Source organism: Lissotriton vulgaris, chromosome 6 (assembly GCF_964263255.1).
Source record: "Lissotriton vulgaris chromosome 6, aLisVul1.2, whole genome shotgun sequence".
Lineage (NCBI taxonomy): Eukaryota > Metazoa > Chordata > Amphibia > Caudata > Salamandridae > Lissotriton > Lissotriton vulgaris.
This window is the reverse complement of record NC_141694.1, coordinates 1,849,797,584-1,849,869,672: the sequence shown is the minus strand read 5'-3', so window position 1 is coordinate 1,849,869,672 and position 72,089 is coordinate 1,849,797,584.

Here is a 72,089-nt window from a genome sequence, read left to right as displayed (position 1 = left end):
CGCATATTCTAGGCACAGGTGCACACCCCCGCCTCTCATCTACGTCCTTGGACCCTACCGTGTCCTCCGCCGGTGCCGCGGGCGGTCCCATTCCGGGGACAGGGGGGTCAGAGCGTAGGCAGGCCGGGCAGTTCTTCACCCTGGGAGCGGCTATGCCCCCGCCCGCAGCGGCGAATCCACATCACATCCCCGGGACGGCCGACGAGAGGCGACCGTAACTCAGAGCCGGGTCCTGGAGCCGCCCACAATCACACAGGAGGCTGGAGCCGCCCACAGCCTGCGCAGGAGCTCGGGAAACACAGCCACAGTCCAAAGGTGCCTGCACCGCTGAGGCAACAGCCAGCGAAGTGAGCTGGAGGAGAGGAGGCGCCTGCGAGCATCACTGCCCAAGGCCAGCGGGAGGAGGGGGCTCTGGAAGGGGGAGGGGGCGCACCAGCAAGTGCAAGGAGCCTGCGCCCGCACGAGACAGGCGGGAGAAATAAAGAGGCTGTATATGCATATCAAAGAGTTAGGACTTGGAGATAAGAGATTATCACTCGTGCAAATAGAGGGTGGGAAAACAGGAGGGGCCATATAGCGCCATGGCAGTGACAGAGATAGGGCGGCACTATGCTGTCACGAGAGAGGTAGGAGAGGAGAGGCAGCGAGATGCTACACACGCTCACGATAGAAACAGCAAGATACAAGGCCCTACGTACATGAGCAAGAAGAACGAAGAAAACGGCAAAAATCAGACGTATACCATTTAGAAGGGGCAAGGGGTAGCAACCGCTAATCCTCGTGTGCCTAATTAAAACTTACTATCGCTGTGATTTAACTAATGTAGCCAATGATCATTTTAAAGTTACAAATGAGTCTTTGCTAGTTTTAGTATCATGTTAGCATTTATTGCAGCCTCAAATGTGTCACACGTACTGATTACAAACAATGGCTCAATTACAAACAATGGCACCATTACAAACAAACGCACAATTATTTGCGATTCTGGTTAATGCGGTAAAAATCACACGGAAGGTCTTGATCTGATGCCTCTACTGGGCGAAGTTTGTCACTTCTGCAACCCCTGTGACTTTAGTCAGTTTCGCGCTCGGGAGGCAAGGCGCACGTCCATGACGCTTTGGCGAGCGAGCGCACAGCCCCCCAGCGCTTCCTCTCTTCAGCCGGTGTCAATACCGGGTGCGGGGTGGAAGGCGATCTCCCCCAGCTTCTGGGCCGAAGACTCACCCTCGCAGGCACGGCCCCCGTCGCAGCTCCCACTGGCCTCCGCTGACGTCGAGGGTTCCCCCGGAGTCAGCCACTCACAGCGCGGCTCCCGGGTCAGATCCTGATGACGCGGCGAGGCTCCAACCAACGGCGGCGCAGCTCACGGGGACAGGCCCACTGCAGCGGCCAATCAGAGCGCGCCTCTGCCGACGAGCCTCCGAAAAGCCACCAATGCGGTCGCAGCCCCTTCGTGCCTCGGCCAAGGTGCCGAGCAGCTGCCGGTTGACCCTCGGGCGGGACGGGATACCACAATTTGTGAGGACACGGGGGGGGCGGGAGAGGACGAGGGGGGCGGGCGGGAGAGGACGAGGGGGGCGGGAAAGGACACGGACGTCGGGAGGGAGGCGGGAAACGTGGGGACGGCGGGAGGAGGGACACAAGGCAGGACAGCAGCAAGCACGGCCCGGCCGGACACAAGGCAGGCCAGCAGCAAGCACGGCCCGGCCGGAGGAGACTCGGGGGCGTTCCCGGCGTCGCGTGACGTCGGCAAAAGCCAAAGAATCTCGGGAACGCCCCCGTGTCTGGTCCGGCATTGATGGACAGGCCCCTCGTCCAATGGCTAGGCTCCATTTATGGAGCTAGCCAATGGGACGGGGGGGCGTGTTCCAGAGTGCTTACTGTACTCAATAGATTTCTCTGGAGGAGGAGCCTAACGGCTCCGTCCCCCAGCGAAACCTAAAAAACGCCAAAGCATAGCGGCGAGACAAGCCACATACGGGTCAAACACCACCCAAAGACAAGCCAAGTCCGAGATAAAATAAAAATCAGAGTGCGAGCTCAGGCGAAACTAAACTACAGAAACTGCATACCAGGACGACACTAGCAAACATGCGTCAATGCATGGCGAGCAGACAACTTAAATACGAGCCAGTGATAGCATAAATAAGAAGAAACGAGCCAGATACAAGGCAAGTGCGACCGAAAAAATTGGAAACTCCATAATTACATTACATTCACAGCAATGAAAACTTATACAATTTTGAGTAACAAATAACAAAGGCACTCTTTAAATATATTTTTTTTAAAAGGCAATTACCTGTCGGTCGTAGCAGCTCAGTCACTAAAGTATAGAGATCAGACAAACTACACACAAACAGACACAGTGCATTCATAATACGTTGAACACAAAACGTAGCACTGCAATTGGCTACATAGTAAACGCGAGACAACACTTTCGAAAAAAACATTAAATACATTTATATATATATAACAATTAAAATTCACACATAAGACATTACATCAACAAACAATAATTGGTCTTACCAGCAAAAACACACGGAAGATATACGTAAATGACGTTAACGTCAAAAACGTGCCACAAGAATGACGTATTACATTCAAATATTCGACGATAACAATTAGGGTAAGCACTTTCGACAAATAAAATATTTAATAAATTCATAAAAAATTAATAATAATTAAACTAACAGATATAAAGGGAAATACCAAGTAAAACACAATACTTTCAACATCTTTATAAAAATGGATTATTGACAATAATAACAGTATGTTCCACCAACTCACACATACGCTAAAGGAGGAATACCAATACATACCAAAAATACATAATAAAAGGAATAAACATAACCATATACTACATAAATACATAATCAAAACTTTGCCATTCCAGAACTTCTAGTATTGCCAAAGATAATAAGCAAGTACATACAAAAAATATAACACCGTTCAAAATTTGAAAAACATAACACATACAAAAATACATTGCTATATATAACATTTATAAACATTGCAATTATTAGAACATCTATCGTTTAGAACAGTACAAAACTATATTCTAAGTACAGACGGTAGAAAATACACAAGTCGCAATACAAAAAAACAATAATACATCATAATAAAAAATTAAACTAATAAGTATATAAACACAAGTAATAATACATTCAGCTTCATGTACTAAATGTTAAAAAAATTTAATCTTACCTGTCAAACGACGCAGCAACAACAACGGAAGAAGAACACGCCTTTACCGCACGAACATTCACACCAATCTGGAAAATTCCCCGTTGACGCACGTCAAACGCAACGCTACGTCAAAAAACGTAGCGCTGCGATTGGCTAGAAATTACGTCACACTAAACATTACATCAAAATAAAAAAAAGACTAGAACGCTAATCTCCCTTACGTAACAAACGTAAAGGGAATACATAGCGTACGACATTTTTACATAACAAAAATAAAACACAGTTTAAAAACATTCACTAGGGGGCGTGGCCAAGATGGCGGGGTGAGCGGACGCTTCCTCCCGTAGCTCCTCCGGCCCGGCTCAGCTCGAGCCCCGATTCCTGCGCTTCTCTCCCCCCGCGGTCGCACTGCGGGCGAGAGAACTGTGCTGGAGTTCTTGGGGCACGTTTTGATACCACTTTGACTTCTGTTGCCCCGGAGGAAGTCCCCTAAAAGTTTGTTCAACGATCGACCCGAGGAAGGGAGCCTGGGTCGCCCCGAGGAGAAGGGCCTGGAGGCGGAGCATACTGCGGCGCTGTCCGCGCGCCTCGGCGGAGTCGAGTGCTGAAAGCTGGAGATCCCGGGGGACGGACTCGACGGACTTCGCGGAGTGTGGAGGCTTCCTGACCGGCGCCCTGGTGGTCGGGACCATCGCTAGACGACAGACCCCTGCCCTGCGACGACGATCTACTCCCCCGCCATGGGTATCGGAGTGTGATGCCTTGCGGACCCCGAGCCTGGAGGACTGGAACGGTGAGGCCTGAGCGGAGCCCGAGCCGGGCGTATTGGCCGATGGTGCTGGAAGACGTTGGGTTCGCACTTCCCCGACCCGTGGCCATTTGAGGGTCGCCCATAGACTGGCTGGTCTGGGCTGGCATCCTGGGTTCTACCCTCCCGCCATCTTGTCTTTGCGGAACTAATGCTGGTGACCCTCGCCCGCGCCCTGGTCATACGGGCGCCTTGGTTTCTCTTGGTACCTACACATCTGCCGTCCTCCCTGGGGGCACACGGCTGAAGGCCTCCGACTCGGACATTGCTGGCCGCCCTGCCTGGCCCGGTGGTCGCCTCGCCCTGACCTGGGCCGCCATTTTGTCGCCTGTGACGCACTACCCTTGTCCTTGGTGAGGACTTCGCATCTGGTGCCCACGAGCGCCTGGGCGCGTCTACAACGGCCGGCTCTGGGCCTCGACTATCGCGGAGGCCAGGATGGCCGGAAGACGAGGCGCAACACGGGGAGATCGCACTTTGCCGGACATGCTCGGCAGGGCCCAGCAACTACGCGACAGGGCGCAGCCGTCCCCGGGGTCCTCCCGGGCCTCAACGGACGCCACCGGGGGCGAACCACCTGTCACGAGGTCCTTCATGGAGGACTTATTCAGCTCCCTCAAGGAGGAATTTCAGACTCTCAAGACCGAGGTGGCGGGAGAGGTCCGTGAAGTGCGGAGAGAAATCGAAGGCCTGGGCGAACGAGTCGACACGGTGGAAACGGCGGCCCAGCGCCGCGACGAGGAGATAGTTCATCTCCAGCAGGACGTCCTCCGCCTACGGGAGCAGTGTGTCGAGCTCCAGGCCCACTCGGAGGACCTCGAGAACAGATCCAGGCGGAATAATATCCGGGTGCGGGGCGTTCCGTCCGCGGATGAGGGTGCGGACCTAGTGGCCTATTTGCAGGACCTGTTCCGCGACATCTTGGGAGAAGGAGAGGACTTCCCGATCCGCATAGACAGAGCACACAGAGTGGGCCGCCAGCGCCAATCATCGGCACCCCCACCTGATATCCTGGCATTCCTGCCGGATTTTCCCCTAAAGGAGCGCATTATGACAGAGGCCCGCAGGAAGCAGCCGCTGTCCTTCCGAGAACGACCCGTGGCGCTCTATCAAGACCTGTCCGCCATCACACTGCAGAAGCGCAGGTCTTTCCGCATTGCTACAGACTTTCTGCGAGAGCATGAGACGAACTACTCCTGGGGTCACCCCTTCCGTCTTATTTTCCGATGGAATGGGGTGCTACATCAGCTGCGCTCCTTACAAGATGTCTGTGGGGTGCTGGGACTCACAGCTACAGAGGAAGAAGGGGCGACACCCGCATGGAGGCGCCCCGAGCGGCGAGGCCGACGGAGATCGCGGAGGCGCCAATCGTCAGCACCAGCGAGTCGCCCTGACTCCCCTACCATCAGGGCGGACATGGCGGAGGCCCTGAGGACTGCGGCCAGGAACTTGCCTGAATCTAATGGAGTGGCCCAGACGGCCTAACTTTTCTCCGGGGGGAGAGACTCTTAGCTTCTTCGATGCTGAGTTGGGGCTGGGGGTTGGGGGGGGTGAGGTTGGAGGTGTGTGGCTGGACGTCCACTTGACTGTTTTCTGCAGACTCGCCCATTTGGGCTAGACTGAGACTATGGGGTGTTTTTTCTTGTTTTTGGTTTTGGCTGGTTGCCATGGGTTGGTTTTGGGGGGGTTTCAAAGCTGGTTTGGTGTTGGGGGGGTCCCGTCCGATACTGTCCGAACACATGCGGAGCCGACTCTGGCCTTCCCTGCGCCCCTGCCCCGCGCGCCCCTTCCACTGATCCCGAGCTTGCTGCACAGCGCTTCGCTTCCCTGGGAGTGATGCCGCCCCTGAAAGTAGTGACCCTTAATGTTAAGGGTCTGAACAACCCTGTGAAGCGTAGGGCGATTCTTTCCCTGCTAGAAGGGTCGCAGGCGGATATCTGCCTCCTGCAGGAAACCCATTTACTCTCTAAAGATTGCCATAGGCTGCGCTCTGCCAAGTTTCCCACGCAACTCTTTTCCTCGGCGGCGACTAAGACTGCAGGGGTGGCCATTCTTCTAGCCAGCTCCTTCCGAGGTGAGGTACTGTATAAACATGCCGAGCAGAAGGGGAGGCTCCTAGTGTATCGCATGCGTCTGGGGGGTGTTGCCTTTACGGTTGGTTCCGTATACAGCCCAAATGACCACCAGGATCGCTTCCTGGAATCTGTGTTGGTAGACGTTACTGCCTCGCCCGACCGCCACGTCATCTTGGGGGGAGACCTGAACATGGTCTTTGACTCCACCTTGGATAGGTCGGCCCAGCGCTTTCCGCAGACGGGGGAGCTTTCTAGAGCGGTACAGGACCAGATCGCAGAGATGGATCTGCATGACCTCTGGCGCATCATGCACCCCGCCGATAGGGACTACTCATATTTCTCCCACGCACACCGCACTTACTCGCGGTTGGATTACCTCTTGGTGAGTGGACCGCCCCGCCTCGCCGCCACGGCGGCTGACATCGGGGTTTTGTCCCTGTCCGACCATGCGCCGGTTTCCGGAGTTTTTGCCTGGCCGGCGGCCCCCCCCTCCAGAGGGATGTGGCGGCTTCGGGACACGCTTCTCCATAAGAAATCGGTGGTGAAGCGAGTGGAGGAGGTTATTCAAGAATACCTGATCCACAACAGCAACCCCGATACGTCCCTGGCAACGCAGTGGGCAGCTCTGAAAGCGGTCATCAGAGGGGAGTTTATCTCCATCTCCTCGGCGGAGAACAAGGAGCGTCAACGCAAGAGGGAGGAATTAACGGCGCAGGTCAGGGAACTTGAGCAGGTTCACCGCCGGACGGGGGCGCCTCGTGTTTGGAGGCAGCTGAAGGCGGCGCGGAAACTTCTCTCTGCGTTGGACCTAGACCGGGCGGAGTATGCGGCGTTGCGCCTGAAACATGCCTTTTACACCGGCGGAGATAGGTGCGGTAAGCTCCTGGCCCACCGGCTCAGGGCTGCGCAGCAACGCAACGTCGTGAAGGAGCTAGTGGGAGCAGATGGGGTCCCGGTTTCCGGTGATGCGGAGGTGGCGGACTCCTTTCGTGCCTTTTACGAGGCGCTGTATGCTGCAGAGCCCTCCCCACCGGGAGAGGCTGAGGCCTATCTGGAATCAGTAACCCTCCCGGCCTTGGACCCCGCCCAGGCGACCCACCTGGAGAGGGATATTCACGTGGAGGAAGTCATCTCCGCTATTGCACGGCTGAAACACGGCAAGGCCCCGGGCCCGGATGGCTATACGGCCTTGTTTTACAAGACCTTCTGTCCCACTGTCGCGCCTCTCCTAGCTCGTTTGTTCAACTCCTTCTCCGAACCGGGAGCCATCCCGCCAGACCTTCTTTCGGCGACCGTGTCGGTTATCCCGAAACCGGGAAAAGACCGGACTCTATGCCGCTCGTATCGGCCCATCTCGCTTCTTAATGTGGACCTCAAGCTGTACACGGGGATCTTGGCGGCCAGACTGGGTCTACATCTACCAGGTTTGGTGGAGGCGGACCAGGCCGGCTTTGTACCCGGTAGGCAGACGGTCGACAACACCAAGAGGGTGACGCACGTGCTAGAAAAGGCCTCACGCGTCCCAGGGGAGCGGATGCTGCTATCGGTAGACGCGGAGAAGGCCTTTGATAGGGTTCATTGGCCGTACCTCGAGCTGGTTCTTGGGAAACTGGGGATCGGCGAGAAGTTCCGCACTATGATCTTTAATTGCTATAAGAGACCGTCAGCATCGGTGCGTGTAAACGGACACAGCTCCGGCAGCTTTGCCATCGAGCGTGACACGAGACAGGGTTGCCCCCTTTCACCGCTCCTGTTTGCCCTCTATATGGAGCCGTTTGCCCAGAGGATTCGCGATAACCCGGACGCTATCGGAGTGAGGATGGGGCAATACACGCATACTGTCAGCCTGTATGCGGACGATGTCTTGCTGACCCTAGATGACCCTAGGCGGTCGCTCCCTGCCTGCGTCCAGGAACTGAATTCCTTTGCCCGTGTGGCAGGCTTCAAAATGAATATGTCTAAGTCGGCCGCCCTGGACGTGTCCCTCTCTGTTGACACCAGGCGGGACCTCCAGCGTCTTTTTCCTCTGCAATGGTCCTCCTCCACGGTGCCTTACTTGGGGATTTTGCTTGCGCCTTCCCTGCCTGCAATGGTCGCTGCTAACTATTCCTCTCTGGGCAAAAAGATCAAAGAGGAACTCGGCCGATGGAACAAGGGCCTGCTCTCGTGGCTGGGCCGTATCGCAGCGGTGAAGATGACGATACTGCCTCAGATCCTGTATCTTTTTCGCGCCCTACCTCTCCAGCCCCCTGTAGGTTGGATACGACAGGCGCAGGCAGACATCTCCCGCTTTGTGTGGCAGGGCCGTAAGCCTCGGATGAAGCGGGTCCTCTCCATGCTTGCCCTGGAGGCGGGGGGGCTCGGGGTCCCGGACCTCCGGAAGTACTTCCAGGCGGCACAACTTCGGTATCTGGTGGAGTGGAGCCGGTGGGAATCGGACAAGCACTGGCTCTTTCAAGACCAGGCAGTTGCGGGCCGCACGCTCCAGGAAGTCCCGTTCCTGCGGCGCACTCACTGCCCGCCAAACCTCTACGCCTCTTTTATCACCCGGGTTCCGCTGAGAGCGTGGGACGCGGTGTGCGAGCTTCGCGAGCTCACCACCTTTCCATCGCCGTTCACTCCCATTGCTGGCAATCCGGACTTCACTCCGGGCCTGGAACCGGGAGCCTTTTCCCACTGGGTGAGCGCGGGCTGCAGGGCGCTTTTCCAGATCTATGGGCCGGAGGGCGTACTCCCCTTCCAGCAGCTCCGACAGGAGTTTGGCCTGACGGAGGGGGACAGACTGCGTTATATGCAAGTCCGCCACTGGGCTCTACAACCCCCAGTGCGCGACGTCGCTGCCCGCTCGATTACGCCCTATGAGCGTTGGCTGGTTACCCGGACCTCGGATGCCAAGCTTATCACCGACTTGTACAAGTTTCTCCAACCCCCGCCGTTTCATTACCATAACCCAGGGAGGGAGCGCTGGCACAGGGAATTGGGCAGGACCTTGAGCCACCAAGAGTGGGACAGGATTGCGTATCGGGCGAGGCACTCTGCGTACCACACTGGGCTGACGGAGACCTTTACTAAGGTGTCCACCTATTGGTATTACACCCCGGAGCGGCTCTACGAGATGCGCAAAATCGGCGATAGAGGTTGCTGGCGCGGCTGCGGACAGGAGGGTACCCTCACGCACATTCTCTGGGAGTGCCCGGTGCTGTCGGCCTATTGGAAAGAGGTCTTAGATGAGGTGGACAGGCATTTTGAGATTGAGCTCCCGCGCTTCCCTGCGTATGTCTTGCTAGGCCTCCCCAATGACCTGATGTACCCGCTGAAGTCCCGCAGGGGTGGGCAGATTGCGATCGCGCTGGGCTCCGCGGTTCAAAATATCCTGGTGCTCTGGCGTACCCCCACTGCCCCCTCTGTCACTGGTTGGTTACACAGGCTCTGGCAGGTACTGGGCATGGAGAAGATGTCGCTGACGGTGGCTGGGAATGTTGACCAGTTTGAGGAACTTTGGCACCCCTTTTTGGCACTGCTATCCACGGAATTTCGCGAGCTCACATGCCCACGGTACCTGCGACTTCTTAGGCTGACGCCGCCGGCGGCTCCAGCGGAGTGAATGTGCGGGGTCAGGGGTTTGGGGCGGGGTTATATGCTTCTAATGCTGACCTTCGGACGGGGATGTTGGGGTATTGTTTTCTTTCTTTTCTTCCTTTGCTTCTCTTTCTCCCTATTTTCCGGGGTTGGGGGGCTGGAGGGATGGTGTGTTTTTTTTACTGTGTTGCGGGACGCTAATTCAGCTCGGCCTTGCTAAGAGAATGGGGACCTCCTGGGGGGTCATTCGCAATGCCTTATTGCCTTAAGACCTATGCCTTGTTACCCTCTGGGGCTTCCTGTCTCCCTATTTTCCTTCTGAACCGCTGCAACATCTCGCTTTTTGTACTGTTTGTTCGCTTGACCTCCTATTCCCTTCCCCATGTTTTTTTTTTTGTACCTTAATAAAATACTTTAAACCTAAAAACATTCACTAAACACTTATAATCCCAATAGACATACACAAATACACACACACATTACATTAAAAATATAAATTAACACATGCAAGACACTCACATATGCCAATCACACATGCAACTCCACTCACACATGCAACGCCACTCACACATGCAACGCCACTCACACATGCAACGCCGCTCACACATGCAACGCCGCACACACATGCAACGCCAATCACACATGCAACGCCACTCAAACACGCAACGCCACTCAACCACGCAACGCCACTCACACATGCAACTCCACTCAACCACGCAATGCCACTCACACATACAACTCCACTCAACCACGCAACGCCACTCAACTAAGCAACGCCACCCAACCACGCAACGCCACTCAACCACGCAACGACACTCACACATGCAACGCCGATCAAACATGCAACAACACTCACACATGCAACGCCACTCACACATGCAACTCCACTCAACCACGCAACGCCACTCACACATGCAACTCCACTCAACCACGCAACGCCACTCAACCAAGCAACGCCACCCAACCACTCAACGCCACTCAACCACGCAACGCCACTCACACATGCAACGCCAATCAAACATGCAACGCCACTCACACATGCAACGCCACTCAAACATGCTACGCAACTCAACCACGCAACGCCACTCACACATGCAACGCCACTCAACCACTCAACGCCACTCAACAACGCAACGCCACTCAACCACGCAACCCCACTCAACGACGCAACGCCACTCAACAACGCAACGCCACTCAACAACGCAACGCCACTCAACAATGCAACCCCACTCAACAACACAATGCCACTCAACCACGCAACGCCACTCAACCAAGCAACGCCACTCAACCAAGCAACGCAACTCAACAACGCAACGCCACTCACACATGCAACGCCACTCAACAAGTCAACGCCACTCAACCAAGCAACACCACTCAACAGCGCAACGCCACTCACACATGCAACGCCACTCAACCACGCAACGCCACGCCACTCAACCACGCAACGCCACTCAACCACGCAACGCCACTCAACCACGCAACGCCACTCAATCTCGCAACACCACTCAACAACGCAACGCAACTCAACTACGCAGCGCCACTCAACCACGCAACGCCACTCACACATGCAACGCCACTCACAAATGCAACGCCATTCAACAAGGCAACGCCACTCAACCACGCATCGCCACTCAACCACGCAACGCCATTCACACATGCAACGCCACTCACAAATTCAACGCCACTCACACATGCAACGCCACTCACACATGCAACGCCACTCACACATGCTACGCCACTCACACATGCAACGCCACTCACACATGCAACGCCACTCACACATGCAACGCCACTCACACATGCAACGCCATTCAACAAGGCAACGCCACTCAACCACGCAACGTCACTCAACCACGCAACGCCACTCACACATGCAACGCCACTCACACATGCAACGACACTCACACATGCAACGCCACTCACACATGCAACGCCACTCACACATGCTGTGCCACTCACACATGCTACGCCACTCACACATGCAATGCCACTCACACATGCAACGCCACTCACACATGCAACGCCACTCACACATGCAACACTACTCAACAACGCAATGCCACCCAACCACGCATCGCCACTCGACCACGCAACGCCACTCACACATGCAATGCCACTCACACATGCATCGCCACTCACACATGCAACGCCACTCACACATGCAACGCCACTCACACATGCAACGCCACTCACACATGGAACGCCACTCACACACGCAACGCCACTCACACATGCAACGCCACTCACACACGCAACGCCACTCAAACACGCATCGCCACTCACACATGCAACGCCACTCACCCATGCAACGCCAATCACACCCACACAGTGCCACTTTTACCCACACAGAACAACTTTCAGACACACAACGCCACTCAGACCCACGCAAGCCCACTCTCACACACGCAATGCCACACTCACCCATGCAATGCCAATCACACACGCAACGCAACTCACACACGCAACGCCACTCACACACGCAACGTCAATCACCCATGCAACAACACTCACAAATGCAACGCCACTCACCCACGCAACGACACTCACTCAAAACCACTCACACCCACGCAGTGCCACTTTCACCCACACTATGCAGTGCACAATAGGTCTCGCAGTAGGAAAGTTGGAGCTATTGGTTTTGTAAATGACAAAGCCCTTTCTGTTTTTAAAATGCAAAACAAAAATAAAAGGCATTGTTATTTGCAATTGTAATAGCTCCAACTTTACAACTGCAAGACCTATTGGCAACGCCAGTGCTTGAGTAAAGGAGCAGTGCAGCTATTAATACACAAATATACAAACATGGATTGGAAAATAAAACAGTTCTTTCACAAAACGCATAAAATACACACATTACATCACTGTGCATCCTCTTAATACATTGATAGGGAACATAAATTCAGCAAATACAAAAACTTTCCTTTAATACATCAATTACCTCAATAACATATAATCAGGCTAATTCAACATCACAGGAAAAAAACAATGCAAACACAACATACATAAATATAATAGCAAATAAAGAGTACTTCGAAATTCAAACAACAGCTCTTGTACGTTAAATAACAAACAACAGCTAAAAATACATTACATTACACTTTACGAAAACATATACATTACATATCGACAAATAAAAACAAGACTTTAATTTACATTACATAATAATCATTTACAAATATTGCGATCGGAAACAAACAATGTCAACATTTATAAAAATACACTCCTATTCATTCGTTAAGTTAAACATACTATAGATACTACATTAGATTACTTTAAAAAACACTTTGGAATAAATTCTTACCTGTCAAACGACACAGCAACAGCACAGGAACAAGAACACGCCTTCCGCGCATCAACATTTTCGATCTTCTGGGGAATTCCACCGTTGACGTAAGCAAATCAGTACGCAACGTCAAAAACGAGAAGGTAAACACTCACAACACAAAAATAAATAGAACGCTAACGTAGGCAACGTCAAGGTGACGCATTGCGTCGGCCATTTTAAAAATAATACTATTAAAACGGAACTCCACAGACACAAAAAACACACATAACACCACACATTAATTAACACACACACACAGTTAAATTACATTAAAAAATACACATAAGGCAGGACAATTACAAAGGGAAGCTCGATCACGCGTTTTTCCACACAACACATAATAAATAATTCTTATTAACATACACACACTCATAACATCGCCCTCACACCCCAAAACTCACACACACCTTCACACACCAGCAATCACACTCACACAACATCACCCTCACACACCATCACACACCTTCAGCCTCACACACACTCACTCACACTCACCCTCACACACAATCACACTCCTTAACTCACCCTCACACACCCTCACACTCACACCGTCACACACCCACACACTCACACTCCCTCAATCAACATCAAACACCCTCACTCACCCTCACACACCCTCACCAACACACACCGTCACACACACTCAGCCTCACAAACACTCAATCAACTTCACCATCACACACACTCACACCCCCTCACACTCACACTCCCTCACACTCACAACACTCACACCCCTCACCCTCACATTCCTCACTCTCACACCCCTCACCCTCACACCACTCAAGACACAAATTGGTGTGCGATGGGAGGACGCTCAGCTTGCAGGGCTGTGCTTCTATCCCCTGCTGCACTCTCCTGCTCTCTAGAAAGGTGGCATAACAACAAAAGCTGCCATCAAAATCACGTCTATACAAATCATGTGGCATTCCAAATGCTATAGGTGTCACATTCACAAAAATTACAACTATTGGCATTGTAAATGACAAATCTATCAATGTAGCTATTCGGAGAAAATACACACAAAAAAAATAAATAATCATTTACAAGACCAATAGCTCCTACTTTTCTAATGCGAGACCTATTGCATTTCCAATGCTTGTTTGATTTGCTTTCTACCCCTCGTCATTGGTAGTAAGCACTGTGAGAAAGTGCCTCTTGTGCATGAGTAGCCCCCACTTTTTGCCTGGTTTTGATGTGGTTCAAATGTAGTGCATAGGGTTCCTGCCAACCAGGTCCCCTGTGCCAGTGCTCCTCTTTTAAAACAAACTCCCAATTGGCCCCCCCTGTATATCCCTAGTAAGTGGTACCCTGGGTACCTCGGGCCTGGAGGCTGAAGAGGATCCCCTGGTCCCCCCCCCCCCCCCCCCTCACACTGGTACCATTCCACTGCCTTGCAGCCTGCATGCCCCTGTGAGGGAGAAAAAGACAAAGTTGACATGGCACCCTGCCTTGGTTTCATGCCAGCTAGCACTGCATGGCAGCTTAGGTAAGTCACCCCTCTAGTAAGCCTCACAGCCCTAAGGCAGAGTGCACTATACTACAGGTGAGGACATATCTGCAGGAGCAGATATGTTCCCACAATATTGGGCACCATTTGCTAATATTGTAAGTGCCAGTGAAGCCGGCATAGAGAGTACATGGGCTGGGAACTTGACAACTCCAGTTCCACAGCACCGATGGTTCCACTGAATACAGGAGTGTTTGGTAACAATCAACTCCTTTCAATAAACCCACACTGATGCCAGTGTGGGATTTATTGTACTATGTACCCAGAGTACACCTCAGAGGTGCCCCCTGAATCCCTACCAACCCTGGTGTGGTCTCTGACCGGCTCTAGACAGCCATCTACCATAGAACATATTTCTGGACCCCTGGGTAGGGAGCCCCTGCTCTCTGGGACCAGAAACAGTGCACATCCTGGGCAGAGGTATCATGCCTCCTCCTCCACGATGGGCCAGTGCTCGAAGAAGGGAAGATTCAAAGGCCTTCCACCTTTGTAATGCGACCCCCAGCCTCTCCTTGAAGCAGAAGATGACAGCCCTTAGTTTACACTCCCACTTTGGGCAAGAAAACCAGCGATAAAATTCAAAAAGATAGAAGTTGTGCCCACCTCTGTCAACCCCACCCCTAAGGTGGGGGAAGCGAGGTCAAGCACAACTTTCAGTCCCCGCCTTGAAGATGGGGGGACCCCCTTCAACCAGGGTTAGGCCTAAGTCTCCTCCCACGGGAGGGTGGCGTAATAGAGGGAGTAGTCCCTTCAAGTAAGGTGGCCATTGGCCCTACCTGTTACTCTTCTACAATGCCTACTGAATTTAGTATTTAGGTGGGTCCCCAGACCTGACCCTCGGATCTGCGATGACGTAGGAAGAAGACACCCTGCAGCAGAATTCAGAAGACAAGAACTGCCTTAGTCCCAGCACTTCCGGCCTGTCTACAGCTTTGATGACCCTGCAACCTGACTTGTAACAACGGCCTCTAAAACCCCAGGGAATACTATTGCCGTCAATAAAGACTCCAATTTCCTATGGACAGCGGACCTGTCCAGAAGAGACAGATTCTGAAGATTTTGATCCCAGCGGATCCGTTTCTCCGGCACACTCTGCACCTGCTGCCCACGTCCCAAGTCTGAGTGGCTCACCTGTGCAGTGAAGTCTCTCCAGCGATCCTGATCTTGTGTCCAGTGTTGACTGACCTCTCCTGCCCTCCACAATAGCGCCTGCAGTGTGAATCCAGAGGCTCCCCCTGACCACGACCGGCTCTGGTAAGGAGACACCAATGTCGAAAGGCACACCTGCAGCGGTAGCCCTTCATCCTTGGTGAGCTGATTCAATGATGTTCCTATGACCCCTACATCCCAGCTTACCTCTGCTGTCATTGCTATTCTTCCTGCAACCTCCAGTGCCACGCCCGCAGCCTCTTTTCCATCCAGAGAATCCTCATTGAACAGCATTGGGCACCCAATGTCAAATTTGCACCCTGGACCGTCGCCCCTGTGCCGCTGGTGGTGTATGCTTGGTGCTGCTTTGTGGTTCTCCCGGTGCTTGTACTGACCACGAAAGTTTGGCCCCTGCAACCGATTTACTAACCTGCCAGGCACTCCCTGTCTCCGTTGGATAGCATTGGGTCAAACTACGATTTTGACCTCTGCACCGGCCACCCCTGTGCTGCTTATGGTGCAGTTTTGGTACTTGCCTGACCCCTGGCCCTTGCTGACCTTTGGCTCTGAAGACTGAGGGCCTCATTTATGAGGCCTTGCGTCAGTTTTGCGCTGCGGATGCGTCACTTTTTGTGACGCATCGACAGCGTAAAACATGCGCCTCGTTGCGCCATATTTAAAAAGTGACGCATCTAGGTAGATGCGTCACTTTTTAAACCCCTGCGCCACATTATACCTGCGTCAGGTATAATGTATGCAGAGGGGGCGTTCCCCCGCAAAAAGCCTCGTAATAGTGACGCAGTGAAATCTATGAGATTTCACTGCGTCACTTTTAGGATGCGGTTGTGTCAAAATCTTGCGCCTGCCTCACAGCAGGCGTAAGACTGACGCAAGCCCTTTCACATGGGGCTTTCCCCATGTGAAAGGACGCATTGCTGGAGTTGCGTCACTTTTGTGACACACTCCAGCAATGCGTCACTTTTGCGCTTACAGATGCGTCAGAAATACTGACATATCTGTAACTCCTTGCGACATGATGCGTCATACATTAAATATGACGCATCATTGGTGTCGCAAGGAGTGCGCAGTGAAAAGTGACGCATCGCTGTTTTCACGCAGCGATGCGTCACTTTTCATAAATGAGGCCCTGAGATTGTAAGTTGAACACTTACCTGTATAACCACAATATAGTTTTGATATAGGATACATTGGACTATGTGAAATCGCTTTTGCGTAGATTTTTCAAAGTGAAAAGTATTTTAAATTAAAAATGTACTTACCTGTTTACGAAGACCTGGGCATTAAAATAAGCACAAACAAAGTGTAATTCCATCAAAATTGGTCTGGATCTCCTTATGGATCTCTGTGTGTCTGTTATTGATCACTGTTGTGCAATTAATATGTTGCACTCCACTGTGTTAGGCCTAAGGCTGCTCGCCCACACTACCACTAATAGAGCACTTTGGGTTTTACATTGAGCCCTGTACACTTTTGGGGAACCCCTGGACTCTGTGCACAGCATTACCTTCTCTGTTAGGGAAGCACTTAAACAGGTCCACTGGCTACCCATTGAGGCTAAAGTTAAGTTTAAAACTCTTTGCATCGCTCGTAACGCTATTAACAATTCGGGTCCGGAATAACAGAGAAACCTGATATCCAGGTACATTCCTTCTAGACATCTCAGATCCAGCCATCAACAGCTCCTCAAAACTACCAGAGTTAAAGAGCCAGATCTGGAGGTAGATCTTTCACCCATCTGGTACCTAAATTGCGGAATGCCCTCCCACTGGAAATTCGTGCTGCCCCAAACAAACTAGCTTTCAGGAAGAATTTGAAAACCTGGCTTTTCCCACAATAATTAGGCATTGGCTCATCTTGTTCACTCTCAGAGCTCTTTTTACGGCTGGGAAGCCCTTGGGCAGCCATGCGCTCTATAAATCTAATAAATAGAAATAGAAATAGTAGCAATATCATATACAGAGCCAGGATCCTCCAAGAGATATATATAAATGCAATTACATTCAATTCCGTCAGTCAATTTTTGCCTTGTTTACTTGGAAGCACTCAAATAGAGTCAGTCAAATCGAAGAGAGATTGCCTTTCAAGATGCTCTCTCTCGTCCCAGTGCTAAGAGGCAATCATTCTCTTTCCTTTAAAACAACAGTCGATGCTAAAACACATTGCCCTGCTCAGCAAGAGCCCGCACCATGGGCTCTGTGCCTTAGGATATCGTGAATCAGTGACGATCGCCACCTTTCCTGTAAAAACATTGTTCAGAAGTTTAACATGTCTTTCTTAATAAAGTAAAATGTTTGCTCTGGCACCGTGCTTAATTTTAAAAAAAAAGTGCCAGGGCCCTCGTCAGGAGGCCACAGCAGCGTGCACCACACATTGCCCTGCCAGCGCTGCCAATGACAGCACCAACACAACTACTAACCATCAAAGTGTTACAAGTGTGACAGCTGAGATTGATCAAGCCCCCAAAGCTTTACTTGCAACCTGAGTTTGACAGTGGTCTGGGCTCATGAATATTCCCACTTTTCTTGTACAGAAAGCCTTTCACTGTGGTGACTAATCATCAAGCATTGTTGACGATATTTGGCAATCCAAGAGTCAAAATGCCTCTTTGAATTGAGCGTTGGGCTTTGAGGTTACACCTATAGGTCTGATTACGATATCGGTTGAAGTTGCCTCCGACTGACATACCTACAGAGTGGGAACCAACTGACCTCAGGTTGGCGGTTCTAACACCGCAATTAGGATGCGACTGCACATGGTTCGGTCGCAAACTTCAATTTTTCTATGGGAGATTGTACGGTGGGCCAAAACCGCCTGCAACACAATCTCCCATTGAAAAATGTACGTATTTAAACATCCCTGCACTGTGTGGCAGGCACCTTATGGTGCCTGCCACACGGTGCAGGGATGTTAAGGGGAGGCACCATAGGTGCCCCCCAGGGCCTCATGGGGAGGGCCAGGGGCAAAGGGGCCCTGCTAGTCCTTAAGGGATTATGAGGACATTCCGACCGCCTGTCGTATTGAGTCAGTCGGTCTCTCCACCTGCTGCCTCATCCGAATGTGTCAGTTGGACCGCAGCAGTAGATGCGTTTCAGACTGCAACTGACAAGCTGTTATAATCATAATCAGGCCCTTAATGATTATTCATCGCCCTACTTTTTAAGACTGCCAATACAATGGCCTGGTACCCAGTCTAAGACAGCGGAGGCTTACTTCAATTTTATTGTGAAATTGAGCACACCAGCTGCCATGTCTTTAGATCAAATTGTGACTGACACGTGCCAAGATAGTGACATGTTACGATTTAAAGACATCATTGCTAATCAATTGCGGAATCAATCAGCACTTCAGACCTTTTATTAATGGCAATGAGCATTTGAAGTTCAAAAATGTAAAAGATGAACTTTCAATGACCCAAGAAGGCCTCATTCTGTGAGGTACACAAATTGTTATTCCTGAAAGCCTAAGACAACAAGTAATCAACGTCACCCATGAGGGACATCGAGGAATAGTAGCTACCAAGAGAGCTCTGCGTGACCGAGTCTTGTTTCTGTATCTCAATGAACGGGTCAAAAAAGAATTAAAGACTTGTCATACATGCAACTGTCTTGTTTCAAACCATTACACACCCTTTGAACATATCAGAATTACCACATCATGCTTGGGAGATAAATGAAGGGAGTGACCCGATTATGGCCACCCGGGTCACTCAGGACCACCTCTCAGCCTTCCATACCAATGAAGAGTCGGTCAGACAATAGAGAATCAAACCAAAGTTATTTATTAGTATTCGCTCGAGCAGGGTCCGGTCTGACCAGCCTCCTTAGATAGCTGCCGAGGGACTGACCCCCGTTCACAAGGCAAATGCTATCAATTTCTTTGGTCCTCTTGAGAATGGACATCATCTTCTATTCATTGTCGATGAATACTCATGTTTCCCATCGGCGGAAGACCTTTCATCCACTACACATGGAAAGGTCATTCAAAAACTAGATGGCATCTTTGCGACAAGTGGTGTACCTGCAGTTCTAGAGTCTGACAACAGCCTACCTTTCAAAAGTTTTTTGAAAAATCTTTTATTTTTGTATTTTATATAGTGCAGCACAACACAAAGTGCATAGTGATAGGTGTCATCATAAGAAATATAAAATATAAGTATGCAATTATCTCTCCCGCAGACTGAGGCAAGACCACCGGTTCCCAGTACATACTGTTCATCGGAGTGAGTCTCAACAGAGGTATACCATAACCTACAATCAGGTATCCACAGCGGGTGTCAATGTTACACTCAGTTCTGATCTTCCTAATCCAACACCCTATCAGCTGCAACATATTCATTAAAGGTGTTCAACATCACCCCCCCACGCCTCCAAATCTTGGACCACATTATCATCTGTACGGTAGAGTCTCTAATGCTGTTCCTCAGCAATTCCTCATTCGAACACATCTTCCATCCACAAACCCTCACTTGGGATTCTTGGACCCATCCAACCCATTGCAACCCTCCACTGCGCAAGGAGCAGCGCCAACTGGAGTTTTTTTATGATGTCCTATGCCACCTAGGGAGTGTAAGGGGGACAAACATGCCCACCGCAGCTGAGACATTGGGTACCACTAGTTGCTAGAAATGATGGATCTCCACACAGTGCCAGGTGTATGAATGTCGCTCCATCTTCCACACAACAAGGATAACCTGCTCCAATGCTTTGAAACCTGGCTGGTGTTATGTAGGTGCATGATAGATAATTAAAATGAATCAATTTAAATCTATTATTGGAGGACACCTCCTTCACTAAGGCACATACGTGCTTCCAGTCAGCATTCTCCAAGGCACCCCCTAATTCCAACTCCCACTTAGCCCTCGGCTTACGATCTCTATTTGTTTGATCCTCACGGAGTGCCCCATAAAAGACAGAAATCAGGTGTGTATAGTCTCCCCATCGGAGTAACCTCCCAAGCGTGTGCAAAGGCAGCGGCGCCACCAAGTATGTGTTTCAAAGTACTTTCACCGGATTGTCATATTGTAGAAATTGCCTCTGTCCACCTTGATTGTGTCCTGTGCCTTCTGAAATGTAATGAAGGTTGCTCCTGGGTACAGGTTCCCTCCATCTGACCATGGACATATCTCGATCAATGGAAAAGAAGGGCTCTAAGCCCCATATGGTTAGCTCCCTGTCAAACGTAGTGTCTTTTTTACTGCGGTTTCCCACAGCCTTGCCGTATGGCAAATTATGTAGGGTGCGGGTCCCTCCACCCAGCGCCCCGGCATCAGAAGGCATGGAAATGAAATGAAATGAAATGAAATGAAATGAAAAATTACACTTATATAGCGCATAACCACCCGGAGGCCTCGCAGCGCTTTATCATGGCAGTATCATCCCTTCCCCCACATCACAGAGGAGGCGTTTCTCCCAATTGCATACTAATACAGGCAGATATTAGGGATAGTTAGACCGCCTCCTCCATGTCCTGTTGCAAAGTCGAGAGTGCCTCCCTACTATACTTCCCCACCCATATCTATGTGATAAGGAGACTATCTGGACTCCGAAAGAAGGACTCCTGTAAAGGAAAAAGCGCATTTGGTACTTAGTACAAACACCGTGGTAAGAAGAGCCACTTACGCTAGCACTATGACTGACAGTGGGAGCGTATTCCAGAATTCTATAGAGTTGGCAAGCCCCCTCACTACGCGATCCGTGTTAAGGTGCCAATGTTGCAGTTCCGTCTTAGTAACCATGATGCCGAGATATCGAAATCTCTTGATTTCCCACTGAATGCCCAGGTCGGGCAATTGCTTATGTACCTATGTATTCACTCATGTATTTACTTGTATATTTATTTATGCATTGATGCATTTATCTATTTTTAAAAGTTGTGAATTACCATAGGTTTGTGACATAAGCGCAGGGGGAGTGAGTTGAAGGCAGGCTTAGAATGTTGAGCTCTGACTTACACGCAGTGGAATAAAGGCATGTAAAACTACTCTCTGTGTGTGACGTACTCATTGGCGAGTGCCCAGGTGGGCAGGACGCTACAGCAACATCTATATTTTTTTTCTGGAATTACTTATAGTGGAGGGTTCTGTAATTCTAGTATCTGAAATTGTTGCACTGCTCCGTGTTTTCTGCTTAGAAACTATGAAATTGGTGGTTCAGCTATTTCCGCATGCAATTATTTCCTTCTGTACTGTTTTCCACAACATATTCTCCAGGTTTTACCTGGCAAAATGTGTCTGCAGAAAATCCCAAGAGTTGCTATTATTGGAAGGTGAGAAATGGGCACCCCTGAGCAGCTCCCCCGCAATACTCATGTAGCCCTTACGGCAGTAGTATGCTGCCGAGGGTTAGTTCATACCTGCAGACTCACCCACAATTGGCGGATGTCACCCCCTTTTTACTTCCAATCACCTGCCTAATGAACAAAATGCATTAATAGACGTTAACCGAGTCACCAGCTTCCCCGTTGCCCCTAGTGGGATCCCCCTCTTAAACGCCTGACGTCTCCTGCATCTTCGAGGCGAGAGGTTAGAATGTATCCTGGCTCAATTCAGAGAGCTTGCAGTAGTACCAAACACCTACATTTCCCAAGACGGGGCAGTTACATGCCAACATTCCCGATTCAGGTGGGAGACTACCGATTTCCAGACTTGTCTCCTGCATGTGAAAACTCAATTCCTCTTCCGGCTTCAGCCAACAGCGACTTGTGTGACCCTGAGCACGCGTTGCCAGTAACCTGCTCCTGCAGCTGAGTACACAACAACATGTTTATCAAGCTCTCTCTGCCTTTTGTAGCGCTTTTTCCGTGCTCCTATCTGGTAAGGAAAAAAGGTATATTTGCATTTCTGATATCCGATCCTCCAGCAGCGCACTCGCCAGTCCCATACGCGCCAATGGGCCCTAGTCAGGCCTCAATAGAAGTCAATGGGAGAAATACACTCTCCAGAATCGTTTTGTTTGATGTCTCCCGCTTTCCTCTTCTAAAATGTTGACATACATTGGGGCAATAGTTTTCAAAAAGTTTGGTCTGAGAAGGCTACATGTCCTCCCGCAGCCTGGTTTTATGGTTTGTACATGTGCAGCTGTGTCGGCTCTTTGCATAGAAAGGTATGTAGGAAGCACGTGCTGTGGATTGAAAGCAGGCCTCCAAGATGGCGCCTGACTCGTGTCAAGCAGGGAAGCATCTGCCAGGGCTCTGCAGCGCAGACAGACCTGCTTCCCTCTTCCAGTTTCCTCATTAGGCCGTGGAGCCCGGCTCATCTGCCTCCCCGGGTGCAGGGTCTCCGGCAGCTGCCAGGGCTGCTGCATACTTCTGGCCTCAAAGCATGCTTCCCGCCCACGGTCTGGCGCCGCGCCCCCTGCGCCTCGAGCCAGCACTTTCAGACTTGGCACTAGCTTCGGAAGCAGGCTGAGGTCTGTCGATGCAGTGACGCAGGCGGCCGTCTCCGGTGCAGTGTCTGCAGGGGGCGCTGCCCACGACTGAACTCCAAGGTGTCAGAGCAGGAACAGCTCTCTCCTGACAGTCACTTCTCGCACAGGTCCCAGATTTCTTTCAAAGTGCATTGATGCAGTTTAATCCTAAAAACACAAGCATCATAGATAAGCAACAAGTTTATTTATATACATATATATAAACACACACATATGTACATTAGTATATATGTATGTAATATATATATGTATACACATACATATATACACATATATGTCTATATATATCTATTAGCTACTGGCGGTCGCCAGTAGGTAGTTATAGTTAGGACCTAGTTTCCATAGGAAATCCACAACATTCTATTTGGAATAACTTTGGCGCCGGTTGAGGAATCTTTGTGAATTTCTCCAAGAAAATGGCCTTCTCGGTTCCGCTCCTTCCCTGAAAGTTTGGGGGTGATTTATCAAGCGGGGGCCAAGAAAAAAGGGGGGTCCCAAAACGTGTTTTCCCCAAGCAATTTTTCATAGGGACCTTTAGCCAGGGCTACAACTCGAACAGAATTACACAAAATTTGGCAGAGAGGTAGAGTTCTGTTCGCAGATTGTGCTTTTTGTTAAATGGTGTAAATCCGTTCAGTAGTTTCTGAGAAAATTGCAAGTAAAATCATAGCGATATCTAGAGACGGAGTTCAGCATGCGTACTGAAATCTGTTCAATTACGAGCGCGAGCTGCATGCTGATTGGCTGTGAACTGTCTGTCAACACTCGAAACCAGGAAGTGTTGGCGGCCATCTTGTGCCTCGCTAGACCCGAGTCACAAGGAAACAGTAAAACAAAGTTGAGAAATAAGGGAAGGGGGTAGGGTAGAGACATTCTGACCCTCTAGGCTTGCTCAGGGGGTCGTACATGGATGTTTAGGCTCTTTTTAAAAAAAAGAAAAATAGCGGCGTACACGTATGAAAATACGTACAATTACGAGCAAGAGCGGCATGCTCATTGGCTGTTAATACTCCACACCAGGATGTGTTGGCAGCCATGTTGTTTGTCGGGAAAGCAGAGTCAGAAGAAAACAGTAAAATAAAGTTGAGAAATAAGGAAACGGGGCAGGGTAGAAACATTCTGAGCCTATAGTCTTGGTCAGGGGGTGGTACATGGATCTTTAGGCTGAATTTTTATTTATTTTTAAATAAAAAATGGCGGGGTACTCGTGCAGTAGTTGTACGCGGTGGAAAAGTTGAAAAAAAGTAGAAGTCTGTTTTATTTATTAGGTCCCGGGGGGGGAATTACGGGGGCAATTTTTCTGCATAATGGGGGCTTGTAAGGTGCCCCGAGCACTGGGGAACGGAACTCCTCTGGTTTTATTTTTAAGTATGCAAGGGGGGGGTTACGGTCGTACTCCCCGCAGTCTCGGTGAGCGGCACCCCTCGGGTCTTTTAAAAAAAAACAAATATGTTTTGAGGTCTCTCTCTATCTCTCCCCGTACACGTCGCGGGGAACACCACATTTCTGGGGCAGTGATATGTAAAATGACCTTCCAGCTGCTGGTACCTGCATTGTGTGGAGTTTTTTATCAATTTTGGGAGGGTGGGCTTGATAATACGTCCTTGTAAATTGCCATAGAAGCCTAAGTTCTAGTGTTAACATGGGCTTCTATGGGAAATAACAAGGGAGTATTATGAAGGTCATTATCGCCGTTTTATCGGCAGTTTCCTGTCAATAAAACAGCGATAATTTTAACACCGATCCTTGATAATATGCACCTAAGTTTAGTGGTGAAAAAAAGAGGAATGGGCCATATTATCAACAAAAGGCGATACATTATCGTCGCTTTTATTGGCAGGAAACTGCCGATAAAGCGGCGATAATCGGCTTGATAATATGCCCTTGTGAATAACCATAGCATTCCAGGTTAACATCAGAAAATGGGCTGCTATGGCAATTTACAAGGGCCTATGGTTTTTTATTAATGTTGGGAGGGTGGGCTTGATAATACGTTCTTGTTAATTGCCATAGAAGCCTATGTTCTGGTGATAACATGGGTTTCTATAGGAAATAACAAGGCTGTATTATCATGGTCATTATCGCCTTTTTATCAGCAGTTTCTTGCCAATAAAACGGCGATAATTGTAACACCGGTCCTTGATAATATGCACCTAAGTTTACTGGTCAAAAAAGAGCAATGAGCAATATTATCAACAAAAGGTGATACATTATCGTCGCTTTTATCGGCAGGAAACTGCTGATAAAGCGGCGATAATGGGCTTGATAAAATGCCCTTGTGAATAACCATAGGAGCCCAGGTTAACACCAAACCTGGGGTGCTATGGGAAGTTACAAGGGCCTATTATCAAGCCCATTATCGCCGCTTTATCAGCAGTTTCCTGTCGATAAAAACCGGCGATAATGTTTCGCCTTTTGTTGATGATATCCTCGTTCATTTCTATGATAGTATGTAAAGGTTTCCTTTTTTGTTGGTGTAACAGTTGTCCTCTCTTCGCATGCTCAGCGTTGTTTCGAAGCCCACGTTTTCTTTTTCTTCAAGTTCAACAAGCAAACCTTTCTTTATATCAGTTAGTAAATCTGTTGCTTTCTTTTTCCGGTTCGTGTGTGTCATCCGCTGCTGTACTTTTATACAGTATTAATAGTCACATTCTATGGGAAATAACAAGGCCGTATTATGAAGCTCATTATCGCAGTTTTATCGGCAGTTTACTGCCAATAAAACTGCGATAATTTTAACACCGGTCTTTGATAATATGCATCTAAGTTTATTGGTCAAAAGAAGAGCAATGAGCCATATTATCAACAAAAGGAGATACATTATCGTCACTTTGATCGGTAGGAAACTGCAGATAAAGTGGCGATAATGGGCTTGATAATATGCCCTTGTGAATAACCATAGGAGCCGGGGTTAACCCCAGAACCTGGGCTGCTATGGGAAGTTACAAGGGGCTATTTCAAGCACATTATCGCCGCTTTATCGGCAGTTTCCTGTAAATAAAAGCGGCGATAATGTATCGCCTTTTGTTGATAATATGCTCCTTCATTTCTATGATAGTATGAAAAGCTTTCCTTTTTTTGGTGTAGCATGTCTTTGCATGCTCAGCGTCGTTTCGAAGCCCACATTTTCTTTTTCTTCAAGTTTAACAAGCAAACCTTTCTTTATATCAGTTAGTAAATCTGTCGCTTTCTTTTCCCTGTTCGTGTCATTTGCTGCTGTACTTTTGTACAGTATTAATAGTCATATTTTTTATATATTTATTTGAAAGGTAGTGCAGAGGAGCCAAACGTTGATTTCAATCCTAGTCTTGACTATCTTACTATAGAATTTCAACATTATTTTTATTGTGGGCCGTCAAACAATAAATATAAACGAAACTCAATTATAACTATATTAGAACTGAAAAAATAACTTAAACAATGTTATAAACAATTTGTGGAATGGATTCCAAACGGTATCCGATTGTTAATCTGCAAACAAAAAAAGAAAATTAGAGTTTAGAATTATGTAGATGTGAGTAAATGAGCTGAAGCATTACGGGGCATATTATCAAGAACGGCGATAAAATTATCGCCGTTTCAGCGGCAGGAAACTGCAGCTAAAGCGGCGATAATGGGCTTGATAATATGCTGTTGTGAATTCCCATAGCAGTGCAGGTTCTGGTGTTAACCTGGGCTACTATGGGAATTTACAAGGGCATATTATCAAGCTCATTATCGCCGCTTTAGCTGCAGTTTCTTGCCGCTGAAACGGCGTTCTTGATACTATGCCCCTACAAGTTTTGGTAACTCTACGGTTTTACGTGTGCAGTGTGACTTGTACATTCCAGTTCTGTTATAGTGCTGCGTTCAAGAGGTGTCTATATGGAAGTGCCTAGAGTGATACTGCGCCCGTTATGGCGACTTATTTCTAATGCATTCCTGTGAAGGCTTTGTAGATCTAGGCCTTTGTGCTTACCGTTGTATAAACCTTGCGGGTAAACATTTTAGGCAGTTGGTGTCACAACTTATTCTGAACAATTCTTCTACACGTCTACACGTCGAAGACAGCAGTGTCTAAGTTTAAGAGAGAAAGAGAAATGATGTCACAGAGAGTGAGAGAAAGAAAGAGAGAGAAAACAACATTAAAACTGTGTTGCAGAGTCTGGAGTTGAGATTTTTTCCTTGCGTCCCTTTACTCATGTTAAAAGTGACTCAAAAGTGGTGTAATAAGGTTGTGGATCTGTTTGTCAGACTGTTGTAACCTATCTGTTGTCATGTGTAAATGTAAATGTAGCGTATTTGTATAGCACGAACAGTGACCCGGAGGCATCCCGGCGCTTGTACTCCTACCACAAGGGAACCCCTCCTGGCTTTTCCTTGTGGGGTGTCCACTCCTGGGCATCCCATGGTGAAACCAGGCATCCCTTGTGTATCAGGGGGCCTTTGTAGAGACTAAGCAAGCTATTGCCCAGAGTTGCAGCGTGGGACCCATGCTTAGAATCGGCACTGAGGCGAGAATATCCGGTCAGAGGAATTTAAGCCCGAAACCCGCCGAGGCGGGAATCGAACCCTGGTCCCTGGCCAGCGTTCTGCATCAAGGTCTGCCGCTCTAAGCATTGGGCCACACTTCTCCACTTGGAGGTAATTATAGATCAAACCCATTATAGCCACTTTAGCGTCAGTTTGCTGCCGATAAAGTGGCGATAATTTTGTCGCCAAGGCTTGATAATATGGCCCTCTCTCGTTTCACAAATAAAGCTAACACTACAGTTTTACGAGTGCAGTGTACCTGGTACATTTTACTTGTTATAGTGCCGCGTTCAAGTGGTGTCTATATGGAAGTGCCACTGCGTTACTAACACTCGTTATGCCGAATTATTTCTAATGCATTCCTATGAAGGATTTGTAGATCTAGGCCTCTGTGCTTACCGTTGTATAAACCTTGCGACCAAACACATTAGAAAGTAGACTTCACAACTTAAGTTCAACAATTCTTCTACACGTCCAAGCAGACAGCAGTGTCTAAGTTTAAGAGAGAAAGAGAAATGATGTCACAGAGAGTGAGAGAGAGAGAAAACATTAAAACTCTGGGCTATAATATCAAGCCTGGGCGACAAAATTATCGCCACTTTATCGGCAGGAAAGTATCGCTAAAGTGGCGATAATGGGTTTGATAATATGCTCTATGGAATTCCAATCGAAAGTCATGTTAGATGTCCTTCACATCTAACATGAGCTTCGATTGGAATTCTATAGAGCATATTATCAAACCTATTATGGCCACTTTAGCGGCAGTTTGGTGCTGATAAAGTGGCAATAATTTTGTTGCCAAGGTTTGATAATATGGTCGTCTCTCCTTTCATAAATAAAAGTTACACTACAGTTTTACGAGTGCAGTGTAACTGGTACATTTTATTTGTTATAGTGCCGCATTTAAATGGTGTCTATATGGAAGTGCCTACTGCGTTACTAACGCCCGTTATGCCGAATTATTTCTAATGTATTCCTATGAAGGATTTGTATATCTAGGCCTTCGTGCTTACCAATGTATAAACCTTGCGGCCAAACACTTCAGGCACTTGGATTGACAACTTGATTTCAACAATTCTTCTACATGCTTAAGCAGACAGCAGTGTCTAAGTTTAAGAGAGAAAGAGAAATGATGTCACAGAGAGTGAGAGAGAGAGAAACCAACTTTAAAACTGTGTCGCAGAGTCTGGAGTTGAGATTTTTTCCTTGCATCACTTTAACCATGTTAAAAGTGACTCAAAAGTGGCGTAATAAGGTTGTAGATCTGTTTGTCAGACTGTTGTAACCTATCTGTTGTCACTGCTCGGAGGTAATTATAGAATTTAAAAAGAAGCTACTGTACAGTACGCTCTCTGGGCCGTAATATCAAGCCTGAGCGACAAAATTATCGCCACTTTATCGTCAGGAAAGTGTCGCTAAAGTGGCGAAAATGGGTTTGATAATATGCTCTATGGAATTCTAATCGAAGGTCATGTCTGATGTCCTTCACATCTAACATGAGCTTCGATTGGAATTCTATAGAGCATATTATCAAACCCATTATCGCCACTTTCCTGCCGATAAAGTGACGATAATTTTGTCACCCAGGCTTGATAATATGGCCCTCTCTCGTTTCACAAATAAAGCTAACACTACAGTTTTACGAGTGCAGTGTACCTGGTATATTTCAGTTGTTATAGTGCCGCGTTCAAGTGGTGTCTATATGGAAGTGCCTACTGCGTTACTGATGCCCGTTATGGCGACTTATTTCTAATGCATTCTTGTGAAGGCTTTGTAGATCTAATCTGCTGTGCTTACCTTGTATAAAGAGTGCGGCATACCGGAGTTCACCACTCCACTTGAACTCTGCTTCTATACATCAAAGTATACTCAATAAGTTGCAGAGAATTCCATTGCTGTTGCTCGATAGGCCGTGGTTGCTTCTGAACGATGTTTGCTGAAGGAATCAAAAGGACATTTTGATTAGTCATCGTAAACGGAGTTGCGTAACTACTATCAAAAGTGAAATTCAATGTGAGTTCTTAATATTCCGTAGTTAAGAGTGTTGCAGCTACAGCAAACAAAGGAAGATCAATAAGTTAATAGAGGCTTGGGACGGCTTCGTGACGCAGAAAAAAATATACTATCATGGACGCACAATTAATTATAATAATAGAGGCCTAAGCACGTGGCGTAGTACAGAAATGCGACACAGAAATGTATGCTCGCACAATTTTTAAGATTAGAGGTGTATAGGACCTCATGACTTATAAAGAAATATTTCAATTATGTAAGTACAATTTAAAACCATTGAGGAGTAGGAAAGCCATATGAAGGATAAAAAAATAGTATTATGCATATGCAATTTACAGTGGAGGCTGATGTTGTGACGTCTTCTCTGACCTTTGTTTTTGTCGTCTTTTGTCGTGTCTTGAAAGGCTGTGGTTTCGCTGAGTCTGGGGTGTTTTTGACAGTCTTTGTGTCATCGCAGCAGAGGCAGGCAAAAGAGAGCGTGCTCACGCCAGTGCCCGCATTATATGGGAACCGTGGGGGCTGACCAAACCAAGCCCAGGGCCGTCATTAGTAGCGTTTTCGCGGTCTGCACGAATGATGGCCCTGTGGGACATCCCATTGGCTAATGTATTGGTTTCCAGGCTAAATGATAGCAAGCATGCTTGGTGGTGGCATGTGTGTAGTGTGGGCGGGCATGCAACACGCATGTGCAAGTGAGAGTGTGTGCACCAACAATTAACAACAGAGAGAGATGGGGTGGTGTTATCATGTGCGCAGAGGCAGGCCCATAATCGGGTCTGCAATGAGTCAACACTTCTAATCATTCTCCTTAGTGGGCCCTGAGCTCTGATTTGTCACTGAAAAGGTTATCGCACCATAGTTTGTACTGCTTATCATACTCAGCGTGTACCCGCGCATATAGTACGAATATGCTTTGATGTTACGCGTCGCATTAAAGCTTCGGTGTGACGTCATGTACGGCGTTCTGTATGCGAAAGAGGGCACTGTTTCTACTTGGTTTAAAACATGTATGTATTTAATGTACATACTAAGGGCAGACATTTGAGATAACTATGAATTTTTTTAATACTTGTAATAATCATTTATTACTTTTAAAAAGAATTACACAAATTGCGGTAGAACATCATGCATACTCTTATTGAAAGAGTTGCGCAAGCGCATCATAATCGTACGTAAAGCCATGTGACTTAAAAAGTAGAGATTTGATTGGTTCAAAACTTTTCCTATTGCGACTGTTGAAAGTTCCATCCCATTATAATTTTTCGACTTTGACTTTCTAAGAAGAAGCATTTGTTCTGAGAATCTTCTCAAATAGAAGGAAGATCACAATAATAAGAGCAATGGAGTCATATTCCAGCAGTTCTTCAGAGGGAGATTTCATTCCTGAAGAACCTCCAAAGAAGAGGAAAGAAGCTCTAATTTGGAATTTTTTCACTTTTCCAGAAGGTCAAAAAAAGGTTAATGCTCCAAAAATAACTTGTAAAATTTGCGAAACAACTCATTCAAGGGGTGATCCATGTAAAAAATACTCCTTTGGCACAGCAAATATGGTGTGACACATGAAGAATTTGCACCCCAAGAACTTTGCTCGAGCGGCAAGACCAAGGTTGCACGAGAAGCCACCTGCTGCTACACCTAGCACATAAACTGAGTCAGCAGCTTTTTCAGCAAGCAGTCCACACCCACATATTGATTCTTTCTTTGCTAAAGTTAAAATTCTATGCATTTATTGCGATAAACTTTTGTGTTATGGGGAACAGTCTATAGACTTGATGAAACGCAGGAGGCAGGATCATTGTTGTCCTCGACATTAGTTGTTCTTTTTTTCATTCTTTTGTTCCGCTTAGAATTTGTTGATAAAACACAAAGAAAATACAAAACAAAAAAAACAGTTCTTTTTAGAACTACCTTCACTGGTCAAAGAAAGAACTATATTTCTATGTCAGTGTGAAAAAGTTTGTGAGAATGAATGTGTAGTTCATAAATGAATGAATGAATATGTTACTAGTGTTTTGAGAATATGAAAGTACAGAACTATAAGGAACTGCTACAGCATAAATCTATAAGGTGTTTATCTATAGTATACTGTAGTATGTCCGAAGCACTTGAATGTATCATATGTACATAAATATGTTGCAAGTCTATGTTTCAATTTGCATTGCTGGTGAAAGTGCCTGGGTGAATTTGTATGTCTTAGGGGTGGATTTAAAATCCCCTTGTGCCTCTTTTACACAGCCATTGTGTCACTTTTGTGACACAGCGGTGGTGCAAAAGATGTACCATGGTGTGTGGTATTAACAATGTGACACATCTGGAGGGTGAATTACATTGTAAAGCGCTGCGCCAGAAGAGGGTTTCTTGTGCAGAATCGGGTGCAGCAAGGCCTCCTAAAAGTGACTGAGTGAAATGCATAAGATTTTATTCAGCGACTTTTGAGCTTATGCTGCATCAAAACCTTGCACATGCTTGAAGCAGGTGTAAGGATTGATACAGCATTGTGAGCATAGGGCCCCAAGAGAATTGCTGGAGCTGGGTTATACTTGCAACCGACGTCAAGCAGTAATTCTTCCAAAAATTACTTTGCAATTTAGTTTTGTTATTATGTTATAATAAGAATATGAAATATAATATAAAAAATAAAATAAATATAAATATTTATATTAAAAATATTAGAAATTAGTATACAAAGAAAGACATAATAATTAATACATTTATAAATTATCATTTACAAAACCTATGAAATTCACTGAAAAAACCATAGGTTTCACACACGTTATAGTTAGGAATTAGCATTTAAAAAACCTTGCGAATTCATTGAAAAACCCATAAGTTTCACACGTTATACTTAGTTGAACATTTCTATCATACAAAACCTTTGAAATTCCTCCGTTATAGTTAGCTCAGCTGAGTATAACTTGTGCGCCCGCAATGCACTGCTGATGACATCACATATTACATCACTCATGACATGGTCAGTGACATCACTCATGACATCACTGATGACATCTCAAATGACATCCCTGATGACATCCTTTGACTCATCCCAAACCTCATCTTACTACTATGATCCCCCAAATAACACTATCTAGACCCTTCCCTCTTCTATCCCTCCTTTATCCTATTCACTGTCATGACTGTAAACGGGGTTGGCAGGAAACAGTGGAAGTGGTTGGCAAGATGGCCGACACTACCTTTGTAGCGCATGCGCAAAGAACAGCGCCTGCATCAGAGAATAGAGAGCGAGAATTAAGCCCTCCTCTCATACCCGGAAACGCTTTGCGTTCGAGTTAGGTTTCTGTCTTTCTCGTTCGGATCACGGTGGCGGCGTTGAAGTTGTGGACCTAACTTCCCAATCCGTGGCACTCCTGCGGCAACAAGGTGAGAGTACGACAGAACGCAAAGCCTTTATATATATTGCCACCTGAGTGCCATGGATCTTACTCTCACAGACTTAGCTACTATGATAAGGAACCTCCAAAGAGAAACCCAAGTTCTTTCCAACAGAGTAGATGCATTAAATAGAGAACGAGATGGAGGGGCAGGAGCTAGTGCATCAAATCCAGTAGTACAGATAGTGATTCCTCAAACCATTTCATTAGCTCCACCTGAACGTTTTTATGGAGACCCTGCTAAGTGTGCCGCTTTTCTCACTCAATGTCAGTTAAATTTTTTATGCAAATCCTCATGTTTCCCTACAGACCAGGCAAAAGTGGCATTTGTTGTTTCATATCTGGGAGGATCAGCCGCAAATTGGACTATACCTCTTATTGAAAAGGATGATCCCCTACTGTTGAATTAAGAGGCCTTCAAGAGAGAATTACGTAAATGTCACGGGTTCGACAAACAAGAGACTGTAGAGACTGTAAACCCTAAAGACTGGTGGTCTGCCACCCCCCTTTCACCTTGCACCTTTTCCCCACAGCCACTGACCGGTTCTTGGTACGAGGAAGCCGGAGACATCGAAAAGGACTGGCCTGACGGGGTGAACGTGTTCGGCTCCTTTAAGGGAGAAGGTTGCGACTACGAAGCTCCACCCCTGGTGACGACAAAAGCAGGAAGTTCCGGCACGAAGGCGGACGGCGTTTCCCAGGTGGCGGAAATCGAGGAGAACGCAGGACGAGAACGAGGACGAGAAGAAGACGGGAACGACAAGCCAGGAGGCCAACGGTTGGACGCTTCGCCCTGCCACGCACCCACGGGAGGAGCGTGGCTACGAGAGGTACGGGGCCGGGTCGCGGGTTAGGTTGGGAGGCGGAAACAGCCACCACTGTAAAGCACCCGCAAGATAAACCCTTTCCCTGAGCACGAGCACTCCTAAGCACGTCCGTTAATAAGTTGAGCACTACACCTTGGTTGTGTTCCCTCACTCCCGGTCCTTATCGTCATTCCCCGAGTACAGGTCGTAACTCGCCTTTCTCTTCATTTCCTTTCTTTTATGGTACCCCGCGAGAACCTTGGGCCAAGACGAATCTGGAAGAAGACTACCAAGACTACAAGGCACCGCGACGGACCTCTTTGTACAGAGACTAGAGACACTTTTTGAGTTACATGAAAAAGACGTACATTCCAATAAAGCCCTCCTTGAAACGCTTACTAAAGGCACCGGTGTTTCTCTTTGAGCCGACACCCCCTACTCCGGTGGTCGAACCCCCTGCTAACCCGGCACCCCCGGGACAGTAAACTATTCGACAAACACACCTTTACTCATGCTGCAGATACAGAATTGTTGAACCTTAAACAAGGCACTAAAGATTTCACCACGTACATTTCCACCTTCAATAGACTTGTAGCCGAAGCAGAATGGCCAGCTGAGAAACATAGTGCTCTTTTTTATAAAGGGCTGCATGATGAACTCAAAGATGCATTAGCGCATGTGGTAGATCCCCCAGAGAATTGTTCTGATCTAATAGATTTAGTAGTAAAATTAGATCACAGATTAGGGGAGAGAAGAAGAGGCCAGACCCGATTCGACTACAACAGATTAGGAAGCCGTAAGAAGAAAACTGAGGCAGAAACAAAGACCGATGATTCTGAACCAATGCAAATTGGAAGCCTTAAAGGACCATTAAGTGAATCTGAAAAACAATGTAGACTAGAAAATAAATTATGTTTATATTGCGGAAAGGCAGGACATTTTTGGAGAGAATGTCCTGTAAAACTTAAACAGTTCAGAAAGTTGGAAAATCAGAAGACCCGAGGTTAAATGAGACTGCCCCATCGGGTCATTTAGGATATATGGTCTCATCCTTACTCTCTAAGAAAGGCCTCTTCTTCACGACGGCAGAACTACATTGGGACACGACTATCATTGATGTTCCTATTATGATTGACTCAGGAGCCTCAGGTAATTTTATAGACAAACAATGGGCGATAGAGCAGTCTATACCTGAAGTATCTAAGGAAATCAAAGAAGAAGTATTCACTATTGATGGGAGTTCCCTGAAGTCAGGCCCTATTACACATACTACCATCCTTTTTATAGCTTTGTATTTCCTCAACGCATTGGGAAACTCTTGCCTTCGATTTGATTCAATCCCCACAATTTCCTGTAGTGTTGGGGCTTCCTTGGTTAAGAAAACATAACCCTAGTATAGACTGGCAACAGTCACAGATCATGTTTAATTCCGAAGATTGTGTTGAACACAAACGAAGCACATTAGAGGAAACCAGCAGGGCCGAGATAGCTGCTATTTCTATGGAGAGTATACATAGTACAAAACCTCAGGAAAAAGGTATGATGTCGCTCTCACCTATTTCTGAAAACTTCACAATAGAGGAACCTGATAGTATATTACCCACAGAATATCACTCTTTTCAGTCAGTGTTCGATGAAGAACAAGTGACTAGTCTACCCCCTCATAGGGTGTATGACTCTCGAATTGATTTACAAGCAGGTGCACGCATACCTACCAGTAGGGTATATTCATTAACTGAGAAAGAGAATATTTATTTGAGATAATATCTTGATAAGATGCTAGAATTAGGATTCATTTGTGTATCGAGGTCCCCTGCTTCTTCAGCTCTCTTTTTCATTCCCAAAAGGAGAAGGTGGCTTGCGCTGCTGTATAGACTATTGATCCCTCAATTCTATCACCATCAAAAACAAATGTCCATTGCCACTCATCTCCTCTTTGCTCGATCAAATTAAAGACGCCAAATGGTTTACAAAATTGGATTTAAGGGGAGCATATCAGCTTGTTCGAGTAAAAGAAGGAGATGAGTGAAAAAACGCATTTTTAGTTCGGGTTGTATGAGTACTTCGTGATTCCCTTTGGGCTATGTAATGCTCCCTCCGCATTTCAATATTTCATCAACGAGGTATTGAAAGATCTCCTCGATAAATGCGTGATAGTTTACATCGACGATTTACTCATCTTCTCAAATACAATGGAGGAATATACTCTGCATGTTCAAACCGTTTTGGGTAAACTACAGAACAATCACTTGTTCTGTAAGTTGAACAAATGCTTTTTTCACAGACAACAAGTAGCCTTTTTAGGGTATATCATTTCTGCTCAAGGCTTACAAATGGATCCTCAAAAGCTCACTGCCATCCTGCAGTGGCCACCTCCTACGACTGTCAAAGATGTACAACGATTTATAGGTTTTGCAAACTTCTACAGGCGATTCATCAGTCAATTTTCGGATGTGGTTGCACCCATTACCAAATTATTACGTAAAGGTACACCTTTTAACTGGTCTAAAGTAGCAGATGAGGCCTTCGGGATATTAAAGAAATCTTTTACACAGGCACCAATCTTGAGACACCCTGATCAAAAGAGCCCTTTTGTAGTGGAGGTAGACACTTCGCAGGTAGCTGTGGGGGGGGGGGGGGGGGGGGGGGGGGTTCTATCGCAAGCTGATGCAGACACAGGGGAATTACATCCTGTAGCTTACTATTCCCATAAACTAACCCCAGCAGAAACCAACTTTGCAGTAGGAGAAAGACAACTTTTAGCCATGAAGAAAGTTTTAGAAGAATGGCGCCAGTATCTTTTAGGTACCCACCATACTGTCACGATCCTAACGGATCATAGAAATCTACAATATTTGAAGACTGCAGGGCCTTGTCAATGAGACAATTACGCTGGACCCAGTTTTTCAGTGAATATGACTTTGGCATACATTTCAGAGCAGGCCGAAAGAATGGAAAAGCTGATGCTTTATCCCGTATTGGGTTCGAACCTGTCCCTGTTAATGAGCAACCGGCCACTATGATTGACTCACACAAAGTAATAGGTGCCTTAACAGTGGAGGAACAGTTCTTGCAACAAACAAGAGATGCACAACAAGACCCCGCAATGATAAAACTATTGGGCCAACATACATCTCAGACTAGAGAAGGTCTACATTATGTTCAAGGTGGATTAGTAGTCCCTACTTCACCATTACAGCAGCAGGTTTTAGAATGGTGTCACTCCCAGGGTGTAGCAGGCCATCCATGCTATAAAAGAACCTTGGAAATAGTAAGAAGGTATTGTTGGTGGCCTCATTTGGCACATGATGTTCGACAATATGTACGTACCTGCCATATTTGCGCGCAAGGAAAAGCATCTCATGAAGGACTAGTGGGATTGTTACAGCCTATACCCTCTCCTCCTACACCATGGCACACAGTGTCCATGTATTTTATTGTTGAACTGCCATGTACCAAAAACGGAAACAATACCCTTCTTGTTGTGGTGGATATGTTCACTAAGACAGCTCATTTCATCCCTTGAAAAATCTTACTTTCTCCCGCTCATTGGCAAACGTCTTTTTGCAAAACATCGTTAGGCTACATGGTCTCCCCTCAGTGCTAATAACAGATAGAGGGGCTCAATTCATTTCGAAATTCTGGAGACAATTATGCACACTTTTGCAAGTTGAAGTACATCTATCCTCTAGTCATCATCCTCAAGCGGATGGACAGACTGAAAGAGTCAATCAAAGTCTTGAACAATTTCTTAGATGCCAAACCCTCCAAACACTGACCGAATGGGATGAATTAGTATGGCTGGCTGAATTGCCTTATAATAATAGTCATCATTTCTCCATCCTCTATACCCCTTTTTATGGGTCTCATGGCCTAGAATTTTACCTATACCACTATCGGTTTCCTGTAATACCCCTGGTGTGTCGGATATTGTTAAACACATGCAGACAGTGCATTCAAACATACATGATGATTTAGATAAAGCCAAGACTGAGCATAAAAGAAGAGCTGACGCTCGTAGAAAACCTGAACCTGTCTATAAGCTTGGAGAGAAGGTATGGCTTTCCACCAGATATCTTGCCTTGAGAGAATCCTGTAAATGTAAGCCCAAATTTGTTAGCAAAATAGTGAATCCTGTCGCTATGCAGCTAATTTTGCCAAATTCTATGAAAATACACCATGTATTTCATGTCTCTCTTCTGAAACCTGTGGCACCCGGTACCCCCCTTCCTGATATACCTATTCCCACACTGATTGATGATGGTGAAGAATATGAAGTGGGAGCTATAATAGATTCCAGAAGAGTAAGGCGACGCCTTCAATACTTGATTCATTGGAAGGGCTATGGCATTGAAGAACGCACTTGGGAGCCGGCAAGTCAAGAACATGCACCTCGTTTGGTTCGAGCCTTTCATAGGCGATATCCTCACAAGCCCAAACCGGTGGGAGTGCTTGTGGGAGGGGTGATCTGTCATGACTGTAAACGGGGTTGGCAGGAAACAGTGGAAGTGGTTGACAAGATGGCCGACACTACCTTTGTAGCGCATGCGCAAAGAACAGCGCACGCTTCAGAGAATAGAGAGCGAGACTTAAGCCCTCCTCTCATACCTGGAAACGCTTTGCGTTTGAGTTAGGTTTCTGTCTTTCTTGTTCGGGTCATGGTGGCGGCGTCTGAGGAGAATCGTCGGTTTGAGATATTGTGAGGGAAGCTCCTGTTGTCATTCGAAGGCACTGATTGTGCTTTTATATTCATGCTTGTTCTTGTTGTTCGGCGATATCGTGAGTGAAGCGCCGGTTGTTAGATAAAAGCACTGAAGTGCTTTTTTTCGTGTTTGAGATATATATTGTTTAATCAGCTCATTCTGAGTTTAGGACAATTTACGTTCTTTGCGTTACCCTCTCATTGGCTGCTCTTTGTTAAGAGAAAAAGGGAGAGAGGATTCATCGCTGCATCACAGGGTTGTGCTTTGCTACTGTGTGTGTTAGGGTGATTTGGGCATTACTGACCTTGTGATAATTCTCCGACCGTTAGTTGCATGGTTTCTTGTGACGGTGAACAGGCCATGAACTTATATTAAGGATAGCATGTTTGTATACTGATGGCAAGTATTCAGACTAGACGCTACTGGATTACTTGAGTTATTTCTTTTCCTGTACTATTCCAATCTATAGGTGAACAAGGAATTAAGTGCAAACATATCTACAACTCCTTATATGAAAGCCATAACTAATCCCAAGTTGTTGATTCTACAGAGTCAGAGATCACTCACAGATACACTGTCTATGAATCTTCTAAGACAAGGAGTTACAGAAATAAAGACAGACACAGCAAATCCAGGTACACAAATATATATAGAAAACACGCACTACAGGGTATAGTTATATAGGGGCAGATTTTAATTGTTTGCTGTCTCTTTATGCAGTACTTTATTCCGAAGAATTGCAAGTATCCTGACCAAAGTGATTGGAGAAAACTTCTTGTTTTTCCCTTCTTCCCTTGTTTCGTTTTCCCTCCTTCCCCCTAATCACCAGTAGATGTATCAGTCTCTACTCTGGCATGTGGTGGGGATAGGGTGATGTTGTGGACCTAACTTCCCAATCCGTGGCACTCCTGAGACAACAAGGTGAGAGCACGACATTCACTCCAACTAACAGACTCATATGCCCTCAGCATCCATTTTGTGATGCTGAGGCTCTGTTTAACTTTAACCGGGTAAAGCAGTAACATACATGTCTTTTCCCTCTAGAAGGGTGGAATGCTACCCCCCACCGCCAGAATTGGCGAGGGGGTAGTATTCTAAAGTGTTTGACACCTTACATGGCATGTTTTGATAAAGCCAAACCAAAGTTACCATTAACCTCAAGGATTATAATGCACTTAAGAGTATATGGTATGGGTATATCATACAACAGCTATAAGGAGATGGTTCCGAAAGCTGCAGAGGGGCTCAGCTCATGCTAGGGCACCCTCTCACATAAAACAAAGCACTCTGCCTCCAGGATTATCGAGGCCTACCATAGGAGTGGCTTTTAGGTGTATATGTGTTTATATGTAGTCAAGTCAAGTCAAGTCAAAGAATTTATATAGCGCACTACATACCCAGAGGGTCTCAAGGCGCTTAGGGAGGGGAGGGGGATTACTTGTCAAATATCCACGTTTTAAGTTGCTTTCTGAATGCTAGGTGGTTTTGGGTAAGGCGAAGGTAAGTGGGGAGTGAGTTCCATGTTTTAGCTGCCAGGTATGAGAAGGATCTGCCTCCCATGGTGGTCTTGTTGATGCGAGGTACAGTGGCGAGGGCTTGGCTGGAAGAATGTAGTTGGCGGGAAGGGGTGTAGAAGGACAGTCGTGAGTTGAGGCATTCTGGTCCGATGTCGTAGAGTGCTTTGTGTGCGTGGGTTAGGAGCCGAAAAGTGATCCTCTTGTTGACGGGGAGCCAGTGGAGGTTTTTCAGGTGACCAGAGATATGTTCTTTGCGCGGGATGTCTAATATGAGCCTGGCTGAGGCGTTCTGGATTCGTTGGAGTTTTTTCTGGAGTTTAGCGGTAGTACCGGCGTAGAGGGTGTTTCCGTAGTCCAGTCGGCTCGTGACCAGAGCGTGGGTGACCGTTTTCCTAGTCTCGGTGGGGATCCAACGAAATGTTTTTTTGAGCATGCGAAGAATGTTGAAGCAGGATGAGGAGACGGCGTTGACTTGTCTATTCATTGAAAGTGAGGAATCCAGGATGACGCCCAGGTTCCGTGCGTGGTCCGTCGGTATGGGTGCTTTTCCAAGGGCTTCCGGCCACCAAGAGTCGTCCCATGCAGAGGGGGATGTACCTAAGATGAGGACTTCTGTTTTATCTGAGTTCAGTTTCAGACGGCTGTGTTTCATCCATTCGGCAACTTCTTTCATTCCTTCGTGTAGGTTAGTTTTGGCGGTGCTGGGGTCATTGGTGAGAGAAAGGATCAGTTGAGTGTCATCCGCGTAAGAGATGATGTTGAGGTTGTGTTGGCGGGCGATGGCCGCGAGGGGGCTCATGTATACGTTGAAGAGGGTGGGACTGAGTGAGGATCCTTGTGGTACGCCACAGATGACTTCAGTGGCCTCGGACTTGAATGGTGGAAGGCGGACTCTCTGGGTTCTTCCGGTGAGGAACGAGGTGATCCATTCAAGTGCTTTTCCTTGTATTCCGATGTTTCTGAGGCGTTGTAAAAGGGTGCTGTGGCAGACTGTGTCGAAGGCTGCAGAGAGGTCGAGGAGGATGAGGGCGACTGTGTCTCCATTGTCCAGTAGAGTTCGAATGTCGTCTGTTGCTGCGATGAGGGCGGTCTCAGTGCTGTGTTTGGCTCGGAATCCGGACTGTGAGGAGTCGAGGGATTTGTTGGCTTCGAGGAAAGCGGCGAGCTGGTTGTTGACAGCTTTCTCGATGACTTTGGCCGGGAAAGGAAGGAGCGATATGGGGCGGTAATTTTTGAGTTCGGTGGGGTCCGCTGTGGGTTTTTTCAGAAGGGCGGTGAGTTCAGCGTGTTTCCAGCTTTCCGGGAAGGTGGCGGAGTTGAAGGAGCAGTTGATGACGTCTCGGAGGTGCGGTGCTATGATGGAGTCTGCTTTGTTGAAGATGTGATGAGGACATGGGTCTGTGGGGGATCCTGAGTGGATGGAGTTCATCAGGCGGATAGTGTCCTCAGTGGAGATTGGGTTCCAGTCGTTGAGGGTGTTCAAGGGGGGAGAATGTTCAGCATATGGTTGGGTGGGTTGGTCTCCGGGTTGGTTGTCGAAGCTGTTGTGGATGTCTGCAATTTTGTTGTGGAAGAATAAAGCCAGGGAGTCGCAGAGGGCTTGAGAGGGGGTGATGTCGTTGGAGTTGGCCGAGGGGTTGGTAAATTCCTTGACGATGTTGAAAAGTTCCTTGCTGTTGTGGGCGTTGTTGTCGAGTCGATCCTTGAATGCTGTTTTCTTGGCCTTTCGGATTAGTTGGTGGTGTATGCGGGTGGCGTTTTTGAAGGCGTCCTTGGTGCTAGTGGTTGGGTCTTTTTTCCAGGCCTTTTCAAGGGAGCGGCAGAGTTTCTTGGACTTTTTAAGATCATCGTTGAACCATGAGGTCTTCTTGCTGCCAGGTTTGCTTTGACGTTTTTTCAGTGGTGCTAGGATGTCGGCGGTGTTGGATAACCATAGGGTGAAGTTGGCGGCGGCTTGGTCTGGGTTAGAAGATTGGGCTGGGGTGTTTAGAAGGAGCGATGAGGAGATCTGGTCGATGGCGATTTTGTTCCAGTTTCTTTGCAGAGTTGGTTGGGGGTGGTTGATGGGTTTCGGCTTGTTGTAGGTGAAGTGAACGCAGCTGTGGTCAGTCCAGAGGAGATCCGTAGTGTGGCTGAAGGAGACATGATTGCTGGAGGTGAAGATGGGGTCGAGTGTGTGACCTGCGATGTGGGTGGGGGAAGTGACTAGTTGTTTAAGTCCGAGGTTGGCGAGGTTGTCCAAGAGGGTGGTGGTGTTGCGGTCGTTGTACTTTTCAAGGTGAAAGTTGAGGTCTCCCAGAAGGATGTAATCTTTGGAGGGGAGCGCGTGTGGAGTGATGAAGTCTGTGATGTCTTCACTGAATTTTGCGCGGGGTCCTGGTGGTCTGTAGAGGAGGGTGCCTCTGAGTGTGGTCTTGGGGTCGATGTGGATCTGGAAGTGAAGGTGTTCAGAGTTGGCGAGGTTGACGTCAGAGCTGGTTGAGATGTGGATTGATTTTTTATGGACGATAGCGATTCCTCCTCCTGTGTGGCCGGTACGGTCCTTGCGTGTGATCTTATAATCTTCAGGGATGGCAATGGTGATGTCTGGGGCGGAGGAAGCGTTCATCCATGTTTCTGTTAGGAAGGCGACGTCTGGAGAGATGGTGTCTAGTAGATTCCATAGGTCGATGGCGTGTCTGTGGACCGATCGGGTGTTGAGAAGGATGCATTGTAGGTGGTTGGGGTCGGGAATCTGTGGTGAGGTCTTAGCGGAGATGTTGTCGGTGCCGATGAATTTGCAGGAGTAGCAAGAGAAAGGTCCATGGGTGTGTCCAGGAGTGGCTTGTACGCAGTTGGGGGCGCGACCGGGGTTAAGGGCTAGGAGGGTGGCGGTATCGTAGGTAATGCGGGGGGGGTGGACTTTACGAGGACCAGGGGCTCTGGCGCTGGGCGCGGTCCAGGCGCGGACGGGCGTAGACGGGCTTACCTTTGGCACACCTTCGGCGAGGCCGTAGCGCGTGGACGCTGCGCGTTGGAGCATCTGGCATTTGAAGTATAGTGGGGGGGGCGGAGCGTGGGAGGGGGAGCAGGGAGGCGTGGGCGTAGAGGGAGGGACGGGCTGCAGGCACAACAAAATGGTGTCCAAACAACAACAAGGAAGGACAGCACTACGCTATGGGCGCAATCAGGCAATCAGGGGGCAGTGCGGGAAGAGCGGGCTAGCAGTGGAATGAAGGAACAATCATAAAATAAACTTTGAACAATAATAAAACTTTAAATAGGCACACAAAGCGTTGCGGAGCACTACGCCACCGATCGGGAGAGGAGAGGAGCAGCGCTACGCACACAGCCACGATCAAGGCGGAATATGCAGAGCAAGCAGGGCGGAGCGCTACGTTAAGCCTCGAAAGCTAGAGCAATTCAAATGATCAATAATGCAGTGAGAAGCAGCGTAACGATACCACAGCAGCGCTATGATGTCGGGAGGAAGGCTGGAGCGACCGCTTTCAATGGAGTCAAGCAAGTCACAGGGAATCCTCAGTTTGGCTGTTCCTAGTGATTCGTGAGTGGGAGGGGGAGCAGGGAGGCGTGGGCGTAGGGGGAGGGACGGGCTGCAGGCACAACAAAATGGTGTCCAAACAACAACAAGGAAGGACAGCACTACGCTATGGGCGCAATCAGGCAATCAGGGGGCAGTGCGGGAAGAGCGGGCTAGCAGTGGAATGAAGGAACAATCATAAAATAAACTTTGAACAATAATAAAACTTTAAATAGGCACACAAAGCGTTGCGGAGCACTACGCCACCGATCGGGAGAGGAGAGGAGCAGCGCTACGCACACAGCCACGATCAAGGCGGAATATGCAGAGCAAGCAGGGCGGAGCGCTACGTTAAGCCTCGAAAGCTAGAGCAATTCAAATGATCAATAATGCAGTGAGAAGCAGCGTAACGATACCACAGCAGCGCTATGATGTCGGGAGGAAGGCTGGAGCGACCTAAGTAAGGGGTGATTACACCACCTTACCCAAGCTGAGTGATCCGCCTGTGGTATCAGTTTGGAGGGCCAGCCAGGGGTGTGTGAGAAGTACTTCACAGAATCATACAGATGGTGAAGCGTTGTCAATGCAGTTTAAATGCTGCACTGTGTAGCCCTTACGCGGCCATAGATCTGTAATTTTCTATAAGGGACCTACTGCGGAGCTTGTATTATCATGTACGTATTTATAATACAATTGAAATCTTTTTCAAACCCCCATTGTCTGGGCTACACAGATACTCACTTCAGCATTGTACTCCTTTGCACTGTGGTTCTGGTGAGAATGATTAAAGGGAATTTATTTCAAAATACAGTAACAGCGCATGGATTGGTTACTGACAACTTCAAAGTTCAAATAAATGTATGGGTTGGCTAATCAGTGACTATTTGAATTACTGCGGTAAGCTAATGAAATATTCATGAAACAAAAGCCTGTTAGAATGGAGAATTTATTTATAATGTCAGGATCCATTTCAATAAAATCCTTCTGCAGATTTCATGTTTTAGCGATGATGACATATTTCTAAAATAAATATTTGGATATTTGACTTTAAAATAAAGCATTTTGATACAGTTAAGATGATTTGAAATTGTAATCAAGTTGGTACTTTCTTTCCAACGGGGCGGCTTATGTGACCTTGTGGTGATGCAACAATTGTTGTCAGGAAGAGTCTTGTTTACCAGTGTCTTCATCTTGTTTTAAAACGGTTTTCAAGCGTTGATAACTGCATATAGGATGAGAGGCTAACATCTTGCAATTTCAAAAACCTCGCGGAGTCTGGAAAACACCTCCTTTGGCCAACTCAGGAAAGCTCAACGGTGTAAACTGGTCGTTCGTCTATTGTGCCTCATAAATGTGGCTAGCCAGTAGCCAGTCAGGGTGGGTGGACCAGCAGCAGACACCTCCCTAACTGCTGTGCGTCTGTTAACTGAATGGTAATTCAGTGGGTTTATGCACCTCTTGCAATGACGCAATACTTCAAAAAGAGGCAACAACCAAAATCACCAGAGATAAACTCCTTTGCAACAACATAGCAAAACTCCAAATAAGGGAGATTTAGTCTGGTAACTTAAGGCTCAATTCACAAAGGTAAAGTTAGGCCAAAGGTATAAATTTAGACCAAAAGTCTAACTTTGCTACTTTTCGGTATTCACAAAGGTAAGTTACGAGTAGTATCCTTATGACTGTGGAGTTTCTGCACTCCAAGTGCCTTTTCCTTTGTCAATCAGGCCCTTAGTTGTTTACCATACATCTCAGAGAACTAGGTTCTAATACTTTGCTTTCTGATTTCTATAAAAACAAAAAAACAAAAAAATACACAATCTGGTGGTTCCGTAGCTTAAAATGTTTGTAAACTACAAATTAACCTAGCAAATGTTATTGGACCTCTTTTGAGGGTACTAATCTGCTAAAACAGCCTCGCCTACTCCTTCCGTAGCATGAATGCAGTGGCATAGCAGGGATGCCTTGGGCTCTGGTGCAAACCAGAAAAATGGCCCCTTTAGCTGCTCATGGGTAGTAAAATACAGCAATTATCAGGGTTCGATAGGCCCCCCAGGGCTCTGGGACCCAGTGGCACTGCACTCGCGGGAATAAAGGTAGCTATACCCGTTCACGGATGTCACTACAGCTCAAGGTACTGAATCAACGCAACATATGTCATATATGTTTATAAATTTGTCTTTGTTATTCCAGTTCATGTGTGTTCTGTGTAGTTCGTTGAATGCAAACTTAGATCTGCGCAATCCAAGAAATGACAGTTGTTTCTAATAAAATAATGTATTTCTTGCAATAAAAGAGTGCCTTCTCTTCTGACAGCCAGTGTGTGCCTCTCTGTAATCATACATCACATGCTATAAGAAAAGGACACCTCAAAGTGCCTCTTTGTTACCCATCCTGCTATTAGGGAATCAGGATCGCCACGGTTACGGCCAATCCCACATGAAAAATGGGATAACGCATACCAGGTCTAACACAACGAGGACACTAATTACTTTGTATTTGTGAGTCTGACTCTTCCATATGAGAGGTCGTTTTCAGGTCTCGCCTGAGCCAGCGCATCCGCTACTCTGGTGAGACTTTTAGTGAGGGGGCTTTAAAAAGCTCACCACACGCTTTTGCTTGTGGCCTAAGGCTTGCGGTTAGGCGCGCAGGCGCTATCTGGCTTTCCTCGTCATGGCTCATTAAGTGCATCGCTCGCGGGCACCCTTACACCGCGCGATGAATTTCACTTTCACATTTGTGTTTATTTGTGAAACGCGGTATGGGGAAAAACAGTTATTCGCCGGGTATAACACAATTTGGTCAACTAAATAAACAGGGATTATTATAATTACGTTTTCACACTAGGCATTGAGTACTGAAGCCACTAAAACTCTTAGATTTAGCACCAAGAAGCGGTCTGACTTTGCCGCTTCAATCGCTGTATTATCATAACTGCCAGCTGATTCTGTTTGCAGCCATGACCCTTTCTCCCGAGCAGCTCTTTGAAACTAAGCAGCCTCCTCCAATTCACTAACCCCTTTCCCCACTACCACTACCACTACCACTTCCCACTCAAACTCATTACTGGCACGCCTCGTAGGTGTGACACTCTGTGACGTGCGCTGGTGTCGGTTCTCAGCTTGTGTTTCCCATGGCTTGGCAGTCACTTGCTCCTGAATATGTTTTCAGTTGCTAGGAGACTGCAGGAGGGCTGTACTTGCCGAGATGCTGTAGACACCCTGGGGTTAAAATCTCACTATTTCACTTCCCGAACAGTTTTAGTTTACTGCTTCTTTGACACCCCTTCGCCTAATCCCACTTAAACCTTACATTTGCTTTATCATGGGGCCAAATTAGATCTGTGCAGCACATGGTGCTGCTGATGTATGCTGTCATTAGTGCGGCCCTTGTGCATGGTTTAAGCTGTTGCAGGACATCTGGGAACCACGCCATTACGATTTTTGCCAGGCTCTTGGCATTTCATTGATGTAGCTTGTAGTAAATAAACCTCAGACTGGACGGAAAGTAATGCAGCGTTGACACCATGTGCGTGTTTCTTAAAGGTGCAGTTATTTTAGAAACAAAAATCACGTTTGCGGTATTGAATGATGTTTTCAGTAAATACACGTTTGTTCACCGTTAACTGTATAGACTTGTGTTTTTATTTGTTTTGAGGCATAGATTTCGGCATCTGTAAACATGCACTCAGAGGACTGTTTGTTTTTTTGTTTGCATATTTCTGTCTACTGCACATGAATACCCACTTTAAACCATTCAGTGGCATGCAAATAATGTAACCGTATCAAGGTGATACCTGTTAATATGAGAGGCCGGTTTATTTTCTCTCATACATCGAGTGCTTAAAATTCCAAACTTAACTAGGTATGTTTTATGCCAATGTGTGTGGATTACACTGTGTCACTGCAGCATCACTCAGCACCACCACAGCATCACTCAGCACCACCACAGCATCACTCAACACCTCCACGGCATCACTCACCACCACCACAGCATCACTCAGCGCTACCACAGCATTACTCAGCACCACCACATCATCACTCAGCATCACCACAGCATCACTCAGCATCCCCACAACATCACTCAACACCACCACAGCATCACTCAGCACCACCACAGCATCACTCAGTGCAACAGTAGCATCACTCAGTGCCACCACAGCATCACTCAGCCACACAACAGCATCACTCAGCACCACCAAAGCATCACTCAGCGCTACCACAGCATCACTCAGCGCCAACACAGAATCACTCAGCGCCACCACAGCATCACTCAGTGCCACCACAGCATCACTCAGCGAAACCACAGCATCACTCAGCGCCACCATAGCATCACTCAGCACTACCATAGCATCACTCAGGGTCACCACAGCATCACTCACTGCCACAACAATATCACTCAGCACCACCACACCATCACTCAGCACCACCACAGCATCACTCAGCACTACATCAGTATCACTCAGCATCGCCTTTGCACTAGTACACCACCACATCATCATCACTCAGCAGGACCTGAGTATCATTCAGCATCACCTCAGTATCGTCTCCGCACCAGTCACCACCACCACCACCACTATCACCTAAGCATCACTTAACACCACCTCAGCCTGCTCTCGGAATCTGGCATCGGTTGATTCTCCCCTAGCGTCTGCCCACTGCTAGTGTTATAATACAGGTACTAGTTCCCAACCTTCACCCTCCGATTGTTTATGCCCCCTCAAAAAAAGCTTTAACAAACAACCATTGGAATAAGCAGAAACAAGTTACCAGCATTGCAAGAACAAAAGAAAACTGAGGACATTTTTTATTGTAAATACTTTTTTAATATGGTCATTCATTTGTACATAATGCCTTCTTAGTCATAAATAAGGTAACAAAAATGCTTCTGACACTTTTTTATTAAAACTTTTCAGTATGCTGCACAGCAGCCACACTTCTCTACAGCACAGCCTACAGACATTGGCAAAGTCACTAGCTCTGGCTAAACATTTATAAGGCCCCAAAGGCGAGACCTATTGACAATACCAATGCTTGTTGACTTTGAAAGTGTATCCACCGCACCCTGGATGATCTAGAAGTGTCTTGGCGACTGGAGGCTATTCCTGCACTTAACAAAAACAAACATGATTACAACATTTGTAGCCTTGAAAAAGTCATCTGCACGATGAAACGCGTGTCGGCTGTCTGCGTCTACGTTCTCCCTACGTGTCAACCAATCAACCATCTATATTTAAATATATTGTGTATATATATATGGACTCTACTATGCTAATCAACTTTGGTTTTTTGGAGTACTGGAGAGTCCGATCAAAACTATAGTGTTGCTGTGCTCTGAATTATATTTAAAATATTGACAAATGCACAGATTTCATTAAACTTCTAAATATTGGTGTCTTGCTTTTATTTTTTAAATTGTGTTTTTTCTCACTGTTTAATTTTGAAATTTTAAACTAGTACCTTGCTACTCTCTTACCTCGCAATATCAAAGTGAGTCACTCAAGTAAAGCATCGCAATTCTGCCCCTAACATGGAGGAACTCTTTGTCCGCCGCACCCTGTCCATCTGGCGTGAACTGGATGCTAGGAAGGGTCGGTTAGGGTTCCTTCTTGATTGCTCCAGGAAAGGGAGGCTCGTGTTTCTCTTTAAGAGGGTCCTGAATAGTCAGATGCTTCCTGTCATTCATGGAGTACCCCAGGGCTTTAAGTGGGCCGGGTCCTGCCGGTGCTGAGCACCGGCAGTTCTTCAAAGCAGGTGCTGAGACGGGTCCCTATCAGGCTCTCCATTTCTGCCCTCCCCCTCAAGTTGGAAAAGAAAGTCTTAACTCTGCAGCAGTACCACATCACTGCCTTTGATGTAACTTCAAAGAGACTTGGTATATTACTTTCACAGTCTCATCATTTCAGAACAGAAGCATTTTCAATATTATATACAACAAAGCCATAGTCGTTTCACATGTATTATATGCAGCTAAACAACCATTGACAACCCCAATAGCCCTGGCTTGTTGTAGGGGTAATGTTACTTGTAGTATATGATTGGATGCAATGACAGTAGCAGAAACATGCCAGTCAGGCAGCAGACCATGCTAAGCACAGATTTTGGGCTTCCAGTTTTTTCATCCCACTTAAAGCCCCGGAGTGCCCCCTGGTAATCATGTATGTGGAAGCACCACCTCGACCCATGTGGGCCGATCATGCTACATGCCACCAGTGGCGTAGCATTAGCCCCCACGGTGCAGGGGGCCGAGATCTATGGTGCCCCCTCCGGCACTGTGCACGGGTGGCGGTACCCTGGCCTGAGAGCTCCTGACTGGGGTGGGAAGCCCGTGGGGGGACTCCTTGTACTTTGCAGGGGGGCCCCCTCAAGTTTCATTTTGTCACTGCATTCCACCTGAATATGTGGTAAACATAAGGTCTTTTCTGACCCCCACAAGCTCTGGAACACTCTTGGTGAAACTAGCTTGTGCTATGAGGAGCAGTGCCAGACAAAGCTTCTGTCTTCCTCCAGTGTGGGGGTCCAGGCGCCCCAAAGCTGATGAATAACTCATCAGGCCAAGCAGGTCCCATCACAAGAGAGGGTTACTGGTGGGAGAGACCGCCTGTGGGGTGCTAAGGCCCAGACTCCCTCGATATCACTTCTTGAAAAAGGCAATCACATTACAACTTTATTGATTTCTTGTACGACAAATTCAGCAGAATAAGTGTTGTGTCCCGCGACAAAAGAATCCATGCGGCGTTTCACAAGGAGGCCTGTAACCATCTACTCATTGATGGCAGACGCTGGTTGCTTGTAGCTGCCAACCAACAGGGCGCCTGAGGTGGCCCTGAGACAAAAGATACAGTTAACATCTTAGAGTGCACTCTTCAGTTCTCCTGGAAGTGTAACCACGAGTTCCACAGCAGGGAGTCCAGGGGGGTTTCACCAGGAAAGAAAGACTGGCTCACTAGAAACAGGACTCCCCGCAGTGCAAGGCAAAGCTGCAGTGAAACCAGTAGGTACTATTGACTGGGGTTGGAGTCCTGAGACTGCACCAAAGAACACCCCTCCCCTCCCTCTCCACTAGGACTCTAAATAGAGAATTCTGGAGGGCTCTGAAGGCAGATGTCAAGGAAACACCTGTATTACTATAAAATGAAGAGATATTACAGAGACCACAAAGAGCACTTATATTTCTCCTAAACATTCACCGATAGTCACGAGATCTGGGTACTTTTGCTCACCATGCCATGTCAGTTTGGACTCAGCCGTATGCAAATCAGCCGTGACTCTGCTCCTCATGGGAACAGTCCAGCCCAAACTGCCAAGACAAGCATCCTGGGATCAGTTTCTGGGTATCACTCCTCCTCAGCCAGGCTACCTTCAATCCAGCGGCAAAGTGAGTAGGGGACTCACATCTGAGCATACACGGCACACTTAGGGTGAGAAAGCAAAAGGCACACACATGATGGATGCAATGCAGAACAAATCAAACATTCATCCTCATTCAAGAGATGAGGTTTAAATCCATCATTCTTTTGCTCACCATGCCACCCCAGTTTAGAGCCTGCCATACGCAAATCAGTCTTGACCCTGCTCTCCATGGGAACAGTCCAGACTGCACTGCCAAGCCAAGTCCTCCCTGGACCAGAAACAAGCATCCTGGGACCGGTTTCAGGGCATCACCCCTCATCAGCCAGGCTAGCTAGAATACAGTGGCACAATACGTTTGGGGCCCCTGTCTAGGCATACCAGCTGAACTTAGGGCAAGAAAGCAAAAGACCCACAAATGATAGATGAAATGCGGAACCATCAATTGTTCTTTTTGCATTTCTCACCCCAACCAGACAGCACCTCACACTGTTCTAAATGTTGCTTGAGGCACAGTTACAAGTCACAAGCTTTGGCAAAGCCAATCATTCTGGATTTAATGCGCTAATTCATGCAGCGTTAGCAAACATAGCCATAGACAGGAGTGGACAGGTTACGGTTGTAAATAGTTCCTAAGGGAGTTGAATGTTACTACTTGAGAGGGGTCCAAAGGATACACAGAAACAGCCAATAGAATTAGTGAGAGATGAATACGTCACTGGGATGAGCCAAGACGTGTTTGGCACATTCTGAAGCCAGTGGCTGAAAGAGGCTGGAGAAGAAAACCTATAGCTAAAAGGGGCGGGCCAAGGGCGTGGTCAGAGGGCTCACATAGAGACCGCTAAGAAGGGCGGGCACCGCAGGGGTGGCAGCTTAGTAGACAGGGCTGCAAATCGCATCCCCCTCGAGCGTGACACCAGCCCTCAGACGCGCAGACTATTGACACAGCCAGCTACCCACACGAGGGCTCTCTAGCCTACGTCGACTCGAAACCTACCCCCAGCACCTCCCCTCTGACACCGCTCCCACGAGTACACTCCCCCCCCCCCCACTCTTCACTCCTCACACATTCCCATGTTTACGGTTTCGGACTCCTGCTTTCCAGCTGTAGCCATAACCCCTTCCACGACACATTAGAAGGATGCAACTGGCCACGTGTCCGGCCGCGAGACCGGGCGCGGGCAGCATCTTCCAAAACCGCAGCTAGGCTACACCATCCGTCTGCTAAGCGCACCACACACTAGGCCGACAACCAGTGAGGCCCTACTGCTCACTAAGGCTGTCCTACATCAGGTCTAAGGCAATCTGTGCACGCACATCACTAGCCCCCTACTCCACTGACACGCCCTCAGTGATCACTGCTCCGTTCAGTGGGTTTTGGTGCCATGCATGCCGGAAGGGCACGCGGCAGCGCAGCTACAAAAAAATGGGACACACCGATACGAACTGTTCTGTTTTGTTTGCAGAGTTAACGGTTTACTTATAGGAAAAATGAAAAATAAGACGTCACTTACAGAAATAATTGTGTGCTGAACAAGTGTGATATGACCAAAGTACCTGAAGACTAGCTCACTGGAGACAAGTAAGGTGCAGCAGAGCACCTTCCCCTGTAAACCCTTACCCTCACGATCCATCGCCTTGTTGCAGCCGGCCCGCAGGGTTGTAGGCTTTGCTATATGTACTGCACTTTTGAACAATAATAAACGTCTTAAAACAAAAAAAGAATAAAAAAATAAATAAAAGGGGCGGGCCAAAAACCCAATCTAAGTAAAATAATCAGGCAGAAGGCAGCACAGCAACAGAGTCAAAACTGAAAACAAAACCAGCACAGGTTTTGTTGTACAGGCCCCAGAAACGGGCTCGCTCCCTCCCCGCACGACAGAGCCAGAGCACCGACCCTCCAGCAGCTACCCACAGAAGTCACCCGGGACCCTCTTCGGTACCCACTTTCGGGTACAAACAGATCATCGCCCCCTGCAATGGTTAATGCAGATGCGGGGGGAGAATCCCAAGCTGTTGCGTTGGTCCATCTCCCTGCAGGGGATGGACTTCACTGTGGAGCATCGCCCTGGCCAAGACCACGCCAATGCGGATGGCCTGTCACGCTTTTTCCGCCTCGACGAGGAGAGTCCCCAAGAGGATGGGTGACTCTCCCCGCCTTCAGCTGGGGGGGACGCATGTTGGACAGGCCCCAGAAACGGGCTCGCTCCCTCCCCGCACGACAGAGCCAGAGCACCGACCCTCCAGCAGCTACCCACAGAAGTCACCCGGGACCCGTCCCACACGGGACACCTGCCCACGAACATCTCGGTATCACTGGCCCGGGCCACCGCCAGTACCCTTGCCCGGGCCCAGCCGCCATCTTGGACACTGCGCCACGAGGCCCCGTGGCCTCAGCTCGACCCTAACCCTGGGCCTGGCCAGGCCCCGACATCCCGGCACCACCATCCACCCAGGAGGTGAGCGGACCACTTGGCAGGTCAATGGGAGAGAGGAGCATTGATGGCTCTCCCCCGCCAGGTGCCGATCGCCCCCAGCCTCCCCGGGCGCTGGCTCCACCCCCCTACTGGGTGTCTGGACTCCCTCATCCCGGACCTCCCGACCTCCAAGTGCGAGGGTCCGGACATCAAAGGGCGCCAGACCTATAACTGGGGCAGCTGCAGAGCAGGAAGGCAGTTGTATCTTGGAGTCGAGAGACACCGTGAGGAACTCATCCTTGACGGACTGTTGGCGCTGCCGCAGCCCTGCCTTGCGAACTGTCGTCCTGCCTGCTGGCGCTGCCGCGGCCTTCTGCATCCTTCATCCTCGTCGGGACCTGCTGGCGCTGCCGCGGCCCGTTACCATCTACGATCTCCTCGGGACCTGCTGGCGCTGCCGCGGCCCGGTACCACCTACGATCTCCTCGGGACCTGCTGGCGCTGCCGCGGCCCGACCTCCTAGAACGCCGAGCTCGAGGATTGAGAGCTACCATCATTTCAGCCACTACCAGTTGGTAACAAGACTGTCCCGCTACCCCCTTTTCCTTCCAAGAGACTAAGAACCGAGGTGACCCCTGTGTCCAGACCTCCTTGTACCATACTACCGTACTTCAAGATTTGCTTATAAAGAACGTTAAACCTTATCTTTGTGTGGTGTCCATCTGTGGGGGGGAAGTTACTTGTCTGTACGATCGCTGGAGACGGCTCTCCCCGGAGACCTCTCCCCCTGTCCTCGGCCGACCCTCCAGGTCCCGTCTAACAGGTTTGCTGCAAATAAGGACATAAAGAGTACGGAAGGAAATATGAGTATGGCCCAGGTTCAAGAAGATATTGAAAGGAGAGGCTGAAAGGTTCCCATGCAGCAATGTCTGCCTTCGCATGAGCTGCAATGGTGTCCTTTAAATTCATGCTTGTAGACAGCAGAACTCTGTACCTGCGCTTCCCCGTGTTTGCAGGTGTGATGTGGGCACACGGACTTTTACTGTTGTATTTGGCAAGGTTTTCAAGTTTTCTTAAAAATAAATGCCCCCTAACTTCCACCCACAAAATAAGATACTGCCTCATTTTAGGCAAATCAATTCATCTCCCCGCGCCTACCAACTTGTAGCGCTTTGCTTCAGGCTAGATTCCCGCGAAATACAGCCAGGTTGCATATGTTAAAGGAGAGGGACATCTAGAGACACAAAGGGGTACTGCACGCTACTGTGTATTCTACTGTGTTGCAGAGAGCTCAAGTGACAATAAATGACAGGATGACATCACGTAAGTTATATCGCATAACAGATCACTAAATAGTAATACATTTGAAGGGGTCGTTTTATTTGAGCTGCCTTTGAAGCATCAAACCACGCGTGGCTGAACCCAGCTATGTGGCTTATTTCGATTCTGCCCGGCACACTGCAGTGGTTGAGGGTGCGAGCCCTGTAGGTCTGGGTGACCTCCTAGCTCAGACCGAGACTGGTCCTTCCTCACCTCGATGCATCGGTCCCTGTGCCAGCAGGAATCTGAAAGGACCGAAAGAGCCCATTCTCAACAGAAAGACAAAGCCTTTGGGACAATGAAGTTTAATTGCTTTATGTGGCACGAAACTCACAGCTATCAGGATCATCCGGCTCTTGCTTATGTTTGGAAGCTCCACGCAAAGAAAGATGGGGTTTGAGGACCACTCAGCTCTTGTGTATGTGTTTGGAAACTCCATACACTATAATATGGTGTTTAAGGATCACCCAGCTCTTGTGTGTGTTTGGAACCTCCACACACAGAAAGATGGTGTTTAATGACCACCCGGCTCTTGTGTGTGTTTGGTAGCTCATCACTAAAAGACGGGGTTTAAGGACCACTCAGCTCTTGTGTGTGTTTGAAAGCTTCACACACTCAAAGATTGTGTTTAAGGACCACCCAGCACTTGTGTCTATGTTTTAAAGAATCACACACTGAAAGATGGGGTTTAAGGACCGCCTGGCTCTTGTATAAATGTTTGGAAGCTTCACACACTAAAAGATGGGGTTTAAGGACCACCCGGCTCTCGTGAATGTTTGGAAGTTCCACAACCTGATAGATGGTGTTTAAGGACCACCAGGCTCTTGTGAATATGTTTGGATGCTCCACACACTAAAATATGGGGTTTAAGGACCACTCAGCTCATGTGTATATATTTGAAAGCTCCACATACTGAAGGGTGGGGGTTAAGGTTGCAAGGCTTGCTTCAGATTTGTTCAGGGCCTGGGGAGGTCAAACATCCCTCCAGTCTTTCCACTGGTGAGCTGCGCTCCTGGGACTTTCCTTGCTAAAGAGAGTACATAGGATACTGCATACGTCAGGCTCGCCCTTCACCCTGAGGCTAGGCTGACCTGGGCAGCGCTTTACAAGGAGACTCCCCTCAAGCTGTGATTGGCTCCCAGGATGGAGAGACCCAGAGACCAGGAACACACTGATTGGAACTACATTCCCAAGGAAGCAAGAGTAATTCAATGTGTCCAGGATGGGCCAGTGGGCCTCTGAAAGTCTTGCCCAGTCATTTCTCAGACAGTGAAGAAACCGAAGGTTCCACTAGCTCATGATGGCCACTGAGGCATTGTGGCGACCAAGAGACAAAGGGTGTGTTCCCTTTACTCCATGAGCGGCCAGAAAAGATGCATGGAACATGTCACATCTGTAACAGCCTGGGGAAAGACACTGCCTGGACCCATTGACGATAGTTGAACTCACGCAGGATGTGCAGGAAGAGTAAGTAAGTAAGTATTTATTATGCATGATTAATTAAAACCATTGCATTCATAACATTACAGGCTTTTATCAACAAGAATAGCATTAGATAAAACTGTTAAAAAATAGATACAAGAGGAGGAGCCAAGCTGGTGACCGAAATGGCCGCATAGACGCTCGGCTCCCGGAGCCCTCTTGCCCCGCACATACATCCTGACACTTATGCTGAGCCGTAACGGCATATTTCAGTAGGCAAGGAAAACCTTCACTTACCGTTTGCTTCCGGGGCTACTACGTGCGGCAGAGCCGAAGAAATGTCCCCGACTGTTCTGCGGCCTTCGCGGAGTTGGGACCGGGGTGTCGAGTGAGAGGAGCAGCCGGCCGCGACTGTCACAACAGCGGCCATTGGTGGAGGTGTGGAGTCGGCCGGTGGGCACCGGAGGTTTGCTGGGCCGATGGCGGCGGCGACGACTCAGTCCATCTAGCAGAGTGCCTCGTGGGGATGCGTGGCAGTGCAGGATTGAGGGGGGCATGTGAAATTTGGCCCCCTTTTCAGTTTTGTGTCCGGGCATGACAAAAGACTTCCCCCGGTATCAGCGGGCGGCTCCCGAGGAGCGGCAGCGATTTGTTTAGCCTTTTGGTGGTTTTCGCCGGATGGCCTGCCTAGACTTTCTGGGTCCGCACTGTACATCCTGTTTAGCCCGGGTGTGGGGCCTGGTCCCGGGGTGAGGTGAAGAAGGACGGGGCCGGATCAGCTAAGATGGCGGCTGTTACCCTCCTACGCAGCTTGCATCTGAATGAAAAAGCCGCTGTGCGGGAGTGCTCAGGGGTCTGGCGGCACGAGAATGAACCCACGTCCCAAGATATATTGGCTGCTCTGACGACCCTGCATGCGGCCCTGATCCATGGCGCCCGAGATCTGGGAAGAAGGATGGCCGCCATTGTTGTCCCGCCATTCCACACGGATACATCTCAATCTCAAGGAAACGCCGACGTGCCTGCCCCTATGTCAGTGAAGAGTGCTCCTGCTACGCCTATGTTCGCGGAGACGCCGGAAGACCCGGCTCAAGAGATCGCCTTGGACAGCTCTGTAGTACACATGAGTGACTCGTTGGGGCGTATACCTGATCAGCGGCCGGGGAAACAAAGCCGGTCTATGTCCTGGGCTGCCCCGGTGACATCTCAGCGCTTGCCGTATGGTGTGCCTCTTTCTCCTTGGATGGTGCGACTGTGTTCGGACTTGAGGATATTTTCGGTGTCGATACCGACTCAGTTGGATTTCCGCCATGCACATTCGGCTGGATTCTGGTTGCTGAAATCCCATGGAGTAATAACGTGGCCCGGTCCGCCCGGATCACCTGGATCCTACACGCAGCTTTGTCTGCCGATTGAGAAATGGACGTCTGTTGGTGCTATTGATAGGAAAGGTCAAGGGTGATACTGCTTATGATCCGGTGGACTTATTGATGGCTTATGGTGGTTTGGGGGACATTCGGTGGGGAGTTTATTGATGGTGCTTTCAGTGCTTAAGGTTTTCCATGGCTATTCTGATTCTGCTATCAGGATGTTTACCGGGTGCGGGGTCGGGGGGTGGGGCCGAGTGGCGGGATCGAGGGCCCTTCTCCACTTTTTCTTCCCTTCTTCTATTCTTTCTCCTTCTTTACTGTATTTCGGGTCTCTCATTTAGGGTGACAGGCACGCTGCTGGGGGGGTGTAGGCCGTGGCCTTCTGCAGGCGTGCAGGGTGGGGGGTAGGGGGAAGGGGGTTGTTACTTTGTCCGTTATTTGTTTCTATGGCCCTTTTGTCTTTCTTCCTTATTGGTGTCGTCGTTTCTCATGTTTCCTGCAATGTCTTTCGTTATTGTTATTGTTATTGTTATAGCGGGTTTATTTAGCGCCGAATCACCTGCAGGTCCCAGGGCGCTTTTGACCACAGAACATAACAGCCGGGATACTGAAAAAGGGTGGAGGGAAGGGGCAGGACTTAAGCTAAGCTGAGTGCTGTTCTGAAAAGGTTGGTTTTCAGGGCTTTCCTGAAGCGGAGTAGGTTACCCTCCTTACGGAGTGTCTCAGGCAGGGCGTTCCAAAGGTTCGGTAGTAGGACCGAGAAAGATCTCCCTCCCATTGTGGCCAGTTTGAAACGTGGGCATACAAGGAGTTGGGCGTCTGAAGACCTGAGGTTTCTTTCCGGTCTATATGTCTCAATCCGTTCCTTGATGTAAGCCGGGGCCTTCCCATAGATGCTTCCTGGAGTCTAACCATCTACTCCATGAGAGGCAGGCAGGTTTCTGCGCACATCACAGCACCGAGTTTGTCATGCTCTCGGTGCTGGACGAGCTCAGAAGGATGGCTGACAGTAAGAGACCGAGCGCCCTGATTCTGTTAGACCTATCAGCGGCGTTCGATACTGTCAGCCACACCCTTCTGCTGGACAGGCTGGCTGGGGTTGGGATTCAGGGCTTAGCTCTTCGGTGGCTGGAATCATTCCTATCTGGGAGAACCCAGAGAATCCAGATGGGAGACAGCATATCAGGAGTGGGAGGTCTGACTTGTGGTGTCCCCCAGGGCTCAGCACTATCCCCACTCCTGTTTAACCTATATCTGCAGCCCCTGATTAACACACTAGCGGGGATGGGCTGTCGGGTGTTTAGCTATGCCGACGACACACAGCTGTTGTTGGGCATAGATGACACCGTACAAGCCCAGTCACATGCCCAGGACATACTCAGATACACAGTCCACTGGATGGCCACTAACCAGTTAAAAATCAACCCGGAAAAAACAGAGGTGCTGATAGTACCATCCAAGTGCTCCTCCTGGAGTGACATGTACTGGCCCCAGGAGCTGGGCCCAACTCCACAGCCAGCTGCCACAGTCAAAAGTCTTAAGTCATTAAGTTAGACAGTGCCCTTTCAATGACCAACCAGGTTTCCACCGTGGTTGGTACCTGCACTGGCCTTTTAAGACAGTTGCGCAAACTAGTTCCTCTCCTCTCCCAGTCGATGCTTCGCACAGTGGTTTCTGCCACCATAGTGTCAAGACTCGACTATGGAAATGCGCTCTACTTAGGCCTGCCAAAAATGCTAATAAACAGACTTCAGGTAGTCCTAAACGGCGCCGCCAGACTCATTTTTAATCTCCAGAGGAGAGCGCATGCCTCTCCATTATTAAAGAGTCTGTGATGTTTCGTTTTGATGGGAGGGGTGCAGCTTGCTATGGAACGGGTCTGTGGTCACATTTGTCCTGACTCTTATACCTTACCCCCAATACTTAAACTGTGTATGCATTATTTGCGCATTCCCGGATTTAGACTTGTTATTATAGGACCATGTATGACTATACGGCACTGATCCTTAGTTTCGTTTATTATAAAATGAACCTTCATGAATCCTGAATATCGGCCATTATGCTTGAATACGTGTCATATCCTGGACGTTTGTTGGACCCCGGTTCATGGGCTGCTATGTTTTTCTACATTGATTTGCTATACTTATGACTTGACTAGCGGCCGGCCTGAATGGTTGTAGGCCCATATTTGTATTTGCTTGAAGTAAAATAAAGGTTCCCCCCCCCCCAAAAAAAAAAAAATAATAAATACAAGATAAAAAACCTTTGTTTTAGAATATAGAGACGTAAAATTAGTCCAATTGATGGCTCAGGTTTGCAGACCTGTTTGAAGTTATTAATTAAGCTGCATAATTTGAAACCGATAGAGTGGTCCAGTTCAGTATCTACTGTAGTCTTTAGTATGTCTCTACTGTGAAGAGCAAGAGTTTTTCAGTCTCAGTGCGGGAAGAGGCTGTTGGAACCGGGACTGCCGGCCCACTTAGGGTAGCATGGCACTAGCTGGAAGGCTAAATCTAGAAGACATATGCGACGTGCTTGCATCACACACTCTACAACACCCCAGCGCAAACCCACCAAAAATGACACCTCACCATATGTTGAATAGAATATAGAGTAATTTTATCTCTTTATATTTTGAATTTCAAATGAGAATTTCATTACACAGTTAATTAGGTCCAGGACTCTTCTTATAAGATTAAGTACAACCACTGGTCAGGATGTCAGAACACGTTTCCCCTTTGGGTAAATTTATAAAACAACAACAGTTATTTCCCACACTTTTTCATACATATATATACAACTTATAGGCAACAGACCAGGAATAAAGGAATTTAGGTGATAGGTTTACAAAAAAATTTACATTTTATTACATTATCATTAAAAACGATATAGCATCAATAAAAACACATTTATACATATCAAATCATTACAGACTGTGGGAAAAACAATAAGGAGAATGATTCCAGTTTAAAAAGAGAGATGATAAACGCTAGTAGGAAGGAATTTCATCAGACTCCAGTTCGTGATTCTATCGACAAAGGAGTAGTTGTATCCATTACCTTAGCGTATCAAGACTCAAATTGGCATCAACGCGTTTCGGGTTTGGCACTTATAGTTTACAGCCAACACCTTCTTCAGGATTAAAAATAATTTCCCACAAATATATAGTATAGCTCATCAGGGGTCACACACGGACCTCAAGATTCTTCACGATTATATCAACAATTTTCACCATGTACTGTCCCATATATTTTGATTCGATGGAGTAGGTTAGTGACCTTGTATATTCCTCTGCTCTCTCTGATAATCCTTCATCAATATGCATAAAAATATGCTATGTAATAGTCGGTGAGAATAAAAATTATTTCTTGTCCCAATCATGAGTATTAATACCCCTTTTCCAGCTAGACTGCCCGCAGTCTGCTAGTAGTGGATCAGAGCGATGTAACGGTCACGGAGCCTCGTAGCGATGTTATTAGAGATACTGTGTGCAACCACTGGTCAGTACATAATGTCCCTTGAGGCAGACAAAGCATCGATATTTCAAACACATTCAGATTGCTCTGCAACAGGTATTTTCTCTAAATAGTTCACTTGTAACTGGTTGTCATACAGCTGACCAAATAAGTGCATTGACTATTATGAAAACAGATATGGGCAATTCTCTGGAACAAGCACATAAATAGAAGACATTCTGTTTCAACAGGGCTCTTCCCCTTATTCTGAATTAAACTGGGAAAGATATCTGGATTTGAGGCACCAATTTCGGAATTAAAGTACACAGACACGTTATAGTTCCTGAGCACGAGATCTGCTTCAGAAGCATCTATTTCCAGGGGAGGTTAAGGTCCGGACTACCTTGGCGCCCGACCGGCGCCTTCCTTGGATCCACTGGGGATTGAATCGATGGCCCGGTCCTCCCCCCTACTCCCTGCTCGGGTCTTGACTCTTTGTCTGAGACAGGGCAGGGACGGTGACCGGATCGGGCGGTAAACTCCCCGGAGGCCTCGCGGCTGGCAGGCCTCCCTCCTCACTCTCTCCTATTCTTCAGGAGGTCGACCACGGGGTAGTCGGCTCCTGATGAACGCGCCTGCTTCCGTCTCTCTGAAAGACTCTGACGCGCTGTGGAGAGGCTGCGCACTGGGCGGGAGTCCGGTTACCAAGTGACCCCGCCCAGCGTCTCTCCCCGAGCCGGCGCTGTGCCTCTTTCCCTCACGCTTTGTGCGCTCGCCCACGCTACCTCAGCAGCACAGAGATACAGAAGGGCAAAGGGAGTGGGTTCCACCCAATACGGCCAGAAATAAACTTGGCAACATGTAACTTTGGCCAATACAGCTCTTTCCCAGTAGGGCAGGCAGTCAGTCAGGGCAAGATCTAAGACCCCACTTTACTTCAGGGGTATGGACCAAAGCTCCTGGTTCCACGTTTCCAACCCCACCAGCAGCACCACCCTCAAGGCTCCTAGGGCTTGGGCTAAGTCACTCTCACCAATTGTTTGGGAAGTCCAATCCTTTTTGGTGAAATGGTCACACTAGAACTTGGCTCTGGCAACTCTCACCAACTGGCAGCCCATGAGAGCAATCAAAGCAGCTTAAGTCGCAATCCCCCTCCTCTGTAGTCTGCACTCCAGCCAGCTCCTGTCAAGACACACTGGCCGCCCATTGTCCTCCCTTATATAGCCTGGGCCCTTATCACTAGAGGCTACTGGAAGGTTCTGGAACCCCCTAATGCTATCCTATGGACCAGAGCTCTGAGGTAATGCCTAACGGCATCCATCTCAGGACCCCCCATCCACCATTTTAGAAAGGCGCACCTGTACCTCAACACTGGTTAACAGTGGTGGGGCACCTGGAGACCTAAAACCACCCAAAAAGGATTGGTGGAAAAAAATAATGGGAGGCAAAAAGGGACAAAAATTAGGGGAGACCATCCAAAGACTGACAGGTCTAACAGAGGCAATCATTGATTTATTTTGGACCTGTTGGTCCTGGATATATCTTCTCATAGACATAGACAATTTTCCCAATTCCCCCAAGTAATGGTCACACCCAGCACCTTTGAAGATGTGGTTTTTCCATCTCTAAACAAAATTCTTTCAGCATTTGTAATGCGTGTGAGAGTCAAGTAGGACAATGGACCTCTGTCAATGGGAGAGGCATGAAGGAAGCAGCTCCAATATACCTGGGTTTTCATAACCACAAAATCACACTGCTGTGGTCACCTTCAGGGCCACCATGCAGAAAGGCAGGCAAGTTGACAAGCTCACCCAGTCTCTCCTCTTGGATGTGCTATGTCAGACTTTGAGAAATGACCATCACCCCCTTCATGATTTCACTGGGAAGTCACTGGTTTAAGACCCTTGTTTCCTCATGAAACATCAAATTCTACTTCAGATCATGGGGATGTGGAACAGCACAGCTTCCACAAAAAAGAGGCTGCACAGTGTAGAGATAGGAGGATGCAAGCTATATCCTCAAATCTGTGTCAAGGACCACAGATGGATGGCCTATCCTTGGATCCCCAGACTAATAATTGACATCACAGGGTCCATGCTCCCTGCCTGGAGAGACTGGCATACCCTCCTGCAGAACTCATCTCATTTCTGCACACTGAATGAAAGTCTGTGCATAATTTCCCCAATTAATAAACTCACAGACATCACACATGTCCAAGAAGAAGCTTCCCATCATGACGTTTGACACCTAATCCTTTTGGCTATCACCCCAATGTTTCTTTAAGTTCTGAACCCCATAGTGACGGCTGGTGACATTTGAAAGTGGTAGGTGTAGAAGTCCACGCTAAGTGCCCTGTGAGCGAGCCTTACCATAATAAGAGTGTTTCATGGATAATTCTTCCATGGGAAATGTTTTAGAAAGAAGAGGGCAAATAGTGCATTTGTAAGGAAACTTGAGAACCCAAGAAGGTTTATAAAGCAATTGTGAAAGTATAGACTTAAAATATTGAAACACATAAAAATCCATACTAATATTATAAAGAGAGAGCCCAAACCTTTGAGGTGGGTAATCTCAGTAACCACAGCACCAATCACAACACCCTATACAGCGTTGGAATGGGCAGTTGCAGCAGAAGGACATAGGCTATGCAGACGGCCACCATATACATTTAAAAGGTAAAAGAACAGTGCCAGCAAAGTAGTCTATTGTGGGCGTGTCTGCGTTCTGCTGTGGGCGTGTGCTGGGGCGTGACAAATGCTGGGGGCGTGTGGTACGTTCCGCCCTTCATACCATGTGAGTCGTAATTGCGCTGCACCAAGGGGCACACTGTGGGCGTGACACGCTGGGGCCGTGACAAACGCTGTGGACGTGTGTCCGCACTGTGGGCGTGTGTCCGTCCTTCATGCCATGTGAAGCGCCAATTACGCAATTGCGCTGTAACGCCCTGAACGTCTCAGGATCGTTTAACAGACACGATAATGAGGACGCAACCACTTGTGAAGGGTTAGTTATTTTAATGAAGGCAAAAATAATACAAAGAGTAAACAAAAGTTATAGTCACTGGAATCCTCCAGGCTAAGTACGTTACCAGCCCACAGCACGGATGGTCCTAACCGTCCTCTGCATATACGCCGATCCCGGCGTATGCCAACAGAGGGCAGAAATGAAATGGCCGACAATGCCAATCGGTAGGCTGTGAGGGGCACGAAGAGTGTTGGGGAGAATCGAGGAGTCAGGGAAACACCCAGCCGGGGTCTCTACCTGAAGGGAGCAGCCGCTCAACCTCTTCCTCAGACTGCACCGGGACGCGGAGTCACCTCCTGGTGATGCGTCACCGATACCCCAATCAAAAGCAAGAAGACTGAACCGAGAGCAGCCGCTCGATCGATCCTGTGGACTTCCGAGTCTGTAACGCGGCAAACACCTCCTGGTGTGCGTTACAGCTGGCAGTCCCTGTATCTCTGGTCGGGCTGGGAGTTACGACTCCAACCAGCAAAAGCGCCACTGCGCTTTGACTCAGCCGAGTCAAAAAGCGTAGCTCAATGGTTGACCGGTAGAGCTTCCGGGTCCTTCACAGGTGACGATGGGGCAAGACACGGCCCAGGGAGTAACGACTCGACCTACCTCCGTTCTTGCCTTACTGGAGCACCACTCCGGAACACTGCTCTTCACGAAGCAGGTACGTCGGTGTAAATACAATATCCGACAGCGTTGTACCTCCCGGTTCCTCCCTTTATAGGGCGTGTTTTCCTTGAGTTATGTAACAGCTCTCCTGTTTACATAAGGGCGTGTTTTCCTTGAGTTATGTAACAGCTCTCCTGTTTACATAAGGGCGTGTTTTCCTTGAGTTATGTAACAGCTCTCCTGTTTACATAAGGGCGTGTTTTCCTTGAGTTATGTAACAGCTCTCCTGTTTACATAACCTCTCAACCGCTAAGCATCCTGGGAGATGTAGTCCGTTTTCGCTGGTTACCGTTTTCCTCCCCTTGCATGACAGGAATTCTTGACAGTACATCCTCCCTCTCAGCGGCTCCCCACGGGGCCAGCGCTGGCAGGAAAACGCCGATGGAACAAGGAGACCAAGCGCGGAGCATGAACCCCTTCAGCCGGTTCCCATGATTGCTCCTCCGGGCCATAGCCTTTCCACGCAACCAGGTACCACAGCTTCCCCCTGCGCCATTTGGACACCCGTATGCCCGACACTTCATACTCCACCTCCGACTCCACGCATACCGGCCTAGGTGTCCCAGACGGCTTGGAGGGTGCTGGTTTGAGCAAGGATACATGAAAGACAGGGTGTATCCGCAATGACTGGGGCAAGCACACCTTCACGTTCACGGGACCCATACACTTGGTAATTCGATAGGGGCCCATGTACTTGGGATGGAACACACTGTTCTTTCGAAACCTCATGTTTCTTGTGGATATCCAGACGTAGTCTCCAGTGCGGTACAGTGGCCCGGGCCTTCTCTTCCTGTCTGCCGCAGCCTTGTATCTTCTCTTGGCCTCTATTAGGACAGCCCTTGAGCGCATCAACGTGTCTTTTATGTGTGCCACCCTGTCCGCTGTGGCGGGAATCCTGTCCTCTCTGAACGGATGTAGAAATGGCAAGAACCTGGGATGTTGGCCATAGTTGCTATAGAACGGAGATGACTGTGTGGAGCTGTGAGTGGCGTTGTTGTAGGCTATCTCTGCAACCCATAGCAAATCGACCCATTCTTCCCTGCCCTGGTCCACAAAACATCGCAGATACTGTTTGAGCGTTTGGTTCAGGCGCTCGGTTTGGCCGTCCGTTTGAGGGTGGTAGCTGGTGGACAGGGCAGTCTTAACATGCAGCGCAGTGCACCAAGTCTTCCAGAATTGCGCAGTAAACTGCGACCCCCGGTCCGACACGATCACCCCAGGTAATCCATGCAGTCGTACCACATTCTTTAGGAGTAGTGACGCCAATTCCCCGGCCGTAGGGACTCTCTTGCTGGGGATGAAGTGCCCCATTTTCTTCAAGTAATCCACCACCACCAGTATTGCCGTCATCCCCTGGTCTACCGGTAGGCCCACCACGAAGTCCAGTGATATGCTATCCCATGGTCTATCCGGGGTTGGAAGTGGATGTAAGAGCCCTTGGGTTCGGCCATGGTCGGCCTTCATGGTAGCACACGTAGGACACTCCTGCCCCCACCTCCTGACATCCACTCTCATGGTTGGCCACCAGAAATGCCGTCCCATGCTAGCCACCATTTTTTCAAAGCACAAATGACCTGCGCATGGAGAGTCATGGCACCAGATGAATGCTTGTTTCCTTAGCCTAGGCGTTGGTATCAATAGGCACCTGCCCTTCAGGGGTATCCCGTCCTTCAGCTGCCATTCTCTGTGACTGAGGAGCCACCTCCGCCATGCGAATGACCTGATCCCTCTCTTTATTCCCCTCAGGAAAGTATCCGGTTGGATAACCCCCAATACCATCCTCGGGGAAATGATGGAATGCTCGGTGGCAGGCAATGGTTCCTTAACTGCAGATTGACGGGACAGGGCGTCCGCCTTCCGGTTTTCCGTCCCCGGCCGATATGTGATGCGGAAGTTGAACTGAGGTCCCGTGACGATTTGAACCCGTGTTTTCAACATTGTCGTAAATACATAATTTTGGTATCAGTGAACCACAAATGATCCATTTAGCATATCCTGGTGTTTTCGCTGTGCTACGAGCAAGAGTACTCCTGTTACAAACACATTTCCGATCTACCCATGGCATCCATCTTAGATCATGGCAGCCATTTTGTGTTTCTTGCCCTCACATACGCAATGACCTCTGATTACTTCATTTCGATTAAGGACACGTAGACTTAGCCGGAGATTTACCTCTCTAGTGACACGTGCACCTTAGAACAGAACACGCTGTGGCTGCATGACTCGACAAAGGCTGCCTCCTCTGCCCGAGGCCAGTCCTGCTATACTGGTTCTCGTGTTCGTTGGCCTGATCATGATTAGGCGGCCGAAGTTGGTAGCAGTATTTACGACCCACAAACATCTCTTATCCTGCTTTTCTATCTTCCGCACCTGGCTCCGTTCCTTTCTTTCTGAATCTTTATTAGGGGGAGGTAACGAAATTTACGATGAGGCGGTCCGGCTCTTGAATGAAATGTTGACATGGGATTGTGATGGAACAGTGGGAACCCCTCTTCGTAATGTTTGACATCAGATATTATCGACGATTCTTGTGCAACGCCAAATATTTATTGTTTAGGACACAAAGGTGTGGGAATGTACCAACATGTGAAGAATTCGCCTGAAGGCCAATATTTTGTATATAAGGAGCAACCTTTCTTGTACAAATCGAACAGGCTCCTAGATACTGCCCATGTGTAGTTTCTGTGACTTCTGTGTCCCTGCAGTAATAAACCTTTGGTCTTTGACGCCACCATCGAGAAGCCCGTGTTTCTGTTTATTTGTGCACCGAGACAGGTAGAACTCCGGGGTCTTCGGGTGTTATCCCTGACACCTCTGGACGGAACCAAAAAGTCCAGAACTCCAATTGGCGCCCAACGTGGGGCGACGTCATTCGGTACCGGTCCAAAAGCCTGAAGAGTTCGAGAAGCTTTGTGTGAAGATTCCTGAGGGAGGCGCCCCACTTCATCGATCCCGGCATATCGCAAAAGTGGCCCGACGTTCTCTTCCACGAGGGTTCCCGTTCAGGACGGCTGCAGTGGTCCGTTGCCTTGACCGTCGCCCTGTCTTGGACCCGAGGTGCAGTCCTTAGTACGGCGAGACGAGACGGGTTTCTCCTTGGTGACGTCTTCAGTGCCTCAGTTAAGTATTTAGTGGTTGCTAGTTGGTTACTTTGTAAGGGTTGTTAAAATCTTTTTTGGTTCTTGGTTTGGTTTGGTTTCGTAAGATTATCACTGGTTGTTCTGGTTAAGATAATCTATTGGTTTAGTTTGGGTATCGATACATTTGTTCGCTTTTGGTAGGCCTAAATTCTTGGTTCGAGTGCACATTCCTGTTTGTGTTTTTGTTCGTTCTGTGTTCCGGATTGCAAAATGGTAAGTCGGAAAAATTGTATGTTGTCGTGTTTTGGTTGCAGCAGTGATTCCCGGCTGGAGGACTCATGTCTGGTTCCTCCGATTGGGACTCCTCTATATGATCTTTATTGTAAGTTTGGTGTGGGTCCTATATCTTATAATGAGGTGTGGGTCCGCTAAACAGAAAAAGACGGTGTCCTTAGTTGGCCACTGCATGGTAGTTTTGAACCCGAAATCCTTGACAATTTAGAAGCGAAATTGTTTAAGAAGAAAGCCCGGCCGGCAATGTTTGATTCTTTCCGTTACTGGCGAAAATAATCTAAACAGAGAGAAATTAAAAGGTTAAAGAAAGAACAGAAAGAGCAAGAGTTGACTTTAGAACAGGCTGCTAAGCAGCTGCAAGTCAACGAGTCTGAGAAGGCAATAGAGGTGGCTATTAGAGAGCGTAATTTAGCGATCGACAAGTGCTATCCTGCCTTGCCATCGAGTACAACTAAGATAGTAGAGGACCCCGAGAGCGATCCTCTGTTGTCTTACTTGTTACGGTCACCCCCACCGTATGCACAGGGTGCTACGGCTCCGCCTGTACCGGATGTTCAATTGCCGGTTGCTGGACAACCTGGTATTCCTGCTCCTGCCCCTCAGAATCAAGCTCCTGTACCACCTGTGGTTAATGTGAATGTTCCTTCGGCACCCCCTCTTCCTGGGTTGCCGGCATCTTTGCTTATACCTGTATCGCTTACACCTACTGCTTCACAAGCTACCTTATCTGATACTCCTACTGCTCCTGGTCTATCTGTTCCTACTGCTACTGTGTTCTCTACATCTGCTAGTATTATGACTCCGCTTTCTGTTCGTCGAAGAATCACTGATTCTGTCTCTAATATTCTATCTCCCTTCTATAAAACTTTAATTAAAACTCCTGCCTCTGAGTCTGTACAGAGACGTAGTCAGCTTCCAAGTACTGAGGAACGGGGAATCTTAGATTCCACGGCTCTTAGATGGATTTCGAAGAGTAGGAGATATAGTACGAGGGATGTATTAGATACTTTTATGCAGTGGAATGAACCAACGCAACGATATGTTTTTGACGAGATGTGCTCCCTGTTGCGTGATGAGTTAGAAGAAGATGATTCTGAATCGAACTTAGAAGAATTAATTAATGTTCAGAAAGAGTTTGCTGCAGGTATGATAGTAGGTCAAAATATAAAAGAAGCGATGGAACTGATTTTAAGCTATAGGAATGATCCATCTCTTCGTTCACCGAGAGATTTGGAAAACCAAAGTACGAAGCTGAATCGCCAATATCCAATGAGGGAGGTTCCTCCAATTTGGCGTGAAGCTGTGCAAGCTGATGCAGTGAATGGTATTGCAGCCGCTCCGGCGCAATTCCAGAGAGTGTGGATACACATTCCGTGGAAGCGAGCTGAAGTGTTAGCAGTGAAACAGGCCTTGCCAGATCCGCGTAAGAATCCTGCTGGATACTATAAAGAATTAGCACAGACAGTTGAGGCTTGTGTAATGAATTTAGCGGACATTGACATGTTATTTGGGAATGTAGTTCCGCAACCAATTTGGGCTAAAATTCGTAAAGAAAATCATCCAGTTGCCCTAGGTGGTGATTGGGCAGCTATCATAGCGGCGGATGGTCAGCAAATAGGTGGTTCCAAACCCGAACCTCTAATTGCTAATCTTCCAGGTAGGATAATTGACTTAATGAAGACTCTGATGCCAGCATTGCGTGTTAATTGGGACAAGTTGTCCGCATGCAGACAGAAGAAAGACGAAAGTGTCTCCGACTTCTTCACAAGGTTCGAAGAGACTTTTGTGGATCACAGTGGTCAGGATATGAGCACGGAGGGAGGACAGAGATTATTTGTCGATAAATTTGTACACAATCTGCTACCAGAGCTCTGCAATAAATTGAAAGATTCCGAGAGTGCGTGGGCTGTCTCTACAACTGCGCAAATACTTGCAACTGTACAGTATTATGAAAATAGGGATAAAGAGGAGAAGGAGAAATCAGATAAGAAAACGAAAGATTTAAAAACTAAAGTTCTTTTGCAACAGGCATATCCGCCTCGCATGAATCAGACTAATACGCAGCAAGGGTCATATCAGAGAACAGATTATAGTTCACCGAGGCCCCAATATCAGTGGAACCAGTGTGCGTACTGTAAGAAAGAGGGTCACTACAAAAATGACTGTCCGATCTTAGCGCAAAATAATGCTGCAGCAGCTCAAAGAGGTCGTGGTGGTTCTATGCAAAATTCTAGAGGTCGAGGACGAGGTGCTATGCCTCCACAGACGAACGATCGCCCTTCTAATCACTTTGATCAACGAAATGGACAGTCTGCCCAACAAAATAGATCCCAACAGTATCATGTTGAGGACTATTGTGAAGTAGATGAGGGATTTCAGCAAACTGAGTACTAGGACAGCCATGGACAGAGAGAGGGAGTAGTATCAGTTCCAGTGGATCAGAGTGGGCCTTATGTCGCAGTAGCAACATCAGGTGTAGTCGAACCGTTTCTGTTGGATACTGGTGCCGCAAAAAGTTCTATCATTCATGCGAAACTCCCTGGCGCACCTTTGTCCGGCTTAACAAATGTTTCTGTAGGTTTTTCAGGCGCCCCTGTTTACAATCCCGTATCTGGTCCTTTGTCTATTTCTGTTGGACCGTGTCAATTGAAAGCACCCTTGATTTTGACGACAGGTTGTAATGAAAATCTGCTTGGTTTAGACTTGTTAAAACGCCTATATGCGACATTGTACTGTTCTCCGTCAGGAGTACAGCTTACATTGGGTAAAAGAATCACCTCCCCGATGTACTTGTCAATGGATGCACTCCCGCCAGAGCTGCGTTCACTCCCTGATACTCTTTGGGCGACTGGTCCTAACGATGTAGGCCTTTTGGAAATACCACCATATGTAGTCACTTTGAAAGCTAATGTTAAATTTCCAGGAATTCCTCAATACAAGATTTCTAGTGAAGGTGAACGTGCACTTTTGTTGATTGTGCAAGACTTGATTAAGAAAGGTGTGGTTGAAGAAACTAGAGGAAATGTCTGTAACAGTCCTGTATTACCGATTTTGAAACGTACTGATCCCTCGAAGCCTCCAGTGTATAGGTTTGTTATAGATCTCAGAGAGGTTAATAAGATTGTGGTTCCGCAGTTTCCTGTGGTTCCAGACATTACTGCATTGTTAACGTTGATTCCTGCTACAGCCACATGGTTTTCAGTTATCGACTTGAAGAATGCCTTTTTCAGCATTCTGATAGCCGAAGAAAGCAGAGATATTTTCGGCTTCTCTCTAGGAGGTCGAAGCTTCAGGTTTAAACGTGCTCCACAAGGCTATTGTGAGAGTCCGTCCATTTACAGTCAGGCATTAAAAAGTCAGTTAGATTCCTTTGTACTTCCTCCTGGTTCTGCACTAGTGCAGTATGTAGACGATCTTCTGGTGGCTGCCGATGACAAGGAAACTTGCAAAGCAGCTACAATTTCGTTATTGCATCATTTGTCTAATTTGAATCATAAGGTGTCACCTTCAAAAATGCAATACTGCTGCCAAGAAGTGACCTACCTAGGTCATCTCTTGTCAAAGGAGGGAAGGAAGTTGACCCCAGAAAGAATAAAAGCAATTACGCAGATGAGTGTTCCCCGCACACAGAGAGAAGTACGTGCCTTTTTAGGTATTACCTCGTACTGTAGGCAGTGGATCCCAAATTTTTCTCTTTTAGCAAAACCATTGGTAGCTTTGACTGGGAAAGGTGTTCCGAGTCCGGTGCCATGGTCTGCTGAATGTCAGGAGAGTTTTTCTGAGTTACGAAATGCATTATGTTCAGCTCCTGTATTGGGTACACCCGATTACAGTAAACCATTTACGCTCTATGTTCATGAGAGAGAAGGTTGCGCGTTGAGTGTTCTGACACAGAGATTTGGTGATAAACAACGCCCCTGCGCGTATTTTTCATCAACGTTAGACCCGGTAGCTAGAGCATTACCTAGTTGTTTGAGAGCTACAGCGGCAGCTGCGGCTTCCATTCGACAATCTGCTGGTTTGGTGATGAACAACATGCTAGTGGTCATGGTTCCTCATGCTGTGGATACACTCATGAATCGAACCAAGACGCAACACCTTACCAGCGCTAGATTATCAGGTTATGAGCTGACATTGCTAGCTAGTCATATTCAAATCAAAAGA